Source organism: Azolla caroliniana, unplaced genomic scaffold (assembly GCF_043228905.1).
Source record: "Azolla caroliniana isolate FFs.n. ecotype wild unplaced genomic scaffold, voAzoCaro1.0.p SCAF_20, whole genome shotgun sequence".
Lineage (NCBI taxonomy): Eukaryota > Viridiplantae > Streptophyta > Polypodiopsida > Salviniales > Salviniaceae > Azolla > Azolla caroliniana.
Window position 1 is genome coordinate 15,409,634 of NW_028230455.1, and position 71,824 is coordinate 15,481,457.

Consider the following 71,824-nt stretch of genomic DNA (forward strand, 5'->3'; position numbering starts at 1 on the left):
TTCCTCTCTTCTCCAAGACTGCGATCATGGACAGAGAGGGGTTGTTGAGTTTTTGGGTGGGACATGTCTTCATGCCATAAACACTAAATAGAGTAAAAGTGAGGCACTATTGCCAAGGGCTAGGGTGGGGTGTCCCTAGACCCTTCTGTGTGCGATCATCATCAACGTTTTAAAAACTCCATGGCTATGGCCATTGTAATATTGCTCTACCTACATTCGTACAATGATGTTTGAGACCTATGCATCCTTGATTTGTTTGTGATGGGAGGGACGATCACCACCTTCAAAATATGGCGTGCATACCAAACACATTGGTTTGGCTTCGGCGTTCACGTTGTTGTCAAGTGAATGTCATAAAAGGCCCTCCCGGCTTTGAGCTCAACATTTCGTTGTACATATCTTGCCAAAGCTGACGTAATTCAAAGCTTTCATAAAAACAAAAGCTTATGATGTTGTTTGGTCATTTCAATTGAAGTAATGTCCCCAAGCACCTACTAGTTTGTGTATGCGTGCCTTCCGTAGAGTAATATTTTCGAGGGGGAGAGGGTACAACCAACACTTTGTTTTGATCAATTAGTCACGTTGAGAGAGGAAAGAGAGGTGTACCGTGTGAGAGAGAATGCTTTTTGCAATGGTGGTGCGCGTGTGTGTGGGCATGTGGAATGTTGAAAGCCCATTAAGGCTTTTGTCCATTTAAGAAGGGCTCGCTTTGGAAGAGAGTGATGCAATGTTTCCTTAAGATATGCGCCATTTGTTTTGCATACTTATGAAAAAGAAAGAACATGACAAATAAAGAAAGTCGTTATTGAAATGAGTGCATAGCCTTTTTTCTTTTTAGGGTACCATATCCCCCACAAGGAGGCCCACACACATATTGTCAAACCTTGTGTATATGGACAAAGAAATAGGAGGCCACTTGTTTTGTCAAACTATATAATATCTTTCAACAACGCTATACATGACAGGGACATCATTGTCAACGTTCTAGATATATAGAGCAACAAATACATAGAAGTTGTTTTGAGATAGCTAGCTACTAGATAATTGCCTTTTGATTCCATTTTTTATAATCTATATGTCTTTAACATACCATCACTTATTGTATTCAATGAACAGAAAAAACCTATAATTGCATTCAATAAACACAAGAAACCTATTGTTGCCATCAATAAATATAGGAAATCTATCGGCTTTTACCAAACGATACATGTTCAAATCTTATTTATTGTCTCTATCGAACAATTGAAGTTTCAGTCGTTAGTTTCATGTTATTTTCTCCATTTCCATAAGTTTCATGTGACTAGATTCTACTAGATTCCATGACAAATACCACATTGAACCGTCTAGCAAGATCTACCGATTTCTGATGACAAAAGAAAAGACCATTGATTGAGCGGTTCGAGTTCACCTTGAAATTGAAGATAAAGTTGCCAATGGAGATCTCATCATACAACGGTTGAATTGGCGAGTGCCCGTCAAGAAACTCGGCTCTTGCAACCACTTTTTCGTTGTAGATTTCTTTCCTGGTGGTCCATTGATTTCTGGTTTTTTCTCTCAAGTAGGCCAGAGTTGAAGCCGCACCAGTTCCAACATTTGCCATGTCTCGAACAATGGCTTTTTCTGTTTCAGTTAGTCTACGAGTCGTTGATATACCACCAAGATTGTTAGAAATAGGATGGTTGGGTGCAATAGCTGCCTTTTTAATAGTCCACTATCCCATTTTCTTCGAGAAGTTTGCTCTAACGAAGAATGGGCAGTCCATTAGATGAGTCGCCGTTTGTCTTTTGCGAGTATCGTCAGTCAAGCCTAGAGGGGTGTGATATTTTCCCCCATGAGCTATGTTGTTGCTTGAAGCCGTACTGGTATCATTTGTTCATGATGGTTCCTCCCATATGTAGGACAAATTTGGTTCCATATACTATTATAGTCTTTTCTATTTTATCTACCTCACCGTGTGGTTCAAGATTGACATGAGCAGAATGTTACTCCATGCCATCCAATAGATATCACAAATACGATATTTTTACGTACAAATCCATCTTCATTTGCTCATGGTTTTCGAATGAATCTGGATGTTGTTGATTCAGAGGGAAGCGAGGAGTTATTTCCCTGATTTCCTATGGTAGTTTGTAACTTGTGAGGGAAATCGTAGACTAAGGGCCACATGGAAAATTGTGCAATTAATCAACAACCCTATTTTATAAAGGTAAAAAGAGTTTAGATGCCTGGACTACTATGTCAATTATGAGTGGTGGTGTAACAAAGTTGTTGAAAACTACCCTATTTTGCAAGTCTTTCGAAATTGTGCCTGCTACCATTGCTTTTCGATCATGGGCACTATTCGAAATCCTCAATTTTGTCAATCCTTGCTTGCATGTACAATCTCTTTTTCGAATGACATGTCTTGCCACTGGAAACCCAAGCTTCATTGTGGCTTCCTGCCATGTAGGAATTGCTATATGCTTACATGTGATGCAACAACTAGAATAAGCAACCGAATTTTCAAGAATTTTACTTATCAAGGTTGGACTTGAGAGGGATAATGAAGATGGCAGCAATAAACAGAGTGCGAGGAGCGATGGTAGAACAACGGCCAATACCTGATTCGACGCACAAAGGGGGTTCCGATGTACCTCCCCTCGATCAGCCTTCTACCTCTCCCCATATTTCAGGTAAGGTCGTCTCACTCTCCTTGTTAGATAATGATAAGAATATTGTGTTGGCAGAAGTACAACGACTACAGGAGGTTTCTCTGGTAGCTCATATGGAAGGATCAAGGCCAAATAGGCCTGAGTTGCGTCGAATGTTGTACGCTTCCTTCCCAGAAGAAATCAACATTGTTATGGACATCCAATTCATGGGCAAAGGATGTTATTATTTGGAGTTTGCCGATTCTTCTTCAGTGGATCGTTTGTTGAAGATGAAACAAACAACAATGCAGGGCAATTCGATATCTTTCTACAGGTGGACTCATAATGTGGTTGCAGATGATATTTTGCAGCACAAAGAAGCCCAGATGATCTTTACAGCCGTTTTTCCAGGATTGAAGAAAGAATGGCATCAAGTATTAGCTCAAATAGGTTCTCTTTTAGGTATTGTAATAGCGATTAAAGATGAGGCGTCACATGAAGATGAGCGTATACGAGGAGCACCAGCAATGAGGATTTTGGCCCCCCGAAATAGTGTTTTACCATCTTCAGTGTTGCTGCCAAATTTGCAAGAAAATAAAGAGCCATTGCCCCAAAGGATTGTGTATCAGGGGCTTCCGGATCAATGTTTTATATGTAGGCATTTTGGGCATTTAGGGAAGGATTGTCCTCGGAAACGTTATAGATCAGAGGAGGCCCCTAAGCCAACTACTAAGGTGGGGAGATCTGACTGGACTCCAGTAGCAGCTAAACATACTTTTAAACAATTTAACTCACCAATCAATTCTATAGTTTTGTTCGATGGTAATCCGTACAATACTTTGAATAACGATGAAGATAGGAATATCTCCTCACAAAATATTGTAAGGGAGAAGAATAACGTTGTTGAAATACAGAATCCAACAACCTCGAAACATGATCATGAAGCCTTGACTATTAAAGAAAGTAAGGATAGACATCATGGTAATCGTTTGGGGGATAAAGGGAAGCATATCATTCAATCCTTGCCTCACCCAGTGCCTCAGGACAAGGCGCGACAAATTGACTGTTCGGGGATTGACATGGATTGTGAAAAGGAGTTATCGTTAGTAATCTATGAGGAGGATCCATCAAAACAAAAGTCTCTCTCCGTAGTGGAAACGATGGTTGCTCAAGATATTAATGATTTTTCCTTTTCGGCAGTAACTTTGGTTCCACATGATAGTATGACATTGGACAAAGCAATGCCAATCTATGCACATAAATACTCCAGTAAAGATATGATGATAACTAGAAGACAATTACGTGTTGCTGAAGAAGGAAAACGCCGAGGACAAGTTTTGGCCGGAAAAAGGACAGTTTCATAATACTTAGTTCTTTATTATTATTAATGGATGTTCTAAATATAATCTCATGGAATGTTCAAGGATTAGGAGGTAGTAGGTTTCGAAGAATGAGAGGGGTTTTTAGACAGGAGTTAAAAAAGCCTTATGTAGGACCAATAGATGTGCTCATTATTCAGGAGCATCATTTAGGGGAACAACACATCTTAAAATATGGGAATCTTCTCCCCGGGAGGTGGCAACAATTCTAGTTGCCGGCTTTTGGACCGAATGATACCCAGGGAGGTTTATGTATTGCGGTTTCACATATTTGGGCTACACATGTAAGTATGTCTGGATCATTAGCAAATAAAAGAGCACAATATATTGTTTTTCAAATAGGAGCGATTAAGTGGGGTTTGCTTAACCTTTATGCACCAAACTCTGAAGCAGCAAGGTCTCGTTTTTGGTCTGAAATTCTATTACAAATACCTCAAATTGACCATTGGGCATTAGTTGGGGATTTTAATATGTTAGAGGATGTGCAAGATAGGCAAGGTGGTAGTTTACGCATTATCTCTAGGTCAGAATTTAGGGAGTGGGAAAAACTATGTCTGTCACTACAATTGGTTGATCTTTGGTCAGTACAATCCTTTAATAGAATACCAGAATCTCTATCTTTTTCAAGATCTGACAGGAGATTGGCAGGGGTCAACCTTTCTCGTTTGGATAGGTTTTATGGGGATGCTTTTATGTGGACTAGAGGTGGTCAATTAGGAATCTTACCTAGTTGTTCTTTTTCTGATCATTCACCTCCTAAGTTAAAATTCTTTTTATCATCGACAAGAAGGGCTAGTAGATTTAGAATCCTAATTCCGTTTTTCTTAGAGACGATTGTAAACATTTTGTTCAAAGTATTTGGTTTCGATATCATTATGATGCGGAATCCGATATCTTGTTTAATGTGGTGCATGTGTTGAAAGAAATTCAAGAATTTTTTCAAAGTAAAGCGAAAGCTTTGTACCTTGATTATGATTTCAAGATTGGAAGATACAAACGAGGTTTGACAGCGTTACAACATTTGCAACAAAGGTGGCCTAGATCTGTAGATTTAGCCACGAGAATTATTGATGTTGGGAAAACAATTACTGATATGCAATTGCAGAAGTCAGATTTTTGGTATCATAAATCCTTTGCAAGATGGACTAGACAGGCGGATACAATTTGTAAAGGGTTTTTTAAACCTCATCGCATTAAATCACATAAGTCTCAACCGACGAGTATGAGACGAGTTGATGGGTCTTTTACATCGAATGTGATAGAGATGAGGGACATAACATCCTCTTTTTATAGTCATTTGTTGACAACAGTTCCAATTTCAAGAAATAATGTGATTAAGAGGGATGTTGTTTGGGCTTCGGTCTCTAATCGAGTCTCATTGGAAATGCAAATTTCTTTGCTTGCACCGTTGCAACCTTCGGAGGTTTTGTTAGCAGCAAAAGCTTTAGGTAAGGATATGTGTCCAGGTGTTGATGGGATGGGGATTTCATGGTATCTAGAGTATTGGGATAGGATTGGTAATGTTTTGACTTCTGCGAATGGGCTTTCCAATGCAATGGATTAGGGTTGTCGCAACTTTGTATAGGACCGCTCATAGTTCTCTTTTGTTTGCAGGTGATGTTGGTTGTAGATTTCCAATTTCGAGATCAGTAAGACAAGGGTGTCCACTAGCTCCCTTTTTGTTTATTTTAGTCTCTGAAGCTTTTTCTGATTACCTTAGGAGTAGGAATGTACAAACTCGTGGCATAGCCTTACCGATACAAGGATATGCAACCATGACTGTTGATTCAGAATTTGTTGATGACACCGCTTTATATGTTTCTGCAGATAAGGAGAATTTGTTGAATCTTCAACAAGCAGTAACAGATTTTTGTGATGCTTCAGGAGCTTTGATTAATTGGGACAAGTCTATGGGATTTTGGGTCGCGTCTTCCTCTCCTCCACAAGATGTGCCAACTCCAGGTTTTATTTGGGTGCCTCGAGGTAGAGCAGTAAGGTATCTGGGTTGTCAAGTAGGGCTAGAGTTGTCAGCAGAAGATATGCTAACACCCCTTTTATTACGAGTTAGAAATAAATTGTTATATTGGGATACAACTAATTTGTCTTTACTTGGAAGGGTAGTTGTGGCAAACTCTGTTTTGCTCGCATCAATGTGGTATATTGCTTCAACGTGGTTATTTTCACGTTCCATTATATTGAAATTACAACGCTTGGTTCGTAGTTTTATTTGGGGTGCTTCGCTGGGATCAAGGGTTGTTGCAAAAGTTGCTTAGCCGGTTTTAATCCGGCCAATAAGGGAAGGTGGACTAGGCTTAATAGATCCTATGCTCCAGAGTAAGGCTCTTCTTGCGAAGCATGTTGTGAGAGGATTTATGCCTAGGGATGAGTTGTGGAAAAATTTATAGTTGTTAGATATTCGTAACATTAAGCCTACCTTAGGAGGACAGTGGCAAGATAGTTGTAGATGGTTGTTTAATTCTGAATTTCTAATTAAGGCTCAAAATGTTGGTTCTAGAAGATTTTTTACAGGTATTTTGAGGGCATGGAAGGACATTAGAGAGGCTCTATTATTTCAACTACCTTCAACAGAAGCCCAATTTCTAAGACAACCATTGCTATGGAATCCTTTCTTTACTGATAGCTCTGGTTGTGTTTTAGGTATTAGGCCGCATTTATCGTGGGGGAAAATGGACTCAGGACCAGCTACAAGTGTGGCTGATTGGGACTAAAAACAATTCTTCTCTTCATTACGAGGGGGATGTTTGATGTCCGTTCAGATTCACTAGGCTTTTCAGAATTGCCAAAGGCAAATTACCTTACATAATAATTATCCATGGTACGGTCTTTTCTCACCTTTGGGCATTTTAATAGGTGTCAGGGCTTACATTGATGAGGGTGCAATAAGATTTTATGATGTTGGAGATGCTGGTCTTTTATATTTAGTGGAAGAAGAAGCTAAAATTATGCAACTAGCCTCCCAAAAACCCATTAGGGTAATTGCTAGGTTAGAGAAGAAGATTTTCCTGGATCCTAACCCTTTTTTGGCAGACCACGCACGACAACTGTGGGCATTTCAAAGTAAGCCGGTGGAACACCTTAATTGGGATCCGGCTGATTACGCATGGCGGTTAAATGAACAAGAAAGTAGAACTCTTCCTTTTTTTCAGTATTCTGTGGCCTACGGGAGACGCTTCTTGTTGCAACGCCATTCTATAAGTCCTGCTGCACAAAAGTACTGGGAGTCAGGTGCAATATCACCTCAATATTTGGCAGCTTACTGGAAAAGTCTATGGACCTTACCATGTTTGCGGAGAGCCATTTCTTTTAAGTGGTTATTACTTCATTATGCTTTACCTATAGGTTATCATCTAAAAGCACAGGTTCATGATCGTCGTTGTGTGTGTTGCCAATTACAGGAGGAGACTTTGAAACATTTGTTTTGGACTTGTGTTGCAGCTCAACAATATTGGGGAAGAATACTCAGGTTGTTTTGTTGTAAATATAGAGGAGCGATTTTTACATGGGGAGCTGTTTTTTGGGGGTCTTTGGATGTCCAAGTATCAATGTACGAGGGGGAGCAATGTGTGGAAGCATTGCGTGTGTCGGAGAATAGAATTGAAGCAGTTCTTCCGAATAGTCTGGGTGGTAAATATTTTAAACAGTCTTTTGTTTGGAATATTGTCTCGATTAATGCTTTATGGGTGTGGTGGAAGTGTAGGTGTAGCAAGAAATATGAAGGTATCGAGTACAATGTGGTGGATATGATAAAGATGTTATGGGACAACTTAGTACATACAGTTAAGGGAGAGTACGATAATATAAAAGGAACAACAGAAAAGGTGCATAAGAAAAGAAGAAAAATTCGTCAGACATGGAGGCCAATACCTCTATGGTTGGATGGGACACATGAAAACTGTTGGAATTATGTGCCACCACGATGGTTGTTTTCTCCGCCTAATCCTTTCTTATTTCAGAGCACATAACAACATAACTTGTTGACAAACATAATAATTCTGTTGTTTTGGGAGGAAGAAGTATTCCTATGGTGTGATAGGGAGATATTTATAGATTTCTATTCAAAGAATCTGTATTGTTTAATACTTTTCGGCAGGTTTCCTTACTTACCTAATGGACTATGAAGCAGTGTCGTTGGACATGATAAGTGATGCTGTTGGTGGAAATCAAGGACATGGCAAGCCAAAATTTGGTGCCGATTAGTGAGATGGTGAGATGGTTGTTGTGGACGTAAGAAGCAAATTCTTTTTGAAGCAACATTCTTTTGAGGGGTAAGGAGGAGTGAAGATGGTGTGGGGTTTGAAGCATAGTATCATGAGTTGGTGAGGGAGTTTTTTACACTAGGGGGAAGCAATTTTTTATGACTGCCTGAGGAGAGTATTCATTGGCATTAGGTTGAATCTGAGTAGGTTGAAGATGGGGAATAGAAGAGTGGTTTGGCTTTGCTCGGGGAAGTCATCCTTATGGGATTTTTTTATTTTTTTTTATTTAATTTTTGCTTTGTGCTTGTCACAAAGATGGATGATGTTACAGGATGTTGAAGCAGTTCTAGGGAGTGATAGGGAGGCTAGATTATGTTTCAATTCTTTTCGAATTTGGGGAGTGCTTTGCTCAGTTTTTTGGGAAGGATGATTGGAGTCATATAGTCAAAAGGTAGTGTACTAGGATGTATACATTACGTTGCAAGTCTTATGTATTGTTGAGTATGAACAGGTTGAATGGGGAAAATAGAAGACTGTCTTAAGATGCAGCTACCGTGTGTACGTTGAAAGTGGAAAATAGAAGACTGGTTTGGCTTTGCTTGGGGAAGCCATCCTTCGGGGAAAATCTTCTTGCTTGTGACAAAGATGGATGATGTAAAAGGATGTTTGAAGCAATCCTAGGGAGTGACAGAGAGGCTACATTATGTTTCAAGTACCTTTCAAATTTGGGGAATGCTTTTCTCATTTTTCTAGGGAGGATGAGTGGAGACAAACTGTCAAAAGGTATTGTATTAAGATGTATACATTAGATAGTAGGTTTTATGTATTGCTACTTATGAGCAAGTTGAATGTGGAAGATAGAAGACTGCATAAAGATGCAACAACTTTGTGTACGTTGAAAGTGGAATTAGAAGAGTGGTTTGGCTTTGCTTGGGGAAGCCATCCTTATGGGGATTTTTTTTATTTTTGCTTCTATTCCTACTTTGTGTACATTGAAAATGGAAAATTACAAGAGTGGATTGGCTTTGCTTAGGGAAGCCATCCTTAGGAGAAAATCTTTTTACTATGGGGCAGAGTTGGATGATGTTTAAGGATGTTGAAGCAGTTCTAGGGAGTGACGAGGATGTCGAATACATGTGTATAATGGACGTATTCACATTACCCCGTTTTGGCCATTTATGTAATTAGCATAAAGGGTAGTTGCCCTAAGTCGGTCACTATATATAGTGACCTTGTAACCTTTTTGTAAGGTTGGATGTTGTATTGTTGCTTTGTGAAATAAAGAGTCTTTTTGTGTGTGTCTCTCTCTCTCTCTCTCTCTCTCTGTGCAACGACCTACAATCTCTCATACACAGGGAATAAACAGGAATCGAGTGCTTCTTGATCTTCCGCAAAGACGACATTGCTTCCAACATCTGGTATCAGAGCCTGCACAGTAGTCGGTCCTTCAATCCGCTGTCGGCCGTCGTCTCTGTATTCGGTTTCCTGCGTCATTCGAAGAGAGAGAGAGAGACACAAAAAGACTCTTTATTTCACAAAGCAACAATACAACATCCAACCTTACAAAAAGGTTACAAGGTCACTATATATAGTGACCGACTTAGGGCAACTACCCTTTATGCTAATTACATAAATGGCCAAAACGGGGTAATGTGAATACGTCCATTATACACATGTATTCGACACTCCCCCGTAATGGGCGTATACATGGGTTATCTAAAATTACAGGTATAGGCTTAGGTTCTCGGACATATCAGCTTTGTTCGAGTCGGTGGTATCAGAGCGAGGTTTGAGGGAAGGCTACTCATGAGTATCATTGCTCTGAGTTCATCCTCGATTGTCGTCCCCTGTGACGAGATTTGGGAGCTTATGCTTTCGTACTCATTGAGATGTGCTTGGACAGAATCGGTCCTTCAATCCGCTGTCGGCCGTCGTCTCTGTATTCGGTTTCCTGCGTCATTCGAAGAGAGAAGAAGAAGAAAAACGAGGTTTGCACCTCATCGCGTTAGATCATCTTCGCTTGGAGTAAGCCAGCAGGTTGTACTCTGTTCCTTGTGATCGTAACCGCTTGAGGTGAAATCCCCTTGTGCAACATTGACAACAACCCAAACTCGTGCTTCATCTGGCTGATCGACATTCGGGAGGATCAGTTGGATCCGTCTCTCTCGTTGCTGCAGTCAACCGAAGCAGAATCGGTCCAGATAATCGGTTCCAATAATCGGTATTCGGCATATATATCCGAAGCGAACCGGGCTCACTCCGACTCGGCGACATTCGGGAAGACCAGTCGGTTCTGTCCCTCAAGTTACCGGAGTCAATTCGAGCAAGTTCCGAAGCCGAACCGACTCGGGTTCAAATCCGACTAGAACGATATCGGGTGAGCCAACCGGCTGCACTCCAACAAGGTTCGTAGTCAACTCCGAACCGAGCTTCGTCAACCGAAACCGAATTTGATGGCATCAACATCCGGCTCGTCAGAAATGAGTCTACGAAAGTTCGATGGATCGAACTTCAACTTCTGGAAGGAACAAATGCAGGACTATCTCATAGTCAAGGGGCAAATCGATCCCATCGAAAATGAAGAACCTCCAGAAGGATACAAACCAATTGAGTGGCAGAAGCTGGACAGAATCGTCCGCGCCACGATTCGGATGCACCTATCGGAATCGGTATACTTTACGGTGCAATCGTGTACGACAGCATTTGAACTGTGGAAAACACTGTCGGACACCTACGAAAAGAAGGTCGCCGCAACAAAGATGTTTCTGATCCGGCGCCTCTACAACTTGCGGATGAAAGAATCCGATTCGGTCCAAGCACATCTCAATGAGTACGAAAGCATAAGCTCCCAAATCTCGTCACAGGGGACGGCAATCGAGGATGAACTCAGAGCAATGATACTCATGAGTAGCCTTCCCTCATCATGGGAAACTTTCGTCACAACCGTGTGCAACGCGTCAACCACGGCTGTCAAATACTCCGAAGTCACGAGCGCAATCCTGACCGAAGCAGCTCGGAGAAAGTCTTTTGCCAAAGACTCAACAGACGACGCTTACGTAGTACAAGGTTCGACAGACCGATCGAACATACGAGGAAGAGATTCCTCACGACCGCCGAACAATCAGCGAAGACGGAGCCAGTCACGGGATAACCGAATCTGCAACTATTGCAAGAAACCCGGACACATCAAAGCCGACTGCCGCGCACTCAAGAACAAGAACAACAAGAAGAGTGGCCGGCATGAGGAGGTCAACTACGTCAGCTTCTCAGCTGATGTGCTACCAGACGACCCGAATATACTATCAATCGAAAATCCAGTCGGATCAGAAGTTCTACTCACGACTGAAGAGTCGAGCACATGGCTCTTAGATTCGGGCGCGTCATTTCACGTGACTCCTCATCGATCCCAATTTCGGCAATATACGATCCGTCACTCCGACTCAGTTCGAGTCGGTAACTCGCAACACTGTGACATCATCGGAATCGGCACAGTAGAGCTCAACCTTGCAGGCGGCTCAACACTTGTACTCCACAATGTCCGACATGTACCCGAGCTCTCAAGGCCATTGATCTCAGTCGGACAACTAGATGAAGACGGCATTCGTGCCGGTTTCTCTTCGGGAGGGTGGACACTCCACAGGGGGAACCTCCTGCTTGCTAGAGGACCCAAGATACACTCATTGTATCCGTTACATGTTACGCTCAGAGAGGGTAACCTGTTTTTGGTGGATATTCCTGTGTCATCACTATGGCACCGAAGATTAGGACACCTCAGCAAGGCCGGCATCACGCACCTATCTAGAGCCGGATACATCCCCAAACTCTCCTTCTCGGACCATCAATTCTGCGAGCATTGCCAGTATGGCAAACAAGCAGCCGCGTCACACCCGACATCAGCACCAAGAGAAACGAGACCTCTTGATTTAGTCCATTCGGACGTCTGTGGCCCAATGCCGCATCAGTCTCTAGGCGGTGCCTCTTACTTCGTCACTTTTATTGACGATTCGACTCGCAAGGTGTGGGCTTATCCAATTCGCACCAAAGATCGGGTCTTCTCGATCTTCACCGATTGGCTCGCTATGGTAGAAAATCAAACCGACCGAAAGCTGAAATGCCTTCGGACAGACAATGAGGGAGAGTTCAAATCCGAAGAATTCGTCAAATTCTGCCGACAACGCGGCATCCGACGTGAATTTACGGCACCACACAGCCCGGAGCAAAACGGGATTGCCGAACGAATGAATCGGACAATCCAAGAAAGGATAGTTTCCATGCTCCAACACTCCGGACTGTCGGATGGCTTCTGGGCAGAGGCTCTACTCACGGCAGTGCACATAATCAATATGTCGCCAAGTAGACCTCTAGGACTTCAAATTCCTCAGGAACTATGGATCGGCAGTAAGCCGAATTACGACAAGCTGAGGATCTTCGGATGCGAGGCGTACGCCCTCATTCCGAAAGATGATCGCCGAAAACTTGCACCTCGGTCCAGGAAATGCATTTTCCTTGGATATGGGTCCGACGGCGAAATGGGATACCGACTCTGGGACCCCGAACGCAGGCAAATCGTTCGAAGTTCGGACGTTGTGTTCAACGAGTCGGCTATGAATCCACCAGTCGAAAAACCGATCGAAGTCCGAAGGGTAACATTTTCCGATGTGCCGACCCTTCAAGAAGGCCCCGCTCTCAACACACGGTCAGCTTCACGGGTAGCTGAACCTTACTCTACCGACTCGGACAACTCCGACTCGGCACAGCAGAACAACTCGCTTTCGGACCATCCGACCACGATACCCGATGCGACCAGTCCAATCATACCTCGACGATCCGAGAGACTGTCGCAACCTCCGGAGAGGTACTCTCCTGGAATTTTCTTCACCGACGCCGGCGAACCGACGTCTTACGAAGAAGCATCGACATCTGTCGATTCCGCCACCTGGCATCTGGCGATGGAGTCGGAAATGCACTCCATTCGGGCAAACAAGACTTGGGATCTGGTCGAATTACCTAGGAACCGACGTGCTCTTCCTTGCAAGTGGGTTTATCGACTAAAAGAGACGTCTGATTCGACCACCCCAAAGTACAAGGCCAGATTAGTTGCGAAGGGCTTCCGACAAGAATATGGCGTCGACTTCGACGAGATTTTTTCACCAGTGGTGAAAATGACAACCCTTCGTTTTCTGCTCGGCGTCGTGGCAGCCGACAACCTGGAGCTGATTCAGCTAGATGTCAAAACCGCCTTCCTCCATGGTGATCTCGAGGAAGAAATTTATATGGAGCAGCCGAAAGGCTTCGTGGCAACTGGCCAAGAACATCTAGTCTGCCGACTCAGGAAGAGTCTATACGGCCTCAAACAGGCACCGCGACAATGGTACAAGAAGTTCGACGACTTCATCCAATCGATCGGCTTCTCCAAAAGCGATGAAGACCATTGTCTCTTCACCAACACAGCTCAAGATGGATCACCCATCTTCCTCATCATTTACGTGGACGACATGCTACTTTCTGGACGCCACGCGGGCGAACTTGCCGATCTCGTTCGGCAACTGCGGTTGAAGTTTGCCATGAAGGACCTCGGTCCGGCACGACACATCCTTGGCATGAAAATCAGTCGGCATCGCGATAAACGACATCTTTTTTTGTCTCAGACCGACTATATCGGACGTGTCTTGGAACGCTTCAACATGCAATCCGCCAAATCTGCTTCAACCCCGCTCCCAATGAATCTTCGGCTCTCTCAGCGAGACTGCCCGACATCCGGCCCGGAGGGGGAAGATATGAAGTCGGTACCGTATGCACCGGCAGTCGGCTCCCTTATGTACCTGATGGTCGCGACACGGCCTGATATTTCTCACGCCGTAGGAGTCGTTAGCAGATTTATGCACAATCCTGGCCGATCGCATTGGAACGCAGTCAAGCATGTGTTCAGATATCTGGCTGGCACAAAAGACCATGGCATTCTTTTCGGTCCGAACCGAACCTCAGGCGTAGTTGGTTACACCGACTCGGACTTCGCCGGCTGTATAGACAGTCGGAAATCAACAACCGGATACTGCTTCAAATTCGGCAATGGAGCAATTTCGTGGAAGTCAAAACTTCAGGAGTGCACAGCGACCTCAACGACCGAAGCAGAATATGTAGCTGCGTCCGACGCAGCAAAAGAAGCTTTGTGGCTCGGTCGGCTGGCGCACACGTTTCGACAAGTCGACCATGACTCAGCTCCAGTTGTCTACAGCGACAGTCAAGGTGTTGTTGCCTTGTCGAAAAATCCGGTTCACCACAACGCCTCCAAACATATCGACGTTCGATATCACTTCGTTCGGGACTGCGTCATTTCAGGGAAAATCGGTCTAGAGAAAATATCCACAACCGACAATGTCGCAGATGGAATGACCAAATGTCTTTCGGCAGACCGCTTTCGGTCTCTTCGGCATCAGATGGGCGTAACGACAAACCAGTCCGGTTAGAGCCGGACACAGAGCAGGATGGTTCCCGACAACCGACATCAGTTCCTAAATGATCGGCTTCAACTGTTCCGACCCGACCAGTTCGGTCTTCTGCCTTCGGACCCTGCCGACTCGAACAAAGCTGATATGTCCGAGAACCTAAGCCTATACCTGTAATTTTAGATAACCCATGTATACGCCCATTACGGGGGAGTGTCGAATACATGTGTATAATGGACGTATTCACATTACCCCGTTTTGGCCATTTATGTAATTAGCATAAAGGGTAGTTGCCCTAAGTCGGTCACTATATATAGTGACCTTGTAACCTTTTTGTAAGGTTGGATGTTGTATTGTTGCTTTGTGAAATAAAGAGTCTTTTTGTGTCTCTCTCTCTCTCTCTCTCTCTCTCTCTGTGCAACGACCTACAATCTCTCATACACAGGGAATAAACAGGAATCGAGTGCTTCTTGATCTTCCGCAAAGACGACATTGCTTCCAACAGAGGATAGATTATGTTTTATTTTCTTTTCAAATTTGGGGAATGGTTTTTTCTTTTTCTGGGGAGGATGAGTGGAGACAATTGGTAGCATGTTTTAGGTGTAGCTAACTATGTGCAGATTGAAGAAGGATGGTGTTTCACAATGCAACTTCTTTGTGTGGGGGCCATTACTTATCAGCTCATTTAGTCTGCCAGGATTAAACATGTTTGATGGGACAGACTCCCATTATTTTCATTCCAGTGCATGTGGTTACCATTGGATGTGGGACTCTAGGCTTTTTAGTTATGGCAAATGGGAGGATCTATGCTTCTTGTTGTCCAATGCACAATGGTGGATTGAGGAGCACAAATTTGATGGTTTTCGTTATGATGGTGTAACATCAATGATGTACACTCATCATGGACTACAGGTTTCCTTTACTGGGAATAACAATGAGTGTTTTGGAATGGCTACAAATATAGATGCTTTGAATTACCTCATGTTGGCAAATGAAATGATCTATGCTTTATAGCCAAATGCCATTACTGTTGGAAAAGATGTAAGTTGAATGCCTACCTTTAGTCTCCCTGTTGGAGATGGAGGTGTTGGTTTTGACTATAGGATGCATAAGGCAGTTGCAGACAAGTGGATTGAATTGCTAAGAAAAAAGACATGTTGAGAAAATGTGTTGTTTATGCTCAAAGCCATGATCAAGCTTTAGTTGGAGACAAGACAATCACATTTAGCCTGATGGACAAGGATATGTATGGCTTTATGGCCCTTGATGGACACAACACCAGCAATTGATATTAGAGGACAACACAGTTGATTTTATTGGTCATGCGTGAACCTTATACCGAGATGATGCATATCTAGAGTCTTTTACTAAATAAAACATGTGTATAAAACTGAGATATTGTGATGTTTTAGGCTATTATAACCAGCATTAAGCTTGTGGATTATGAAAGTGCTAACAAATTAATATAGTTTTAGGGAAAATAAATGTGGATGTTACAGAGAAAGATGTTCTGCCCCTAAAAACTTCTTTTGCAAGTATATGATGGCTTCTTTTGAATTCCAGGAAGAGTTTTCAGAGAAGTAGAGCTTGGAGAGTCCATCAGATATGCTTTAGGTGATGTTGTTGAAGGTTGGTTAAATGAACTTTTCTGTTTGAATGCTGCAAATCACATTCCCAAACTTGAGGGCAGCTTGCCTCATCCAAGTGGTTATACGTAATATAAAGATTTTTTACAAATGTCACAGTGAAATGTGGCTAATGTTCTAAGTCATTACCTCGTTTTCGAGGAGGCTCTCTGTATATATACCCTTTGTATGAGCTTGGTGAATTAGCACAAGGTTTTGCACGACTGAGTGCAGTTTATGGTGGGACATATATGCTTGCAAAACCAGAGTGTAAGGTAGAATTTGATGACGAAGGAAAGGTTTGTGGTGTCACATCGGATGGAGAGACGGCGAGGACAAAGAAGGTTGTAGGTGATCCATCATATATTCCAAACAAGGTGAAAAAGCTAGGCAGGAAATCTGACATGAATTAGTCTTTTGGGACCCATGGATGAAATTTTCTTCGATACCTATGATAGATTTGTACCAATCAATGAACCTTCATTGGATCAATGCTATATATCCAATAGCTATGATGCAACCACCCATTTTGAGACCGTTGTGGAAGATGTTTTGGCAATGTATACAACTATCACTAGAAAGGTTTTGGATTTGTCTATGGATGTAAGTGCAGCTAGTGCAGCTGATGAGTATTTCTTTTTGCCATCTCTCTTTATGGGAGACATATAGTTCATTACAGAGCCAAATTGCAATATTTTTTTCTCCATATGTTAAGACCAGCCAGATATTCTGGTGTCTTGCATAGGGTTTGCCAAGGACAATGATCATGATTAGGAATGATTATTATGGTGGAGAGTCAGCATCTCTCAATCTTACATAGTTGTGGTCCAAATTTAGAGGCAATGACAAGCCTCCTATGTTTAAAGCCGTTGATGGGAGCTATGTTTTTCACAAAGGGAAGATCCACAAGGTTCCTACTACAGATGTAGTAGCATTGAAGTCTCCCCTCATGGGTCTATTTGAGTTTGACTTGGGAGATGCAAGTTATTTAAGATATATGGGACTGCAAGTAGCTTGGAATGTGTCTACAGAATAGCTTGGAATGTGTCTACAGAATAACTTTCAGATTAGTTGACTAGTTTTCTCTACTTTGGAGTACATAGATTGCTTTCCTCAAACCATCATCTTATAAAGATGAGTTGGGAAAAATATTTTGTATGTTGTTGTTATGACTTTTCTAAAAACTAATGGAAGGATGTGTTCTTTTGAAAAGGAAAAAAAACCTAGAATAAGCAACCAATATAAGCATAAAGCAAAATATGGAGTGGTATATCTGATCAAATTGATTTAAAACACCATAAATGTAACTAGTTATCTTAACAATGTAGATCCTGAAGAAAGTAAGAGAGAAACCTTCCTCATACTAATGAAGCTTGTAACTTGTGTTTGGGTGCAAGCCAGCTTATTGACATGACACATTTTCCGGTCTCCAAAGATATTGTTTCTGTAAAATTCATAGGTAGCATCCATAGGCTGCACATAATTTCCTTTATTAAAAAATTCTGAATTGAGCATGATTGCATCTATTTACAAGGAATGATTGAGGGAGGTTATAGCTCTTGTAATTGTTGTCCATAGGCCAAAAAAATAAATATATTATGTAAACTCGTTGTTAAGTAGGAGTAGGTGAGGAAGGTAGAGTTTAGGAGAATGCCGAGTTTCGAGCCTCACAGTCAACTGACGACTCGGCTCTGTATGAAGAAAAAGTTTATAAACCGAGGTCTGCGTACCTCGACAGGGGGATACCTAGATCATTCTGAGCGAAAGTAATATCATAGGAGCAAGCTCTGTATGTACTGTTTCCGGCTGAGGCCGAGTACTGTAATCATTATAAGCTTTATCATCGAATATAAGTCTCGTCTTTTCTAAACTTCTATCTATATATTCTCCCCGTACTCGTAAATCAGGCTACGTTCATACTTAATGAGTTGTAGCCCGTGTACGATCCTTGCTCTCCTCTCTTTTCCCCGTGTAGAAGAAGCTTCCACGTAACACGATGCCTTGACACCGATAGCCTGTGGGCTCATCGAAGGTGTTTTCCAAAGGAACGGATAACACAATTTGGCACGCCCGGTTACAGCTATGAGATCATAGCGAACTACGTTGAAGGCAACCTTCAGCCGCCATTACGGCACCCAATCACACCAAGCGGTCTCGCCCATCTGGCCGACGCCCTGAGCCAGTCGAAGGAACTTCCGACTCGGCGGTCACAGACCAGTCTTTCCAAGAAATATCGGAGGCTCACCGGTTGCAATCCTCGCCACCTGCTACTCAGTCGCGAGTTGATTCCACACCAACCTCTCCACCAAGCCCTCCAAAGGTCACCCACCCTAACCCTAACCCTTTTCCGGTTTTATTGGAAGATCCAGATTTCGATACCATGCCGTATCCTTACCCACGATACACCGACGGCCCCAACGCGGAGTCGCACATCCGTGCCTTCGTGTCCACCTGGCAAGCCAACCACTCAACGCAGCGACTCTCTCTTGCCGAAATCGAGGCCTCAAAAATCGCCGAGTTTACGCTATCCCTCGATGGACTAGTTGCGCGATGGTATTCTCGCCCCGACGCATGGGAGTTTATCACCTTCCAAGACGTTCGCACGCAGTTCCTAGAACTGTTCCATCGCGAGGGGCCCAAACGCGAACTGCTCCGACAGTTCTTTTCCATGTGACAAGAACCGCACGAGACGGTCGCACAGTTCACGATCTGGTTCCAGGATCTCTACAGACAAGTGGCCGACGATGTCTCTGCACAGCACATTCCGAACGCATTCTTGTCCAGCTTACGGGAGCCTCTATGGACGACTCTCGCACTTACTAATTTTGCCAACCAAATGATCGAGCAAGTCATAGTGCGCGTCCTCGCCCTCGATCGGACACAGCAAAGCACAACTTTCTCTATGAATTCACTGCAAAGCGCCCTTCCCCAGGAGGACAATCGCTTCCGCCAAGCCCTCCAATGCACAGTTTGCTCGGGATCGGGCCATCTGGCCCTAGAATGTCCTCACCGGCCACGGTGTCCGATCTGCCAGTCCCGATCTCACACTGTCGAGCAATGTGAATACAATATGCTCAACCGCACAACGACGGGCCCGGTTCGCCAGATCGAGCCCAGGGATACATACTCTCATCAGGACAAGCGCCAATCCTACCGGAACCAGGATAACCAACGACCCTGATCGCCAGATAGGCGGCGTCGTGACGACGATTACCGTCGTGACGACGATTACCGTCGGGACGACGACCGTTACCGAAACGACAACCGACGGAGTTCAGACAACCGTCGTGATCGCTATCACGATGACCAGTATCGGGGAAACGACGATTATGATCGGTATGACGATGATCGGGATGACCGATACGATCAGAGAAATTCCCGTAAGGATTGACGCAACTCTCACCGAGGATCGCGCAACAACAGAAGGAATAACGACAACCGTCGTCGGGACCCCCCTCAAAATGAACCGCACAGCTCGAACGTGCCCTGGACCAACCCACCAACACACGAGGCCGGGAATCAATCATACCCCCCCACACATACAGATCAAGCTGGCACCAGCAACTCGGCTGCCATTACCTGCTTCAAGTGCAACCAACCCAGACACTACGCTACGCAATGCCCAACAACAGATCGCGAAAAGGCTCTTGTCGTGAATAGTATTATGGCCGACGTGCAAAACGTCACAACACGCAGTAAAGTGCAGGCCAGTCCATGGCAAGTACAGGATGAAGTCTGGCAAGCAGCCAAAGAATGGATTGATACGACCAACAAAAACAATGTGGTGCGGATGTAAACAGAAATGGGAGACGCGACCATCGGAGCACCACAGTCCTCGGCACCATCCACGTTGATAGAAGATGATCAGTTGTGGGACACCCATACCAGTTCCAGGATCTCCCTGCCTCTACATAAACTCTTACCACTCATGTCGCGTTTTCGGGACACCTTGGCTACACTCACGGCCAACACCCATTCCACCGCACCACCTGTGCACCAGACCGAGCCAGGAACGGGTCCACCCCTCATGGATGCTCAAAATCCAACCATAAAAATTATGATTAAAGGACGGAACCTGCACAGTTTCATAATCGACGACGGCTCTGGCGTGAATGTCATCAGCGAGGCTACCTGTCATAAACTCGATCTGAATCAATGGGAACATTGCCCCTTTTGGCTTCGGATGGCCGATACACGATCGGTTCGCCCCATCGGATTAATCCGCCACCTCGACTTTACTCTAGGAGGTCACATGTTCACTATCTTGACCGTTGTATTATGACTCGAAGCACAGGGCGCCTACCCAATATTACTTGGCAGACCATGGTTGCGCACAGCAAATATCAAACAGCATTGGCAACGCAACATGATCTCGTTTCGCCGAGGAAAGACCAAGGTCTGGATCATAACCGAAGAATGCGTAACCACACCCCACAACACCTCGTCGTTATACGCGAAAGGGGTGCACATGCTCGACGGGTTAACCGATGACGAGATGGATGACTTCCTAGAATACCATCCCACTATCATACCCCTCTTCGAAATCGACGCCATATCGGCCGTCGGCACACCTCTAGATGAGGAGGTCACGGAGAATACACCTCCCCAAGACGAGCCAGATCCCACCACCATCGCAGAATTACGACATGCTCGGGATGCTTTTGAACGTGAACTCGCCATCTCTCAACGAGTGAAGGCATCAACGCTCGAAACACTAAACCTCGGTTCGGACGAGAACCCTCGCACCCTACAAATTGCTAATAACTTACCAGCCAGCGAATGAGCGACCCTCATACGCTTACTCACCGATTACCAGGATGTATTCGCATGGTCTTACACGGATATGAAGGGTTTGGAACCTCAATACTACCAACACCAGATCCATCTTCTCCCTGACGCTCGGCCGGTTCAACAAAGACGATACCAGATGAACCCCAATTATGCGGCTAAGGTCAAGGAAGAAATAGACAAGCTCCTCCGAGTTGGGTTCATACGACCTGTAAAACGCACCACATGGTTAAGCCCAATCGTAGTCATCCCCAAGAAAAACGGGAAAATCCGAGTCTGCGTCGACTACCGCAAGGTTAATGCTGCAACGTTCATGGATGGCTTCCCTCTCCTGTTCACGGATAGCGTTCTCGACAGGGTGGCAGGTCACGAATGCTACAGCTTTCTAGACGGGTTCAGTGGTTACAACCAAATCAGAATGCACCCGGATGATCAGGAGAAAACAACATTTGTCACGGAATGGGGTGTTTTTGTGGTAGAAGTAATGATGTTCGGTTTGAAAATGGCGCCGACCACGTTCCAGCGCATCATCACCGAAATTTTTAACGAGTATATCCCGGCTTTCATGCAAGTCTTTCTCGACGACTTCGCCGTATATGGCCAACGACTGGAACACATGACCCAATTACGTCTCTATCTTGATTGATGTCACCAGGCACGATTAAGTTTAAACCCGGCAAAATGTGCGTTCTTGGTCACAAGCGGCAACCTACTCGGGCATATCGTCAGTCAAGAAGGTATCGCCATGGACTCGGATAAAGTACAAGCCATCCTAAACGCCCCCGCACCCTCGAATGCAAAGGCCCTCAGCCGATTTCTGGGACAAATCAGATGGCACAGCCGGATGATATGCCACCTGGCCGTTTTTTCGACACCACTACACGCGGCAGTGCATCGACTTCCCTTTCAATGGACTTCAATCGAGGACGAGGCTTACCAAGCTTTGAAATTAATGCTCTCGCATGCCCCAGTTGTATAGCCCCTGATATGGTTGGAACCCTTTCACGACTTCGTGGACGCATCAGATATCGCCATCGGGAGCGCATTTATGCAATGCACGCCCCCAAATTGGTATTCGCTAGTGTTTTATGTTAGCTGACGTCTCTCAGCCGTGGAAAAGAACTATTCAACCACCGAACGAGAGGCCCTTTGTATGATCTACAGCATCAGTAAATATCGGCATTACCTCTTAGGCCGAAAATTCACATTTCACGTCGATCACTCGGCCCTCCTTTACCTGGTCAGTAAACAAGCCCTGATAGGTCGACTGCCTCGATGGATGCACCTATTACAAGAGTTTGATTTTCATATACAGCATCGACCCGAATTCTAACACGCCATCGTTGACTACCAAAGCCGCCGCCTCGAGTCAAGGGACCCTGCCGGGTCCACGTATAACGATTTACCCGATGCCAGCCTATTTAATCTCACAACGCTGCCAGACGACAAAGAAGATGAATGGATCACGGAGATGATCCATTTCCTTAGTACTAGCCTGCCTCCCGACCACATGGCCCTCGATGCACGGAAACGACTCGCAGTACGAAGCCAAAACTTTTGTCTCATTTCCGACATCCTCTACCACAAAGGCTCGGATGGAATATGGCGCCAGGCAATTCGACAATTCGAGAAGAAGGCCATCCTCCAAGAGGCCCACCTAGGAATCGCCGGTGGACACTACGCCGGAGAGTCCACGGCAAGGAAAGTATGGCAGAGTGGGTTATGGTGGCCTACAATGAAAAAGGATGCCCACGAGTTCTGTCGACAGTGCAACTTGTGCCAACGGTTGGGACAGCCGATGGAACAAGTTTGAATGCCACAACAACCCATTCTTCCATTGGAACCATTTCAAAAATGGGGCTTAGATTTTGTGGGACCCTTCAAACCAGTCGCAGCCCGAACCGGTAATAAGTATATCATCGTGGCCACGGACTACTGCACAAAATGGGTCGAGGCAAAGGCTTTACAAGACAACACGGCAACATCCACGGCCAAATTCGTGTACGAACATCTATGGTGCCGTTATGGATGCCCAATAGAGCTCGTTAGTGACCAAGGTGGGCACTTTATAAACCATATAATACGCGAGCTTACGACACACTACGCGGTTGTACATAAGAAAAGTACACCATACTACCTGCAGGCAAACGGATTGGCAGAATCGACTAACAAAAATCTCCAAACAATCCTGAAGAAGATCGTCAATGAGAACCACACCAATTGGGATGACAAGCTCCAGAGTGCACTATGGGCTTATCGCACTACATTCAAAACGAGCATTCAATCCACCCCCTTTCGGATGGCTTTTGGTCTCGAAGCCGTTATGCCCATCGAGTTCCAAGTTCCGAGTCTCCGAGGAGTTCAAGTTAAAGCAAGGCTCCCCAAGGCCCAATCCGACCAATTTAGGCTGGAACAACTCCTCAAACTTGGCAAGGACCGAGTAGCGAGCATGGCCCAACTTGAACAGCGCCAACAACAACAGAAAGCCTTTGTGGACCGACATCGGAAAGGATTGGAACAAGAACTAACCACCGGCAAACCAGTCCTTGTTTTCCAGACACGACTCGGTGCCATGCCAGGGAAGTTACGATTTCGATGGACCGGCCCCTTCTGGATTATTGACAAGTTTAATGGCACGTTCCAGCTCAGCACCCTGGCCAGGGAAATTGTCAAAAGCTGGGTGAATGGATTCCGACTGCGACCGTACCAAGGAAATACCCCAGCCAACCCTTTCGCCGAGTCTCACGGCACGGACAATGCCACGAAGGAGGCCACGCGTCCCCCTCGGTAAGAACCCGCCAACATTCCAAAGTGTACATTAGGTAGGATTAGGCATAGTTTTAGCAATTAGTTAGTTCCATCTAAACCACTACCACATCACCCAAATCGCGTCATGTTTAGAGGCACACACTAGTCACTTTCACACACTTAAGTATTTAAAGGCACATGCACAGCATCCAAGGCACATCACTAACTCCCTAGGACACGTGGCCATAATATCCTATTATGGCATCCACGACCAAGAATCTCCAGGCTCCTCTTCATGCACAAAACCCTAGGCGTTCGCTAAAAAACAGTTACCCCAAGCCCATCCCACACACAGACGCTTTCTTGCACACCCAGCCTTCATTGCTCCCACGCTCTCAAGCCTCCTCTTGCTCTCAACGCTTTCATCGCTCCCACCACTCTTGCTCACAAGCCCTCTCTTGTCCTCGTAGCCCCTCTACCGCACCACAACCATCTCCTTCCCTCACTCTGTCTCGGCTTGGTCTCATCCTCCTTCCCTAATCTTCCACACAATAGAACCCCGAGTCTATTATGCCTCTTGCAGCTTCACAGGAAACCCGCTCCTGGCTTCAGGAACAAGGATTAGGTGGTTATTTAAAGGTGATCGATGCCCATGCACGCCCTGATGCCCAAGCGGCCGCACACTGAATCCACTCAGACACAGTCAACAACAATATGATTCGTGTTGCCTTGGACTTGAAGCGAGGAGGTGATCATGAAGTAGAGATTCCCCCTTCCACGACCCTGAAGGAATACTTTGGTGCGTATTCCATATCTGGTAAGGCCTATCGCACCTACAGTGGATCCAACAAGGCATTCGGAGAAATCGCTCGCATCCTGATGGAGTACACGTTCGTACATACCAACCCTACAAGTATGCCACAAAACAAAGCAGCGATCATTATCAGTGCATACGAGGGAAACAAAATCGATTGGGGAATCATCACCGGCGAAGGAGTCCGCGCGGCGCTCGAATCCTTCCAAACCGGTAAGCGTTTGTTGCTTGTGATCAATCACTTCCTCATAGTCCTCTACCCACCTCCTTCGGTTTCCCCTCGACGCATCCTGACCTCTCCATCACCACCAAGGAAACAACGGGAGAAGATTTTGGCGATAACCTAGGACGAATGGGAAGATCCCTCGCCTTCCCCACCTCCCTCAGGCGTTCGGAACCCCACTTCCGCCTCGGCACCACCCCCACCAAAAACACAAAAAACAACGGGCAGTCACAGCGACCCGTGTCAAATGGGACAAGGCCGAGGAGCCCATCCCCGAGGATGTTACCATACGCCAGAAACCACCAAGGACATCAATGAACTCTCCACAACCGAGCCCATGGCCCACAGGCCAGCAACCCTCGGCCATCCGGCAGCAAAAGAGGAAACAGGTCGAGGAGCCAACATCACCGGCCCCGGACGCACAGCATCAGCCGCCAAAAAGACGTCGCATCATTCGAGAGGCAACCATAGAAACCGAGGGCGACCATCATCAGAAATCAAAAGAGGCTAGCCCAATCTCCACGGACATGGTACCAGTGGAGTTATGGCTCCAAGTCAATAGGATCGAGCATGCACAAACCACACAGATATCATAGGAGGAAGTCCTCGGTTACAAAGATCTCCCGCGGAGGCATACGAGTTCAGTGCACTACTTTGACTGGGCACAACATATGAGTTAATGGATTTCCTCGCGCGCGCCCAAGTAGCTGCCGCCACTCGTATGGCCGAGGAGCACGCCGAAACAAAGATGATTCAACGCGCTCTAATGGGTGAAATCGAACCTCACGAGGATCGAGCCTTACAGAAGATAGGACGGAAGAAGCAAGCACAGAATGCTTCGCTCCTCATGGAACTACCAGATCTGAACATGGCCTTAGTCGAGGCATATCCCAATCTGCACGACACTACTCGGGCAGCCAAGGACATGGCCCGACTTATCAAAATGGCGCATCGGCAAGCCAAACAGGCTACCGAGCTATGGCAAGCCGCCGAGAGAAACTAGCGACATTCAAGCAGCAACATCCAGAACAACCGCCCTTAAGCCTCCCTGCGCCGAGTGACGTTGTCTCTCCAGCCACTCTTCCGAACCCGAGCCCGAGTGCTGAAGGTACTGACGCACACAAAGACGACACCACCCACCCCATGGTAGCCACGTTCGATGCCAGCACACTCACGAACTCGGTACAGACAAGTGAGCCATCGTCACGGGCAGATATCAGCCCGCACCCCCAAACCAGCCAAGCCTCCACACAAACGCCACCACCCCCGACCGTCATGAAACGATCTATACAGACAGACAAGGAACCCTCTCCCCGAATCCAGCAAGCGGCAACCCAGACAGGGCCTCCCCTTCGGGACTATTAGGAGGAGCTAAAGGCCCAGATCGCTTTGGCCAAGCTGGCAGAACAGAACCACCACAACAGTCTTGGCCAACTACGGGAACAAGCCGCGAGTCGCGAAGCTGACCTCAAGCGCATGCTTGCTGAAGAACGAGAAAGGTCTCTATCACTGAGGCTAAAGAACGTTTCATCAAAGAAGCCGAGAGGAATAGCCAACAGGAACAAGAGCTCTTCGCAGACAACCAGGAATTACGACGTCATTATGGACTGAAACTCAATTCTCAGATGGTTTCTGTGGATAGCTCAATCATTGAGTGTTAAATGCAATGTATATGATTGCAATTGGAAACTTAAGGACTTGTTAGATGAATAGAGCCATCAATTATCATAAATCTTAAACTAGCAGTCTTTTACAGGTCGTGGACAACTTCAGAACATGGTGTTGCAGATGATAAAAGGATAGTATTAGTACATGAAGAGGAGATTCAGCATATTCATGAAAATTGCGACTCAAAACATGTATGTGAAACTTTTATCTCTGGATTTGAAGGAGGGAAATTAGGGCGCTGGGCATTGTTGGATCTTATTATTTTGTATTTTTTGGTATCAGAGTGAAACATCTATGCAAGGGCAAGACCTTTTGGATGAAGTATCTAAGACACATAAAGCTATCAAGTGATATTTAGCTAATTTTAGGTGTTTTTGGTACATTTGGAATAATGAAATGAAAACCGATTTTAACTAATTAAGATGTAGTAGGGGTTATTTGGAAATTAGTGCTAAGAAAGCTATAGGTTTTCCTATACACACTGGTGCGGAAATGTGGATGTCTGCATCCAGATTCTTTTTGGAAACAATTTGCAAATGCAAATAACTACCATGTATTTAGTTTTTTGATGTTTTGACTGCACGAGTCTTTTTTTTGTTCTTTACCTATGGATATATTTAAGTAGTAAGTATGTTTAACAATGATTGTACTTTCTTAATATTTTGCTTCCTAGTTTCTTATGCTATTTGTGGCAAACTTCCTCTCTTGGTTTTATGGTGCTGTATGACATGGTTTAAAGCCACATATGGTATTTCTGAGGGATTTGATCCCTACTCCTCCGTACTTCCATACCTGGGTCTGTTTGCTGTATGGTTGACTATGAAAACTTCCACTGATGATCAAATTCCTATAAAATTAAAATTGTTGATATTTTGCCATATCAAATGAGGAACATTAATAAATGGGAGTTTGAGGCTATATAATTGTATTTCGGATATTTGAAATTATGTTCCAAATTTTCATAGAAATTCTGTTTAATGAAATGTTATTATTAATAAATTTGATCTGAGATGCATTCATTATCTTGAGCAGGACACTGGACAAATCAGTTTCAATGTTGGAAATGGAATTAGCTGTAGCTAGGGCTTCTTCCCAGGCAGGTTCCCCCAGTCTGATAAAGCCTATTTTAGAGCATCCTGAAGACAGAAAGAAAGCTTTCATCATGGTTGGGATTAACACTGCATTCAGCAGTAGAAAAAGAAGGAACTCTGTCCGAGAGACATGGATGCCACAAGGTATGCACATGTTGCTAATATGACAACAGTGAAGTTACAATGCCATCACTCTTATCATTTTCTTTTTAATTTCTCATATATTAGGTGAAAAACTGAAGAAACTTGAGCAAGAGAAGGGAATTATTGTTCGATTTGTTATTGGCCATAGGTAAAGTACATTGTGATGGTTTCATTTGTGAAGCCATCTGATTATTGATGTCTTGTCTAATCAACAAATACACTTTGATTTGACTGTAAGTGAGGGTATGTATAAGTGGAGGTGCTAAATTTTTTCCTCGATTACTAGTGCTACGCCTGGCGGCATCTTGGATCGTGCCATTGATGCAGAAGAGGCACAGCATGGAGATTTCTTGAGATTAGTGTGTGCAATTGCAAGATCATTTGATTTACTCTGTTTTACATGATGCTCAAGTTTTACAACTGCCCACAGTTTCAGTACTAGCTCACCTCTTACAGCAACAATGTTCACATTGATAGGAACATATTGAAGGCTACCATGAATTGTCTGCCAAAACAAAGATATTTTTTTCCACAGCATTAACCAAGTGGGATGCGGATTTCTATGTGAAAGTTGATGATGATGTACATGTAAATTTAGGTGAGATTGTGCTCTATTCATCATTTTATCTTAGGGGTTCAATTGCTTTCTTTGCAGCAACTGAGGGGAGGGTTGACTCCTAATCTATGGCTTACATGGAAAGAGCCTGAACCAGTCAGCCACAATCCCTTCTACCTTATTCTCCTCATTTTGTGGAGTTTCTGAAACGATTATGATGTCAACTTCTATCTGTCTCTCAGGGATACTTGGGACAACATTAGCAAGGTATCTGCCAAAGCCTCGTGTATACATAGGATGTATGAAGTCAGGCCCAGTTCTCTCTCAAAGGTATGCTGTAACATTGAGCTGAAAGTACCTCTCCAAAAGTCAACCAGTGGATATTGTATCTTATTAGATTGATACATATCCTATTTTTGCAGAGCCAAGAAATTCGGAGAGGATGGAAACAAGTATTTTAGGCATGCCACAGGGCAGTTGTATGTTGTTTCAAAGGATCTTGCTACCTATATATCGATTAACCAGTATGTTCTTTGGAAACCAGACTTATGTGTTGTCCATGCCAGAGGTTATCATGATTAAGATCTTCATTTCCTACAGGCAAATATTGCACAAATATGCAAATGAAGATGTCTCCGTGGGTGCATGGTTCATTGGCTTGGATGTGGAGCAAATTGATGATCAAAGCTTTTGTTGTGGAACACCTCCAGGTTATTTTTCTTTCTAGGCCTGAAAAAGCTCTAGTGTTCATTCATGCATGCATGTTAGGGATGTGCTGGTCCTCCGTTGTACCTTACATTGAGTTTCCACTTAACTGTTAGGGTACTTACAAGAATACCCGAGTTCTCAAAACTGCCAATCTACCTCCATGTAATAGAAATTTTTGTACAACAAACCCTAAACCCTAAACCCTTCACAATTTTTTTTTACCCCTGTCAATTTATTTTGGTTACATATTTTTTCATGCCACATTGTGAATGGAAGGCTCAGGCAGGAAATGCATGTGTAGCTTCATTTGACTACCCTAAACCCTTCACAATTTTATTTTTTACCCCTGTCAATTTATTTTGGTTACATATTTTTTCATGCCAGATTGTGAATGGAAGGCTCAGGCAGGAAATGCATGTGTAGCTTCATTTGACTACCCTAAACCCTTCACAATTTTATTTTTTACCCTTGTCAATTTATTTTGGTTACATATTTTTTCATGCCAGATTGTGAATGGAAAGCTCAGGCAGGAACTGCATGTGTAGCTTCATTTGACTGGACATGTAGTGGCATATGCAATTCTGTTGAGAGAATGTTGGATGTGCACCAGCGCTGTGGTGAAGGAGATGATGCTGTTTGGAGTGCGATTGCTTAGATTAACATATGAGATTACACTAACACATTCTTTCACCCATTCAAATAAGAGCATCTTCATCTGAAGATCAGTCCCAAAGTACAGCAGAAGTGTACATGTCCACATCTTCTTGGGCTGTGAGGCATTTTTGTTGTGCGGAAATTTCCATGCTTATATTCAAACGTATCTTTTTGCACAGAAAATAGTAAAATCAGGGCTGTGTATAGTCGCATGAAAGTTCACTTATAAAATTGATTTGTGAGATCTCTAGTTTATTTGTTGAGAGATCATTTATATAATTTGGACTGAGAGGGTATGCCCAATATTTGTAGTGAAAGACATCAAGTAAATACATTCAGTTTCAATTGACATACTTTCCATTGTTACTTTTCAAGTGGCTCCTTAAGATCTTTACATTTTGTACCCATGGGCTTCTTTTGCTAATTGCCAACATGGCTTGAAATATACGATGCCTCTTAGAGAACTATTTGTACCAAAATGCTATGAATATTCTCTAATGTAACATGCTTGTTGCATACATTAGTATAGTCACTCTCACAAATGATCGTCACCTTCCATCTGGCTCGTACATATTTGACAGATCCTCTGTTATCGAGGGATGGCAACATCAAGATCAATCCCTATCCCTAGCCGATGTAATCATACATTGAGCTGACCTACACACCCAATAAGTTAGCGAGTCCACTGAATCAACCAAACAGCTATAATTGCATCAATAGTGTATCTTAAGGGGGGAGAGCTCTGTAACTGCGACCTAGGTCTCCCTCGTATTAACTTGTCATAAGTTGTATCTGACTGTTGTATTTCTTTTATTGGAGTGTGAGTCTGGATCATACTGGAATGCACCCAATTAGATATACACTTAACATTCTCATAGGTAACAGATGAGCAACCATGCTCTTGCAAGTTTTACCAAACCATTAAAAATACTGTTTGTGTAGGTAAGACAAGCGATCAGTTTCACAAGGGTTACCTAGCCATGAAAGAAGCATAAGAGATATAGATAATAAAGATTGTGATAGTGACCATGGATTGTACAAATTCCATAAGATTGATGATGAAGAGCACTTCACGTTGCAGTATGCAACATATGACAACTGTATAGTGCCTTCTCATTTGAGCTTAGGATAGAAACTCCTAAAAGATATGAATCATGTAACTACTGCATCCATTTTCAGTTTCAGGCCTTTATTTTATGTGAATCACGTAACTACTGCATTCATGATGTTGTAACCTTCTTGTTCTCATTGGCCACTTCAGAATTCCTCTAGCATCCACAATTCATCGTTTTAGATAATACACTTTCAGATGCATTGCTGCGTTCTCAAAGGATATTCATTTGCACAACGTTGTATCTAAGAGTTGTACCATATATTTTATTTTAGATTACATCTCTCAGAAGTTATTTCGAACCATGCTATCTTATTTTAGGTTACATCTCTCAGAAGTCATTTCGAACCATGCTATCTTAGGATGTTCTTCTGAATGTTTGCCATACATAAATATGCTCCCAAATCATTTTCATTCAGTTGTTGTGCATGTTCAAATGCTAATTTCCCAAGCTCCATATTGTACCATTTTTGGCAAGCTCCTAAGATAGAATGCCACATTAAAGTTCCTGGTTGCACTGGCATCATGCTAGCCATCATTACGGCTTCTTTCACTTGACCTGCTCGCCCAAGGAGATCAACTATGCAAGTGTAATGCTCCAAAGATGGCAAGAAGGAATAGTTCTTCATAATAGTGTAAAGGAATATCACTGCATCATTCTGTAGGCCAGCATGACTATATCCACTGAGGATAATACTGAATGTGACCACATCTGGTTCTAAGCCGTCCATCACGAGTTGATAGAAACAATGAGAAACATTTATGATATCTCCCATCTGGGAAAATGCTGCCAGTAGTGCATTCCATGATACTAAATCGTGAACTTGAAGCTTGAAAAAAACTGTACGTGCTGACATGGGCAACCCAGATTTGGAATACAAATCAATCAAGGCATTACCAACAATGTGCACTTCTTCTAGCCCCTTCTTAGCTATATCAGCATGCATCTCCCTACCCTTGGTTAGAGATCCAACACTACCACAAGTTTTCAAGCTGCAAACTAATGTAACCTCATTGAATGGGATACCACTTAGTTGCATTTTCTCCAAGCAATCAAGAGCCTTTCCACCATAACCATGTTCACTGTATCCTGCCATCAATGCTGTCCATGGGAATGCCTCACAGACTTGGAGTCTGCCAACCGCATGTTGTGCTTCTTCAAGAAAGCCACATTTAGCATAAGCATCAACCAATGAGATGCCGATACGTAGATCTGCTTCAAATCCTTTTGTCACAGCATTGGCATGTAATATTTTTAGAATTTCCACATTATCTTGTATATTTCCACAAGCCTTCAATCCAAAAACATATGTGATCAAATCTGGTGATATACCCTCACATTGCATACATTTCAGACAAAAGAATATTTTCTCACTTTGCCCATGTGCAGCATACCCTGCTATGAGTGCATTCCATGAAACCACATCTTGATCAACGAGTTTATGACATACATCCTCTGCTTCATAAAATAGACCACATTTGGCATACATAGAAACCAAAGCACTCCCAATCATACAATCACTTTGGAGACCTTTCATAACAATTTGAGTATGTATGATTTGGCCCTTCCCAGAACCTCCTACACCGATAATGCCACAAGCTTTTAAAGTGCAAATGAAAGTGACAACATCTGGAAGGATGCCATCATATTGCATCCGATCAAAACAGTCCAGGGCCTGCTGAGCCTGTCCATGATCGATATAACCCATCATTAATGCAGTCCAAGCAACGTCTGATCGGACCGCAAGCGTATCAAACACTTCTGCTGCTGTTTTAACCATGCAACATTTAGCATATACATCAACCAAGGTGCTCCCAATGAGCATCTCATGTTCCAACCCTTTCTTCATAATCTCAGCATGAAGAGTCCGCAGCTTTTCAGCACATCTGACGCTACCACAAGCTTTCAAACCACATACAAAAGTAAAAGCATTCGGTGAGATGCCTTCCTGTTGCATTTTCTCCATGCAATCTATTGCTTCGTCATCCTGACCACATTCAACATGTCCTGACATGAGGGCAGTCCACAAGATGACATCACGGACGGCAATGGAGTCAAATATTTCCTGTGCTTTGGCAAAGATACCACATTTCCCATACATATTGACCAAGGCAGTAGCAATGAACACATCCGAGTTCTCAAGAAAGCCCTTTTCTGTAAGCTCAGCATGCAACCGAGAACCAGCCTCCACATCCCTGGATGCAGAGCAGGACTTGAAGAAGGCTATACAATCTGCCCTGCACAACCGGACCTCATGCTGCAATACTTTGTTCTGCATCCCCTCATCATCATGCTTACGTCATGTATGTATGCGGGCAAGTACGTATGGGTCGCATTAGGCGTGTGAGTTGTACATATAAGTGAACCGACAAGAAGCACTCTGAATCTGTAAGCTTTATTTATGTATGTACACATCTCATGGCGTTCAAGTAGGTGTTTGCTTTACAATGTCATAAAAGCACACATGATCTCTTCCTTCCCTTAGAGCATACTACATATAGCATAGCATAACATAGGGCATCACACCCTCTCGATTGTTTTCTGGATATTTGGGCTGCATACGACTCTTGAACATGTGGCACGGAATAAAATATCGCAACATAAAGAATGATCTAAATTTTGTCAAAAGTGGAATGAGTAGGTGGGATAAGAGGCATCAAGTGAAACTCGACCAAGAGGTAATTGACGAGACTGGTGGGTGTTCGGTCATATTATGGGCTACTAATTAACCCTCTCAACCAAATTCTTACTTATAAGTTATAACCGTGCTGATTAAAAAGAAAGCAAGAGCAATTGTGTAATTTATTAAAACGCATGAGGAGGTCCGGAGAAGGTGTGTGTGTTTGTGGTCATTCATTAGAGAAGAAGCAGATAGTAGTTACTAGTCATAGAGAAAAGACGTTTTCGATAAAGGTCTGTCTGCTGGAACATCTCATTTCTCCCTTTCTTCTGAGACGATAGTGATGCCAACAATAATTCGTTGCTACGGCCATTAGCCCAATGACGACGTTGAGCTACCACGGTCCATCCCTTACCTCTCCAATTGATCCAATCCATGAGCACTCTGCGCCCCTCAGCCACTACCATTGTGTCAGAGATAGGGTCTCATCTCAGCCCGACAATCATATTATTTGTGGACCAGAAATTACCCTGAGACCAGTGGAGGATATCACATCCTGTTTAGAACAATTCGATGGCCCTCTTAACATTAAAGAGCTCATCTTCTTGTCTCAGAGGTGCAGCAGGGACAAGAGCCCTCATCTTGCTCACATGCTTTACATGCGAATGTGTGCTGATGGGCTCGAAGCCCATCCTGCTGTAGGGAATTATATTGTCCCTATGCTCGTAGAAACCCGGGATGTGTTTGAAGCTCAACAAGTCTTCAATCGTCTTGTCGAATTGAATGAACACTCATGGACTGCCCTTATTCATGGGTACCTAGCGTGTGGCGAGTTCCATCATGCATTTCAAATCTTCAAGCTAATGTATAGCTATCATGTCTACCCAAGTGTCTACACATTCACGGGCCTCGTAAAACGTTGTGCTGACTTCCAATCTTTGGAGAAGGGTTGGGACATTCATGCTGAAATAGTGAAGGAAGGATTTGAAGAAGATCTTTACTTGGGCACCATTTTGCTTGATATGTATGTTAAATGTGGTTGGGTTGTCGAAGCACATGATGTATTTGATGAGCTTCCTCTTCAGGATGTTGTGTCATGGAATGCACTCATTGCTGGGTACGCAGAGCATGGGCCTAGTATAGAAGCATTGCATCTTCTCGAGAAAATGCAGTGTGAAGGGATGGCCCCAAATACTGTAACTTACGTTTGCTGCTTGAAGGCATGTGGTAATGTAGGGTGCATTAACATGGGCCGAGATTTGCATTCGGAAATTGTAAGAAAGCAATTTGAGAGCAATTTATATGTGTGTACGACACTTGTAGATATGTATGCTGCATGTGGGTTCCTTATAGAAGCTCAGGAAGTTTTTGATAAGTTCCAAGGTAGAGGAGTTACTTCATGGAATGCACTCATTGTAGGTTACATTGAACATGGATTTTCCCACAAAGCGTTGATGTGTTTGGATCAGATGGAGGTGGAAAATGTATCTCGTACTCAAATCACGTATGTTTCCTGTTTGAAAGCTTGTGGTGCCATAGAAGCCTTGGACAGGGGACAGAGGCTGCATATTGATATTGTCAAAGAAGGTTTAGGAGAAGATGATCTAATCCCGAGTGCATTGGTTGACATGTATGCGAAATGTGGTGCATTTGCAGAAGCGCTATGTATATTTGATGGGCTTCCTGTTCAGGATGTAGTCTTATGGACCTCACTTATTTCAGGGTATTCCGAGCACGGGCATTCTGTGGAAGCACTAGAATGCTTGGATCAGATGCAAGGTGAAGGGATCTTGCTTGACACCGTTGTATTTATGTGTAGTTTGAATGCATGTGCTAACTTAGGATGCATCGACAAGGGTCAAGATATACACTTCAAGGTTACTGGCAATGGGCTTGAGCATTCTGATGTGAACCTTGCAAACACTCTCATTGACATGTATGCAAAATGTGGTAGTATGATGGATGCCCAACATATTTTTATTACGATGCCAACAAGAGACAGTGTAACATGGACGACATTTATCAATGCCTATGCTCGGCATGGGGAAGTGAACCGTGTTTTTCATCTGTTTGAGAGGATGAAGAAGGAAGGTATGAGACCAGATGATGTCACCTTTCTGAGCATACTGACTGTATGCAGTCATGCCGGGCTTTTGGATACAGCTCAAGAATATTTTGATGGCATGAGCACAAAGTATGGCATCACTCCAAATCTTGAGCATCATAACTGTTTGATTGATCTTCTTGGACGTGCGGGGCAGCTATATGAAGCTCTCAATATGCTGGAGAAAATGCCTTTCCTTGCTGATCTGGTGGGATGGCGTACTGTTTTGGGTGCTTGCCAAAAATGGGGTGCTGTACACTTGGGTAGGCACGCCTTTGAGTATATGGTTAAACTTAATGAGAGTAATGCTTCAGCATTCATCTTAATGTCCAATTTGTTCGTGGATGAACCTGATTGGGATTGAGAAAATAAACAGCACGTTTCCCAGGAAAATGAGTGTACCACTGAAGTGTGGTTGATGCTACGATGTGATGGATTCATAATACAGGTGTTTGTACAATAATGTCTTATTCTGGCATGGTAAGAAAAAGTAGAGGAAGATGAGAGTGGAGAAAATCAATATATAATTTTAATCAGACGAACTCAGGAGATTATATTGATGATATTTTAGCACAAGCGGTAAGAATGAAAATAAAGACGTCAGAGGGAAAACAGAATTACAAAGGAAATTTCTTCTGCTCAACTTCTCATACAACTTAAGCCTTTACATAGCTATAATAAGCAAATCAGGCTGTTTTAAAATAGCAGTAAAAACCAGGGAAATCTAAGAACCAAATTCCCACAAATTAAGGAGCCTATTCTCCTCCTAATTAATTCAACATTATCAGATTTTAATCCTTTCTAAAACCAGAAGTAATTAATAACATTGTAAATTCTTTTCTTGAGAGAGAGAGAGAGAATACTTGGTGGCAAATGGAACCTCTCATTGTTGGGTTTTAGGAATGGAGTGAACCAAAATGAGATCCTCTGCATTCAAAGCTTGGTAGATCCATATTTTCATGCTAATCTTTATAGAGAATGTTAAGAAGATGTGAAAAGGCATGATATAATGTTTCTTTTTTTGCAGTCTAATGCAAGGTTTCGGTGCTTTGCTTATTCAAAGATATTTCAACAATGACCATCTGTGATCGGAAGGTTTGGCAACATTATCATGGCCTTAGAACATATTAAAACAAAGGAAGTATAAAACTTACGCTACATGTGTTTGGTTGTGGCTTCTTTAGGCCCTAAGGCTATCTATCACCTTGAGACTTGTTCAAACTTCAAATGTTGGGAGTTTTGTATGATATTGCCTATTGGTCTTGTAGATGAAGAAGTGAATCATTGCATCTCAGTCTTGAACAAGGGAAATACTTGTAGTGAGAGTTCAGAAATCCATCACGATGTTGGAATAATCATCATAATATATGCTCTCTATGGAAACATGTAGTTTCTATGGAATCATCATGGTGTAATGTTATCATAATACTCTTGATGCAAGTCAAAGGGCACTTGGAATCCATGCACCTTGGTCACTGAAGGCTACATTCTATGATCAATAAAATTGGAGGGAACAATAATGGAAGATGTTTAGAAGCATAACTTAGTTGAATGCAAAGGCATATTATAGGAACATTAGGTATATTGCATCTATTGTTAAAGATATTTAAGACTTCTAGGTTTTGAGGGTTTGCATGTGCATAATGAAACCTCCTTGTGTGATTGGTTTGATTTGATGTATCAACTATTGGTCCTAGATGTCTCCAGTGTCTTCTGCATAGGTTTTGGAATGCATCACATATGACTACATTGGGCATGATTTTTAGTAATTCGGAAGTTTGCAGAACCTTTTAAAGTACTTCTAACAAGAATGTAGCCATTGCCAACAACGTTATGCATGCTTGTTGCTCATCCACATGATCACATAGCCAAATTAATGGAAGATCCAAAGACTGAAATTTCAAAACAAGCGTAGTTTTTCATTTCAACCTTTTGTTTTACCATTTTAAAATCCCCCCTGTACAAGTTTGGCAAGAGTTCTTTGTGATGCTTCTTTGTTCCATGGGTCATGTTGCTGACTTGTAGATGTTTATGTAATGTTGATGGAAACTTTGTGAAGTAACTGAAACTAAAGCAAGATTGAAGGCCAAAATGAATGCGCCAAGTGTGTCAAAGGAAAACTATTGTTGGAAGACTGTCTTCAAATGTGGTCTAAGAGAGGGGATGTTTGACATGGAACAATTTTTTAGCAAAGAGAGGAAACAATTCATAGAATATGAAAGCCTTGATGACCAAACTATCATCAAAGATAAACACATATTTGGCCTCTTCTAATAACTTTAAAAAAATAGGTTATATCTTCACACACACACTCTCTCTCTCTCTCTCACACACACACACACACACACAATTTAGTCATGACTACAATAACACATGTTAGCTATCCATCCACTTCATGCTCGTAAACCATTTGAAAAATCATTCCACTGCATGCATTATGAGTATAATCATTGAGCTTCAAGAAACCTAGTGTTTTGATTTTTGTTTTAGTATGGATGACATGAATTGATCCATATTTGTAATCATAATGTGTGTCATAGACATTGGCCTTTAACAAGCATGTTGAATGTCAGCAACAAAAGAATCACAAAAAAAAAAATTCGCACATCTAGTTGGTTCATTGACATCATAAAATGGTTTCAAAAAATGGGTGTTGAATCTCTTAGAGCTTTTAAGAGATGTTATGCAATATGTAGTTATTGAGGAAAGGTTAATGGAATCACTAAGGAAGAAGTGAGAAGATGCTAAATTGATGAAATTAGACATGATCACACAAACTAGGTATTGAAGTTGCATTATGGCATCAAAATATGTCAAATGTAAAGGCATTTAAGGTATGTGACAGAGGCCTGATTAAGGATGAATATCACTTGTTTTATACATGCTCAATATATAATGTGATTAATATATGCTATGATGACATTAACTTGAGTAACATACTGATGACATTTTTGGAAAAAAAGAAAAACATATTGATGACATTAGTGTAGGTTGTGCTTCGAACTAGGGATATCCTTACTTTGGACTGATACATCAAGAAAACTTGTGTACTATTTTTGTCCACCATCTACAATATCCACTAAACTCCTATTAATGCCAAAGCTCAAGTTGTGTTGGAATTGGTCAGCCCAATAACACTTTGGATTCTATGGAAACATCAGTGTAGACAGGTCTTCTCCCACAAAACCATGCATCGAGTAATGTTATTGCAAGAGATATGGAGTGATGTTGTAGCCACTCTAAAGAGCCAATACGATGGCCTCATGGGCGGATCCGATGGAGTTGAAAGACAACTATTAGCCTTCATCCAACAATGGTTGTCCTCTTCCTTTCTTGAGTCAGTGGGCATCCACATAAAATGGAACTATCGCATCCCTGTAGGGATTTGTATATAACATTCTCATTTGTAAAATTTTATAACTAATGGAAGCAATTCTAAAAAAACAAACAAACTTGTGTACTATTAAGTTCCATGGGTCAATATCGGCCTCTCTATGGACAATAAATCTCTCTTGCTTTTATCCGATAAAAACATACAATTATATTGATTGTATGTAAAATCCACTTGTTAACAACTTCTTAGTCTCCTCTCCCTACCTATTAGAGGGACATCATGTAAAGTCAATAGAAAACCTGAATATGCACTTGTTACAATAAATCTCTCTCTTTTTTCTTTTCGTAAATAATGGATTTCATTATGAAAGAAAAAACACCACCATGACTAACTTACTACAAAGTATAGAACCCTTCTGTCTATCTAGGGATCTAAAGACTACGACGACTCCAAACTCAATGCCACCCTACACACCAATTCAAAAGTCGAATATGATGATATGTGACCTTGTAGAGTTCTCTGTTTACTCTGGGTTGGGCATAGCCACAAACACAGGGGTGTCCATTTCGGACACTTCACCAAAGGGGTGGTTAAAGGAATGATGTTATTCGACACAAATCTAATTCCAGTCCAGGTATTTCTGAATACTCTCCGGATGGTTAATACACAACCAATTAATGAAAACATGCGTAAGATTACGAATAAAAGTGTAGAATGGAAAATAGTCAAGAGACACAATAAAATTAAATTAGAACGCTCAACTTGTATTACATCTGCTATTAATTACATCGATTCTCAATCCTTTTATAGGCATCCGGTTGGAAATACAAAACGGTGCCTTACCGGCTACCGGCTATCAATCGATCCGAATCTGGATCGGTACAACTATTCTAGATCCGTCCGTTCCGATAATATTTTTTAATAATTATGCTAATATTATTCCCCGAATTTTCCTTTTACATATTAACACTCCGGTCCATACTCCTAGGCCAACACATGGCACGCTCGTGGGTAGGAATCGGCAACGGTTCGGTTTAGGCTTAGCCGGTTTGGCCTGATCCAAGCCAAACCGGTTAAGCCTAAACCGGTTTAGGGGTTCTCAAACCCGAACCAAACCGATCCCTAAACTGGTTTGGTAAACAGCTTATAAACCGGTTTCCAAACCGGCTTGGAAACTGGTTTGGAAACCTCCCTCCCTCTCTCTCTCACGTTTCTATAGTTCTCCCTCCCTCTCCCCCCCCCCCCCCCCCCTCTCTCTCTCACGTTCCGGACACTTCACCAAAGGGGTGGTTAAGGGAATGATGTTATGCGACACAGATCCGATTCCAATCCGGGTATTTCCGGATACTCTCTGGATGGTTAATACACAACCGATTAATGAAAACACACGTAAGATTACGAATGAAAGCACAGAACGACAAATAGACAAGAGACACAATAGAATTAAATTAAATTAGAACGCTCAACTTGTATTGCTTCCGTTGTTAATTACATCAATTCCCGGATCCTTTTATAGGCACCCGGTTGAAAATACAAAACGATGCCTTACTAGCTATCGGCTATCAATCGGTCCGGATCCGGATCGGTACAACTATTCTGGATCCGTCCGTTCCTTAATTATGCTAATATTATTCCCCGACTCGTCCTTGTACATATTAACCCTCCGGTCCATACTCCTAGGACAACATTCTCTCTCTTCTTGGTTGAGATTTCATGACTTCTCTAGCATTGTCAATTGCCACAAAAGAACTTTTAATTTTAAAACATATTTTCTCACCCTAACTTGTGAATAAAAAATGAAGGCATTCCACATATTCCAATTGAACCATAGCCCCCAATACCTCAAGAACCCAAAAATAATTTGAAAATGAGGCATTGGTTCATTGTTGATTGCCTAATAGGACGCCCTGACGCTACCCACATGATTAACTCCTTCTGGGTGGCCCCATGTCCTATTGATGAAGACCATAACTTCCTATACTTTGAGCTAAAATGTGACACTTCCAACGCCACCAACTCTAGTCAACCAAACCATCACACCACAATACATTTCACGCATGAGCTCTTTGACATCTACTCCCAACATGTTCAAGCCCATCTCTCCTCTCTTGATTCTTCCCTACCTTTAGAGAACCTCTATACAGAACTCACACACATACTTCACTTAGCAACAATTAGTACCCACATCAAGACCCTTTGAACCCCCCACTTCTTTTCGAGAGGCTTGGGTAGAAATAAAATTAGGCTTAGTGTATAGTCACTTTCCAGTATACTACATATTGTACACTACTAGAACTCTTTTAGTTTAAGTTCTATTTTTTACTTAATTTTATTTTAGTTATGATGACTGGATAAATACTCTTTTGTTGTAAACCAATTGTCTCATGGGCCAAATTTGGCCTTAGAAGACGTTAATATATCTTTCTTTCTTTCTTTCTTTCTTTCTTTCTCTCTCTCTTAGACACAACATTTTCGGATGCAATCTCTCATTCAATTTCATGGGCATTCGGCTCCAAGTCCCATAGGTCAAATTTGGCCTCTCTATGGAGTCTCAATTTCATGGGCATTCGGTCTATAAGTCCCATGGGTCCAATTTGGCCTCTCTATGGAGTCTCAACAATAACATCTCTCTCTCTCTCTCTCTCTCTCTCTCTCTCTCTCTCTCTCTAAACCCCCCCCCCCCCCCAAACACACACACACATATGTATATATATTTGTGTCCCTTTTTCACTTTTTTCTTTTAATATATTTTAGAATGGCTCACCTACACAAAGATAGGGAGGTGCATTTGTATGATAATTGGACACTTGTGGATATTATTAATATGTCATCATTGCCAACTTGAGTCAAAGTTGTATCAATCCACAAAATTGATGGTTTAGAATTATTTGCCTGTGAAACATTGTGGGTTATAAAGTTAATAGTATTCTATACATGTCTGGTCAATTTTTCAAGAGAGTCAAAAAAGAAGAAGGTTTTAACTAATCCATGTGAGGGATATTGTGCAAGAAGATGAATGGTAAAGAGAAGACAAGACCAACCAACCTTAAGAAAATGATAGGAAACGAAGGTTTGGCATTGGTTGGAAAGAGGAGTTTCTTTCTCTCAAAAAGACAAAACAACCCACCGCAACTCAGGGAAAGCAAAACCTAGGCTGCCGCCAATCTATCTCAACAAGTGTACCTACCACGGACTGAAGTTTGGAATTTACATACATACATACATACCATGGTCCATACCATACATATGTATACAGTATAATTTGAATAAAATGTATAGGGGTAACGGGAGGTAGATACAAGAGCCTAGAGGTGGTGCCATGCAAATCTACTCTTTTTTGTACACAAACACACACACACACACACAGATGATGATGATGATGATGATGATGATGATGATGATGATGATGATGATATACGTAATGGTTGCGTTGCTTTTGCTGTGATGAAATATATATATATTAACTGTCTTTTGAGAGGACCAAAATGATCTAGAAGACAGACCAAACAAGAAGAAATTATATCTTGAGAGAAAGTGAAAGAGACACCCCCCACCCCAAAAGAGGGCTTCCTTTTCACTTCCCCTCCTCCCGACTGCAGATTTGGCAGGCATATATGTATGAATGTGTACTTAAGACAAGAAGAACACGAGAAAAAGGTGTTGAGAAATGTAGTGGAGTGGTGCGTGCGTGCGTGCATTTAAAATTAAGGAAGGCGTTGGTTTTGGTTGTCTTTCCATCATTTGGTGGAAGTGGACTAATAAGAGGAAATCAACAGCAGCAGCATCAGTCGGCCGAGGGATATAAAGAGCAAGGAGAAAAACGAGATTAGTGTTCATCAGTCATCCATCGATCTTTACTGTTTATACTATTATTATTATTATTAGGTAGACAAAGTAGTAAACCTCCCTTTTCATTTCTGTTCTTTTTCTTCTTCTTTGCTCTTCTCATCTATCTATACCTCTAGTCTCAAAACTCTTCTTTCTTCTTCTTCTTCTTCTATGCAGACATTCAAAACCTCCTTCTCCGCGAAGATGAGGAACAAAAGAAGAGGAGGAGCTCAATCCTCTTCCTCTTCTACATCGATGACTACAGTTTTTGGTGGCAGCTTCATGGTAGCGGTGGTGGCGGTGGCGGCGGCCTCATTGCTGTTAGCACTTGACCCCTTCCGCCTCAGCATCATCGGAAATGACCCCACATTCAAGACCACACTCGTGAAACTACAACCCCATTACACCCTCTCCTCCTTGCTCAGCCTCAGCCATCTGCGAGATTCCGACGATAAACTTCGCCAAGCCCGGAAATGGTACCTCGATCCCGGCCTAATGGGCCCTGAAAGCTTAGCTATGGATCCTAATGGGAATGGACCTTACGTAGGTGTCGCAGACGGCCGCATCATGAGATGGAATGCACAACACAAGAAATGGGAAGAATTCGCACACACATCTCCAAACAGGTACTTTTTTTTTTTTTTTGTCGAAATTCAATCATCATTCAAACCGTGGACCTAAATCTCATTTGTTTGCTTACCTGCAAAACGTTTCTGAACAATGTGTTGCAAAGTAGATCCGTGGGTGTGTGTGAGGGTGGAAACCCAAAGAACGAGCATATTTGTGGGAGGCCATTGGGGCTGAGATTCGATAGGAGAACAGGGGATCTCTACATAGCTGATGCATATCTAGGGCTGATGCGCGTAGGCCCAGAGGGAGGCCAGGCCACAATGCTCGTGAATGAAGTGGAGGGAGTGCCATTGCGCTTTACCAACGACCTCGATGTTGCATCGGACGGCTCCGTCTACTTCACGGACAGCAGCTCCAAGTATCAGAGAAGGTTTAGGGCAGCTCTCAGATATCTTATCTACTTACTACATCAATTAGCTTTGCTTCTTTTGGGCTGGGATTATTATGCAATCAAAATAATACGTTGCAGTTCGGTGGTGCAGGAACTTCTTCCTGCTGGTACTGTCTGGGGACGACTCAGGGAGAGTTATAAGATATGATCCTGCAACAGGGAAGAGCAGTGTCATCCTGTCGGGGTTGCAGTTCCCCAATGGCATCTCGCTTAGCAAAGATCAGTCCTTCCTCATTATTGCGGAATCGGTTCCCGGCAGGTAATCCTTGCGGCTCCTCTCTTCTTGGTCTGTTCTTGTTCTTGTTCTTGTTCTTGGTCTTGGTCTTGTTCTTGTGCATCCAAGATGATTTTGTTGAGAAAATGCCTTCCTTCCTCTCTTCTCCAAGACTGAGTTCATGTACAGAGAAGAGCTGTTGAGTTTTTGGGAGGGACATGTCTTCACAAGACACACAGAAGGGACACCCCAGCCCTTGGCAATAGTGCCTCGGTTTTACTCTGTTTAGGGTTATATGGCTGATCGATCTTCATCGACGTTTTTAAAAACTCCGTGGCCATGCCCATCCATTGTAAACTGGCCAATACCAATATTGGTCTACCTACATTCTTACAAGGATGGATGTTTGACACTTGTGCCTCCATGATCCTTCCTTCATGGGAGGGGCGATCACCACATTCGGAATATGGCTTGCATACCAAACACATTGGTTTGGTTTTGGTCCCCACGTGTTTGTGTTTTTGTCAAGCAAGTGTTATAAACGGTTCTCAAGGTTCATTCGGTGTACATATCTTGCAGAAGCCGATGTAATTCAAAGCTTCCATAAAAACCGAAGCTTATGATGTTGTTTGGACATTTCTACTGAAGTAAAAGTCCCCGACGCCCTACTAGTTTGTGTATGCATACCCTGAGTAGAGTAGTCTTTTCGAGGGGGAGAGGCCACTTTGTTTTGATCAATTATTCGTGTCAAGAGAGGAGAGAGAAATCTTACAATGTTAAAGAGAGGTATGCGAGAGAATGCTTTTCACCACGGTGGTGTGTGCGTGGTGGGCACGTGAAATGTTGAACACCCGTTAAGGCTTTTGTCCAATGAAGAAGGGCTGGGCTGCCTTTGGAAGAAAGTGATGCAATTTCCTAACTTGATTTTTGAAAGTGGCCTTAAGATGTGCACCATTTGTCATTTGTTTTGCATACTTATACTTATGAGAAAGAAAGAACATGACAAATAAAGAATGGACACAAAAAGGGATTATTGAAATGAGTGCATAGCCCTTTTTTCTTTTTCTTTTTTCTTTTTCGGCTACCATATTCATCCCCCACAAGGAGGCCCACACACATATTGTCAAACCTTGTGGATATGGACAAAGAAATAGGAGGCCACTCTTGTTTTGTCAAGCTATATATATTATCTTTCAACAACGCAGTACATGGCAGGGCTACCATTGTCAACGTTCTAGATATATAGAGCAACAAATACATAGAAGTTGTTTTTAGCTAGCTAGCTACTAGATAATTGTCTTTTGATTCCATTTTTTATAATCTTGAACTCCAGCCAAGAAATTTATGTCTTTAACATACCAACACTTATTGTATTCAATAAATACAAGAAACCTATTGTTGCATTCAATAAACACAAGAAATCTATCTTCTTTTACCAAACAATACATGTTCAAATCTTATTTATTGTCTCTATCAAGCAATTGAAGTTTCAGTCGTTAATTTCATGTTACTTTCTCTGTATCATAAGTTTCGTGTTACTGGATTCTACTAATTTAATTTTCCTTCTTGCACCTTCTTGTAGGTTGTTGCGATATTGGATATCTGGGGACAAGGTAGGGGACAAAGAGTTGCTCGCGATGTTACCTGGTTACCCAGACAATGTGCGTGTGAACATGGCGGGTGATGTGTGGGTAGCCATGCATTGTCGTCGAAATGTCATTAATATGTTGTCGGCTGCATTTCCAACATTGCGGCGTGCTTTTCTACAATTGCCAATTCCCTTTAAATACCTCTATCGAATTTTCAATGGCAAACCACATGGTATCCTCGCAAAATACACCTTCAATCATGTCTCTACTACTACCAATGTTGATTCGCATGGGGGTGCCCATATGACACTATTACTGGAGGATACCCATGGTAGTGTTGTAAAGTATGCTAGCGAAGTTGAAGAACGAGATGGCCAGCTTTGGATTGGGTCCGTTCTTCTTCCATATATTGCTGTATATGATCTACATACCACCCACGCAAACCCTCCTTTGACATGATCCAAGTTTGTTATACAATTTTTATCTAATTCAAAAGTATGTGTCTATATATATATCCTGGAATAAGCTTCTTTTCAGCATAATAATTTTGTTTCACTAATGACTTTTTACTCCGTGGGCTATTCCACCCCATACATGCTAAAAAGGTTGAGATGTACTTTGTATTATTCTTTCCAAACTCCAGCAGTATGATGCACTATGAAACACATATCCTAACCACTTGACAAAAATAAACGTTACGTCCAAGTTAAGTTATTGATGTACCAAATTGTGTTGTAAGCAAATCGTTTTTATTATCACATTGTTGAAAACTAGTATTCAAACCTTCCAAGTTGGGCCTACCACGTTTCAAATGTCAATTACAAAATATTGTGGTCAAAATTCTAGATGCAAGCAAATGCATCAAATTCCAAGATTCATGTCAAAATCTAGTTAAAATCAACGTATGTTTGGGTGGTTACAAAAAGTGCAAAATGCATCTTGACTTATCCATATGTTTCACATTGCATGTTCGGCAGTCTTCTCCTCAACCGTCCCAACTATGGTTTTGTTGTAGTAGCATTGCAAACATCACTTTATTCTTTAGTGTTCTACCATTTTTAATTCCAATGACACAAGTCACTCAAATATCCATTAGTTATTTTGGATGACACAGTAAAATCCTTTTCCTTGGATGTATAAGGTAATTCATCTATTTGGACACTAATGTTCAAAGATTTTATTCATTGCATTGGCTACATGTATTAAGTTGGTTTGTACCCTCCAAAATCTTTGGATATTGTAACGTAGTGTTCCAATTATGTTAGGCATGTGGCACCTTGTGTGTTGGAACAACTTGATCCATGTTAGCTACAAACTAAATTTATGTCACTATTTTAAGTTTTAATAGTGTGCAATAACAATTTGATCCTAAATAACATGGTTTCATCTTTATTTTTAATAACCTCAAGGGTTGAATTAAATGGCATTGCCTTAAGATGATGCCAATATATCTATAGAGTTGTAAATCTCATGTGTGAGTAGTCGCGTTTTTTTCTTTTGAGTTATTATACATCCCAACTTATAATTTGAAAGTGTACCTATAATCATGCAAGTTTAAAGAAAATATCCATACTTGAAGTGCTTCATGTATGAAAGCGAAAGATATTCAATAACATTTATGAAATGTAGAAAACATGATTTTTGAAAAATTTGTTTTATGTAATACTAAGTCTACGACTATCATTTTCAACTAAAACAAAAATATATTGTAGTTCTTATATAGTTAACGGTTTTCAAGGTCTCTGCATATTTAACAAATTTGGCCAATGATAAACTCTACCTTAGCTTCCTCCTAGTTACATCAAGAGGTGCTTTTCCTCCATACGCACTCGATGTTTAGCAATTGACACAACTTGCTAGGGTGGAGTCTAAATCATTAACCTACAACACCCAAAGATCGTGATCTAATCAAATGATCAAGTGAACCCATATTCACGCATATAGAAGTGGTAAAAGAATATTGGATGAATAGTTAACATTTTAGAAGAATGTGCGACTTTGATACTCAAGGTTTCACCAATAGATTTTGGAATATAAAAATTATGACACCATCTCCTCTCCCCCCCCCCTTTGAAGCTGGTGTTCAAATTTTTGCTTTTTGTGATTAATATGTCTCTACTTTTAAAAAATTATAAAGAATTTACGGAAAAAAATGAATAGATATGTGAATATATAGATCTACATATATCCATCTAGCCCATTATGGCTCATAGTTTTACATCGGCTTTGTTGGGGATGTGAGAATCTTGTGGATTAGTTGTGACCATATTTATTAATGAGGTGACAATAACAACATTTTGTGAAATTAGGTGGTAGATAGAGTCATATTTGATGAAGAGTTTGGGAGAACGTGGTGAGACATGGGTATAGGTGGTGGCATAACACTCAATAAGGTTATTGAGATGAATCATACAAACAAAATGCTTGAAAGCTATGAACAAGAACTATAAGAAGTATTGAAAGAAATCATGAAAACTACAATGCCACGAAGAGCACGCTAGAAAGAGGGAAACTCGACGACCAAAATGATGCACAACTAGACAAGAATGAGGGGGGCTCTAATTATAGATATTTTCTTAGCCAACTATTATGATTGGACCACTCCAAAGGAAGAGACCATGCTAAGTGTTGCACATGTGTGCATTTTTTTTCGAGTGTTCCAAAACTTTTAGCAAATTACATATATGAAGATATAAGGGATGGCTTATAACGTAATTGCAATGTTAAAGAGTTTAAAGTTTCACATAAAAGGTAAGAAAGGGAAGGTTCCCTTTTATTGCAACAAAATTCTTGGTTTTTTGCCCTATTACAAAAAACACCGTTTGCATATGTATAAAGCATTAACTAGAAATGACATTATTAGAAACCCTGGATTACTTTACGAATATACCATTTTATTTTTCCAAAAACTAAACTCTTTCCATTAGTCATAAAATTTTATAGCTAAGAATACCCTAGATTACTTTACGAATATACCATTTTATTTTTCCAAAAACTAAACTCTTTCCATTAGTCATAAAATTTTATAGCTAAGAATGTTATATACAAATCCAGATGGGACTCAATAGTTCTATCTTATGTGGAAGCCACTGACTCAAGAAAGGGAGAGGACGACCATTGTTGGATGAAGGCTAATTGTTGTCTTTCACCTCCATCGGTTCCGCTCGTGATACCATTGTATTGGCTCTTTAGCATGACTACAACTTCAGTCCATATCTCCTGCAATAACATCGCCTGGTGCATAGTTTGATTGGAGAAGACCCGTTTACAATGTTGTTTCCAAAGATTCCACGTTATTGGGCTGACCAATGCCAACACAACTTGAGCTTTGGCATTGATGTGAGTTGAGCGAATATTGTCGGTGGTGGAAAACGAGATCTCTTGTGTCTTTATCATTCCTGCATCTTGATGTTTGTATATGTCAATTGGGGCCTACCATGATAACCAACATACATTCCCCCACTTGGTTGTGCCTTGCACCTAGCATAACTGCAATAGTTGGCCAACCCCCCACCCTATTCAAATAGACCTTTTTGTTTTCCTCAAAAAAGATTGAGAATTAATATAAATTGAAAGATCAAAAGTTTAAGGTTTTGAACTAATTACAAAAATGAACCAAAATTCTTTACATGGTTGATTTATCTCAAAATTGCTCAATTTAGGCAAAAAAATTACAAATTACAAATTTAAATATTGACAAACATGATCATACATTATTTTCCAAACTCATTATGTACAATCCTCATTACAAGTGATGCCATTATCATTACTAATCATGTCATCTAATAAACAAGAACGAGCAATGTGTGAGTTTCATGTTATGAAGTATTACTACAACATCAAAAGCTATATTTTTCATTTGAATTTTTTAAGAGTAAGTATATCAATAAGTTCTATATATCCAAATTTCATTTCAAGTCGTAGAAACAAAGCTCTTGCAAAATAAATTGGATATACATATTGGCACTACTATTTTACATAGATAAATGGGCTTGTTTCACATGAAACAATATTTTAAGCTGTTATACGGAAAGAACTAGAAATATAGGAAAATATTTGAATGACAAGCCTAAATTGAATTTGGTGTAGTGGTGAAAGCTTGGGGATAATTATTTATGGATAGTTTTTGAACAATCTAGTCAAGCAATCTTCATCAATGCACAATGGTCAACATTAGACCTATTACGTTGGAATTGCCAAATGAAAAGAAGTTTCTATTAGAGGAAGAACTTGATATTGGTGACTACATCCCTAAATTAATGACCATCTTAATATTGGTAGGCCAATTCGATGAGGTTGAACTTAAGGTGGTGTTTGTTGAATAGACCGTCAAAATCCTTTTACGGACATCACTTGTTATAAGAGGTAGCATATCCACTTCCTTATATTTTCTCTATGTATCTAGAAATTATCATTCTCAATAACTGTAATTTGGCATTGTTATTTGGTGCCACATGTCAAACAAGAATGTGTATCTCAAGTTTCAAGTTATTTGCCTACCATGCCATTATTTTCACTTTCAATTCTATGAATATTTTGTTTATGGCATAACAAAGTGAGGATTGCCACTATAAGCTAGTAGAGTTTGTGACAATGCCCATTTGCTCAATAGAAAGAGAGTTTTCGGAATAATTTGTCACAATACATATATTGTGTGCATGTGTGGAATTGTTGAGGTTCTTGACCAGGAGGTGGTTGAAATGAAGATATAAACCCACTAACTTATAAGAATTGAGTAAAATTCAAAATTCAAAAAGTCGAGAATAGATGTGTAAGATGAATAGGTAGTAGTAGTTGTGAACTTTGGTTACAATGGTCCGATCATCGTATAGTCAATAGTAAAAGTTGAATGGAAAATAACCCTCGTCCCAAAAGTAAGATCACGAGTAGAACTTTCAGAGGAATATACTCGAGTTTTAGACTACTATTATACCATCCCTGTATACACGGGTTGGATACTTAATCCTTAAGTACCCCGATCAAGGTCTTGTGGTCGGAGGGATGGGTAACACGGACTAGGTTGCACTGCTTACGGTGCACTTCACACAAATGTAGGCAAAGGTAAACTCACACAGAGGACATAGGATACTTGATCAACTGTTCTCAGTCTAAGTCAGCTACAACCGATTGGCTTACACAGTACACAATATATGGAAAATGAAACTCAGAGTATGGACATAGAGATACATAACTTAAGATTTGTATTATGGCAACTAATCTTTACAGACGGACTCTATTTACAAGGTTATATGCCACTTTTTATAGGAAGCATGAAACGGTTACAAAAGAAACAGTTACAAAAGAATGTTGTCGTGAAGAAAACCGTCCACAAGCGGAATCGGTGCACAGGAGCGTAGGAACCGGCACTTCTCGAATGTTGTCCATAGAAGATCCTAGGCAGGTAGATTTAGTGGGTAAGAAGTAAAGGGGAAATGGCTCCTTCCTTGCCTATAAAAGGAGGGAGACGAGAAGGGGGATGGGATCGCGGAGAGTTGAGGACGAAGTGCTGTCGGTTTGGTGCGAAGGCTTCTCTCTCTCTCTCTCTGGTTCGCAAACTCCATAGCTTCCTTCTGTGCAAGTTTCGGGAGGCTCGCGCTGCTCTGAGGAATGCCCGAGTGCTTCCGGCAGCACCTCCAACCTGCTCCTGTCTTTCTGTGCGTTTACGAACAGGCATCGGCATCTGTTCGCCGGCCTGTTCGGTTGTAACCGACTTCGTGTTTTTGTTGCTTCCGTGTTCTTGTTGTTGTCTTTGTTAATACATACATACATTCGTGTCTCTCTGTGTCGCTGTCCCACTCGCGTCTTTGTGTCGAAGGGCCGTGTCCCTGTGATTCTACGTTCGCACGTAGTGGGTCTCTTGTCCTTTCTCTCTTGCTCTTCGGTACAGGACCCCTGAGGTCCCGCCTCATTCCACGCATCCGCGAGGAAAACCTCGACATCTTGGTGAACCCGACGTGAAGGAGGCGGCAGAAGAGCAGAAGATGAAGGGGTCGGATCTTGCAGAGGCCATGGCTTCAGCCGTGGATCGGATATTGAGTGCACGCGAGGGCACCGGCGCCCTCGACAGAGCCATTGAGGCGGTCGTCGGTACGATCGGCCGGTTCAGCGGAAAGGATGCCACGAAGTATTTGGCGTCCTACGGAGCAGAAATGCTGATGCGGGACATTCCGGAAGAGAGGCGTCTTGCCGGGTTTCCTCGAGTGGCGATGCCGAGCATCCATGCGGAGGTGCTCGAGGTGCGGGCGGAGAGCCGTACCTGGGAGGAGTTCGAAGGCCGACTCCTAGAAAAATACGGGCTGGACGACGCGCTCCGGCTTTCGAAACGGGACTTCATGGAATGGGTGGAGTCCCCCGGCAAGGGAAGAAACGTGTCGGCACTCCTCCGGGAGTTCGAAGAACGCTTTGCGCGCCTTTCGGCGCTTGACCGAACCATTCTGGATACGAGCCGGGTCCTATTGTTCGTCAAGTCGGTGGACGAGTGGGACAGAGATCAAGTCGGCTCCTTGTTGGAAACCGAAGACGGGCTGACAACTGACTGGGCTGCGGTTAAGAGAGTCTGTGGCCGTTTCGACAAACGACGAGAATGGGCTGACAACGGGGCGGCCGGTGCGGGCTCTGTCATAGCAAGGAGGCTTGAACCAGCACCGCAAGTGCGAAGGGAAGAAACTCGGGAATGGCTCGAAACCGGTTCGGCTTCGACCGGCATGGTCAATGGCTCGTCCGGAGGAGCAGCGCTGGAGGAGTTGACGCGGGCGATAAAGGATCTCCAGATCGCCCAGACTCGAAGGGAAGGCGGCGAACCGGCTCGTGACCGACGGCCGGCAGCGGGGAACAGGTGCATGTGGTGCGACGAGGTCGGCCACATTCGGAAGGACTGCGGCGATTTCGAAGAGGCGTTGAGGAACCGGGTGGTGTACCTGTGGGAAGGCCGGGTGCACGCCGGCGACACCAGGAGGGCCTTGAACCGAAACGACGGGCGAGGAGGTATGAAGAGACTAATGGAAGAGGCAGCGGCCCGATAGGTGGAGGCCATCCACTACTCGGCGTCGGCCGGCATTCGGGTCGGGGGCAACGAGGCCCGAAAGGAGGGCAAAGACGGATTCTGGTCGGCAATGCTGGAAGGTCTTGCCAGCGCACGGCTAAGGAAAGATGAAACGAACCACGCTGAGAGACGGGTCCGGGAAATAACCGGGTGGAGCGATCCGGTCGAGGAGAAGACGGGCTTTGTAGAAGCCGCCTGCCGAAACTACGAGGCTCTAGTTGAAGACAAACGGGTGGGGAAAGCCGGAGCGGCCGGGCCCTCACAACGATACGAGACCCGATTCGGGCAATGACGGAACGAAGCCGGTGGGTCCAACGCGCAAGATAACCCCAGGAAGGGCGGATACCGACTGGGGACGGAAATAGAAAGGACCACGGACCTACGAATGGTCCTAGAAGAATGGATCCTCGACAGCAAAGTGGAGCTGTCATTACGGGAGGTGCTAGGGATCGCCAAGAAGGAGTTCCACGACTCCATTGTGGACTTGGTGAAACGGAAGAGGCTGTCGACGGAGACGGAACCGGAAAGACTGGTGGAGGTGCGGACGACGCACATCGACGACATGGCGCTGGAAGATGAGTGGGCGGAGAGCCACTATTCGAGGCCACACTGGGCCCGAGCGACCACGGAGACCCTGGTAAAGATCAGAGATGTTCAGGAACCGGTTGTGGCACTGGTGGACCACGGTTCGGAAATAAACCTGATGTCCATGGACTTCTATAAGAAGGGAAAATGGCCGATCAACACCAAGCACGGGTGGAAGATACGGGCGGCGACGCGCGCCACCGAGGAACTGCATGGGGCCTGCCCGAACGTGCGAGTCAAGATCGGCGACGTCGAGATTGACCAGCACTTCTTCGTACAGGAGACGTCCTCGCACCCGGTCATATTAGGGGAACCATACATCACGGCGGCGCGGATGGAGACCAAAGTGATGGACAACGGTTCAGCCTACGCGAGGGTCAAAAGCCAGGACGGGCGCCATTCGGTCTAATTTCTGACGGTGCGACCGAACCACAAGCGGAACCGCGAATCCCTCGGTGGCGAGAACCGGGAGGATTTTTAGAGAGGGCTGCCAAGGCGTGGGGCCGAGACAGTCCGGACACTCGGGAAAGACCCCACAGCTGTACGATAGAACCGAAACCGAAGAAACCTTGTACGATAAGCAGGAAATTTTGCTTCTCCGACGACGGGGGATGTATGATAGTCGGCATCGTTGGCCGAGAAAGGGCAAGGGCGGAGGAGCGACTTCGAGCGTGCGGAGTTCTCGGGCCGGACGAGGAAATCAGCGGAGCCGTGGAGGCGGTCTCCTTCGACGACACCTTGGGGATGCTGAGGAAGGTAGCCGGAGAAGACCTTAACGAAGACCGGATGATACCGGTATGTTCCGAAGAGATGTACGAAGTCATCGCGGACTTCAGTCAGGAGCTCGAGTCGGATCGGATGGCCCGAGTTAGCACGAAGTACAAGACTGTGGATCGGAAGGTAAGGCCGGTCGCGGCACCCTTACCGGAGGGCAGCGAGTCCCGAATCAGAGGGGTGGCGTCGGACCCCAGTTTACGAGATCCGGCCTGCATAGGACACACCTTCACCGACAGGACACTGCGGGAGCTCAGGATCGGTGGGGGCGGGTTCCTACTGCCGGCGGAGGAAGAACGGTTTCAGAGAATGCTCGGAAGGCACGGGAAAGCCTTCGCATTCTCACCGGAAGAGATCGGGTGCATAGACCCGACGATCGTGGAGCCGATGGTGATATTCACGGTACCGCATGTGCCGTGGAATCTCAAGCCGATTCCGGTACCGAGAGCTCACATCCCGAAGTTGATAGAGCTATTGAGGCAGAAAGTAGATATGGGTATTCTCGAACCGTCGAGTGCCCCATACTCGAACCGATGGTTTACCGTACCAAAGAAAAACGGAACGATGCGCTTCATTTAAGACCTGCAGCCGGTCAACAGAGTGACCATTCAGAACGCAGGAATCGGACCGACCATAGACGAGTTCGCGGAGGCCTTCGCCGGAAGGTCGATTTACTCGGTCGGTGATCTATACTCGGGGTACGACCAGTTCCAGCTAGTCGTGGAAAGTAGAGACATCATGACGATGCGAACTCCCCTCGGCCTAGTGCGGATGTGTACCCTACCACAAGGAGGGACCAACTCGGTGGCCCACATGGTGAATGCAATGAACAAGGTACTGAGGGATTGCATCCCGGACATCACCATGCCGTTTCTAGACGACATCCCGATCAAGGGGTGCCCGATGGAAGAGAAGGACGAAACACTCGGGCCGGACGGATGCCGGCGATTCGTGGCAACACACATCGACGACTGCGAGAAGGTGCTACAAAGGCTAGAGGATGCGAGGCTCACCTTCTCCGGGGAGAAATCGGCCTTTGGGCAATCGGAAATCCTGGTGGTCGGACACCTATGTGGACCCTATGGCCGGAAGCCGTCTCCGGCAAAGGTAGAAGCCATCTCCGCGATGAAGACCGACTGTAGCTCGGTTACAGAAGTTTGGAGGTTCCTGGGGGCATGCGCGTTCTACCACATATGGATCCCGCATTACCCCCACGCTGCGGAGCCACTATACGGGTTGCTGAAGAAAGGGCGAAAATTCGAGTGGCGAGACGAGCACACGGAGTCGGTCCGGAAGCTGAAGGAAGCTCTTGCGGCAGCACCGGCGCTCCGGAAGGCTGTCTACGAGAAGGGTACCCCTGTATACATAACGGTGGATACGAGTCCGACCGGGGTCGGATGGGTCGTCAACCAAGAAGACGGGGGCAGCATTCGGTTCCCGATCCGATTCGGCGCGAAGGTCCTCAGTGAGCGACAGCGAGGGTACGCTCAGGTTAAACGCGAACTCTGGGGTATCGTTTCGGCAGTAAAGGCCGACAAAGACTACCTGATCGGGACGGAAGTGATTATCGAGAGGGATTGCCTGCCAATTCTCGGCATGGTTTCCGGATGCGCGACACCGGACCTGGCGATGCTCAGGTGGATAGCGTACATCAAGTCCCTGGACCCGGAAATACGACACATTTCCGGAAAAGACAACGCCATGGCCGACATGCTTTCGAGGGCGAGGTTTGATGACGAGGGCGACATGGTTTCGGAGGACGAAGAAGTCGGCGTGGACTTCTTCGAGGCAGCGTACGTAACGACCGATGGGACGAGCACTCCGGCACTTAACGACTTCAATGAGAGCAAGTACGACGGCTAGTGGCTCCAGATCGGTGGATTTTTGAGGACGATGACGCCGGATGCGTCGTGGACGATGGACGAGGCCAACTGGATCCGGAAGAAAGCTTACCGGTTCTTTCTCCGGGACGGATACTTATGGAAGCACCCGAAGAAGAGGAACGGCGTCCCGCTCCGGGTGGTGGCAATGAAAGAAGAACAGGAGGAGCTGCTGACGGGCTACCACGACAGCCCTTGGGCTGGACACCGTGGAACGTGGGCCACGTTCGAGAAGATAAAGGGGAAGTACTGGTGGCCGGGACTGTACCGGGACGTGCATCGGTTCGTGACAACTTGCGAGAGCTGTCAGATGCACTCCATAGTCCGGCATCGGGACGAGCTTCACCCTACGTACCCTACGTACCCTACGTACCCTCCGACCATCCACTTCAAATGGATGGTAGATCTGGTGACGATGCCGATGGGCGTAGGACAGATGCGGTATCTGGTCCTGGCTCGGGAAGATCTGACGAACCAGATGGAAGGCCGGGCCCTTCAAAACAAAACGACCGCGGCCGTGTGTCGGTTCCTGATCGAGGACGTGATATGCCGGTACGGGTGCGTTGGGAAGATCGTGGCTGATCGCGGGGAGTTGGACGCCGAAGAGGCCGAGGAGCTGTTCGACCGGCTAGGAGTCAAGCTCTCGCTTACCACTGTGTACAACCCGGAGGCAAATGGGAAGGTGGAGCGCGGACACGGACCGATCGTCAAGGCGTTAGTTCGGGCATGCGGAGGACAAGTCGGGAACTGGCCGCGACTGTTGCCTTACGCGTTGTGGGCGGACCGAACTACGCACAGTTCGGTAACCGGATTCATGCCGGCAGAGCTCATGTTTGGGCAGAAGCCGATCATGCCAATGGAACGTACGATATCCTCGTGGGCAACCGTGGACTGGAGAGACGAGATGAGCCGGGAGGAACTGCTGGCGGCTCATATACGACAGCTCGAGCGAAGACCGGAGGATGTGGAGCAGGCTGCGGAAAAGCTTCGGGTGGCAAGGACGAGGAACAAAGCCCGGTTCAAACGGAACGCACCGGCTCCGACCGAAGAAGATCGAGGAAGGCGACTGGGTGCTAGTCTACGACAACAGCCTTGACAACCAGCACCGAGCGACACGGAAGTTCGCAAGAAGGTGGTTCGGGCCTTACGTGGTACAAAGCGCCAACGACAACGGGACGTACCATCTGGCGGAACTCGACGGTACGAGAATGGCAATACCGGTAGCGGGGAAGTGGATCAAAGCGTTCAAGAAGAGTCACGACGACGAGTCGGATCCGGTTGACCTGGACCGTGATGACGAACGATCCGAAACCGAGGAAGAACCGACGGGTGAGGAATGAAGGCTGGACAGGTTTTCTCCGTCCCAACTCAATTTGGCGCATGCCGGTGGATGCACGGTTAGGTGGGGGCGGATATCGTGAAGAAAACCGTCCGCAAGCGGAATCGGTGCACAGGAGCGTAGGAACCGGCGCTTCTCGAATGTTGTCCATAGAAGATCCTAGGCAGGTAGATTTAGTGGGTAGGAAGTAAAGGGGAAACGGCTCCTTCCTTGCCTATAAAAGGAGGGAGACGAGAAGGGGGATGGGATCGCGGAGAGTCGAGGACGAAGTGCTGTCGGTTTGGTGCGAAGGCTTCTCTCTCTCTCTCTCTGGTTCGCAAACTCCATAGCTTCCTTCTGTGCAGGTTTCGGGAGGCTCGCGCTGCTCTGAGGAATGCCCGAGTGCTTCCGGCAGCACCTCCAACCTGCTCCTGTCTTTCTGTGCGTTTACGAACAGGCATCGGCATCTGTTCGCCGGCATGTTCGGTTGTAACCGACTTCGTGTTTTTGTTGCTTCCGTGTTCTTGTTGTTGTCTTTGTTAATACATACATACATTCGTGTCTCTCTGTGTCGCTGTCCCACTCGCGTCTTTGTGTCGAAGGGCCGTGTCCCTGTGATTCTACGTTCGCACGTAGTGGGTCTCTTGTCCTTTCTCTCTTGCTCTTCTGTACAGGACCCCTGAGGTCCCACCTCATTCCACGCATCCGCGAGGAAAACCTCGACAACGTAAAAACATTAAGGACTACTCTCTATCTAATAATTTACATGTGTTACTTTTCATCTTTGGCTCTTGATCGGCTCCACAACTATCCGGCTCTAGCCGTATTGGTTACGACCATAGTATGAATTGTTGAGAATCAAGCTCAACCTAGTCTATTGTGTGAACACACCCTTGAGAGTGTATGAACACTCAAAGGTCAAAAGTCACAACACTACTCTCTACACATTAACTATGTGTCATAGAATCATATTCTATGACACATAACTAATGAGTTTCCACATTCCCCATGACCGATGAGCTTCGATAGTTAATGAAGAGAGAGGGTGACTATATAAAGCACCCTCCTCCTACTTTGTAATGTGTCGGTTAATCTCCTTTGTAATATACATCTTCTTGAGTATTCTACTTTCTATCTTTCTTGTGTCTCTCTCCTCTTCTCAAACATACACACACACACACACAAAACACATCTCTAACCTATTCCGCTTCAAAAAATCATACCACGATTATTTACATGGTATCGGAGCGCTTTGGTAGCTCGATCTAGCCCATCCGCCTGTGTTGTGTCTACGCTGACAATTCAAAGAAATCCAGATCATCGCTATCGTAGTGCCACTACATAGCTCGTATTTGAAAGAGAAGGAAAAGAAGAAAGAAAACTACATCGACAGAATGAACACTCAAATGGGGAGCGCTCTCCCTAGCAAGAAGTTGGATAGAAACAACTTTGCATCTTGGGAGTACAAGATGCACCAATACCTTTTCGGCCAAGGTTATTGGAGCTACATCAAAGGAGCACAAGAAAATTGACCCAACCCAACGACTCTTGAATACTTAACATGAGAGCAAGCCGCAAGCCGAGTGATGTATTGCTTGGCGACATGTGTTCATGACCACATGCGTGGCTAAATTCGAGAAGCCAAGATGCCAAAGGAAGCTTTGGAGAATCTCAAGAAGATATTCTCAACCAATACGACGGCATGAAATCAACTCCGCCAAGAGTTGAACAACATCCAACAATGGGACATGTCCATCACGAGCTACACCTTGAATATCAAGGAGCTTTGTGACTTGCTCGGCTAAATAGGCGTCAATGTGGATGATGATGAGATGGTACAAATATGCCTCAAGGCGGCCTCGCACCACGGTTGGGCGCGATGAGAACCGCCGTTCTAGGAAGGGAGAATCCTCCTTCTTTATTCGGTCTTCAATCAATGCTATTGGTTGAAGAAAATCATGTTTGAACTAAGAGTAATGCCTCGGAATGCCACATGCTCTACACACACTTGGATGGAGGAAGATTACGTGGTCGAGCAAGAAGAGGTCGATTTGGCCAAGGACGAGGCGGACGAGCTCCAACCTATGAAAACAACCCCCAATTTCGGCAAGAAAACGGCAACAATCGAGGAACATTCGGAAGAAGGGGGAGCTTTCATGCCAGTCCAAGCTAACAAAACTCAATCGAATGTGGATATTGCGGCAAAATCGGCCACCATGAAGAAGAGTGTCAAAAGATGAAGCGTGAGTCGGCTTCCACAAGTTGTCAACTAACCAATTATGCCACCAACTCCGACTATGACAACCATGGTGGAATGTTCATGATTAGACATAGAGAAAATTCTATGTCGGCTTCTACTTCGACTAGTGCCTCCGGTGCTTCGAACCATATGACGTCTCATCAAGAATGGTTCCGAGACATACGAGAGCCGGATCGACCCGACTATGTCGAAAACAGAGATGACACCACTCATCCAATTCAGCATGTCGGCAATGTCCTATTCGGGAAAGAAGGTGAACAAACTTGTATAAAAAATGTCTTGCATGTACCCACCATAACAAGGAATTTGGTCTCGGTCGGCCAAATTGTGGAGCAAGGGTTGCAAGTTCGATTCAACCAAGGTGGTTGTTTCATCGAGAAGGAACACCGACTAATTGCTCATGGTCGAAGGGAAGGATGAATGTTTATCCTCGAATTGAACGAGGTAAAACCAAACATGTTTGCAAAGGGCCTTAAAGCCGACACCGACATAGAGCTATGGCATAAAAGAATCGGCCATATCAATCTCAAACAACTCAAGGCGATGCAATCGAAAGGAGTCGTCATTGGACTTTAGACGTTCAAAGAGAAAGAAATTGAAGGAGTATGTGGAGCATGCCAATTCGGCAAGCAACATCGGCACCCATTCCCGAAGGAGAGGAATGTGAGCAAAGGCCTATTGGACGTAGTCCACTCGGATGTGTTGGGACCATCACAGATGACCACATTCGGAGGATGACGGTACTAAGTTGCCTTCATCGACGACTTCTCTAAATACACATGGATCTTTGCCATAAGGATGAGGAGGGAAATGTTTTCACACCTCCAAAAATTCACAAGCGAAGTTGAATAGACAACCAACCGCCATGTACGATGTCTTCGGTCAAACAGAGGAAAGGAATACATCTCCGATGCGTTCACGGAATACCATCGACAAGAAGGAATTCAACGAGAATTCACTTGCCGACGCACACCGCAACAGAATGGTGTAGCTGAACGCAAGAATCGGCACATCCTCGAAGTAGCAAGGGTCATGCTCAACGAGAAGCATATGCCCAAGTCATATTGGAGGGAAGCTACAAATACCGACGTCTACCTCATGAATTGGTGCACAACATCCGGAGTGCACGAGGTCACTCCTCACGAGAAGTATTACATTGGAAAGAAGCCGGATCTATCCCATCTTTGGTTATTCCGCTCAATTGCATACGTGCACATCTGACGAAGAACAATTCCGGAAGAAGAAGTGTGAGTCGACTTCCACAAGCCGACAACTCACCAATTACTCCACCAACTCCGACTAATATGAAGACCATGTTGGAATGTTCGTAATGAGACATAGAGCAAACTCTATGTCGGCTTTTACTTCGACTAGTGCCTTCGGTCCGGAAGTTGTATGGTTCGTCAACTCCGGTGCTTCGAACCATATTATGACGTCTCATCAAGAATGGTTCCGAACTTACAGGAGACGGATCAGCCCGGCTATGTTGAAACCAGAGATAACACTACTCATCCGATTCGGCATATCAGCAATGTCCCGTTCGGGAAAGAAGGCGAACGAACTTGCATCAAAAATGTCTTGAAGTACTGACCATAATGAAGAATTTGGTCTTGGTCGGCCAAATTGTTGAGCAAGGCATGCAAGTTCGATTCAACCAATGTGGTTGTTTCAACGTGTATCCTCGTAGGGTACTCATTGGAGCAAAAGGGGTACAAGTGCTTCAACCCCTCTATTCGGAAGGTTTGTGTAAGTCGGGATGTCATCTTTGATGAATCGACATCATGGTACGAACCTGAGCCGACTCCTCCCGAATCATTTCCAGTCGACCTGAACTTGGCGAACCAAGAGATAGAAGACGAAGATCAACTATGCCATATGTTCAAAGAAATTCCGATCACGACCACGCTTAGTGGGCCACAAAAGCCTCGTAGCGACCAGAGCATATCTCGACCAAGTCCGAATATGGACAAAGGCAAGGCCAAAATGCCGGAATATGAAGACGATCAATTTGACGGCAACGAATCGACTCACTCACTTGATAGTGAGTTTGGTGGCTTCGATGTACCCATCATGAGGTCACTAGGAGTTAAGAAAACACTTACATCAGCAAATGAAAAACTTTGCCGCTCCACCTGAGAGAAGAATCCGTTTAGCGGATTTGGCTACAATGACTATATGGCATATCACTATGCCTTTATGATGAAGGTGGCAACAATTCGTGAACTGGAAAAAATTTCGGAAGCAGCCAAGGATCCACGAGGGGTCGAACCAATGAACCAGGAGATGCAGGCACTATGCAAGAACGAGACATGGGATCTCGTTCCCCACTCACCACACAAAAAGGCAATCGGTTGTAGGTGTATTTACAAAGTAAATTATAATGTTGATGACTTTGTCAACCGCTACAATGCTCGACTCGCGCAAAAGGCTACGCACAAACACACAGTGTCGACTATGAAGAGACCTTTGCCCCAGTGGCAAAGATGACGACTGCATGGACCGTGATTGCACTTGTAGCGGCAAAAGGGTGACACCTCCATCAGATGGACGTCAAAAACGCCTTTCTTCAAGGTAAATTAGAAGAGGAGCTCTACATGGTAAAACGACCTGACTTCGAATCCAATATCCATCCGAAAGTAGTTTGCCGACTAAAGAAGCCACTCTACGGCCTTAAGCAAGCACCACGTGCTTGGCATTCAAAGATAACACAATATCTTCATCAAATTTGCTTCCGAATATTAAAATCCGACAACTCCCTCTACATAAGAAGTGATTATGGAAGTCCGATTGTCATTATCCTATAGTGGATGATCTGGTTTTTGGAGGTGAAAATGTAGTCAACATTAACAAGCTAAAGTCCCTCCTCTCCAGGTAATTCATGATGACGGACATGAAAGAGCTCCATTACTTCCTTGGCATCGAGGTAATTCGGACTCCAGCCAACATTATGATCTCCTAACGACACTACATCCTTAACTTGTTATACAAGTTCGGGATGACCGAGTGCAAATCTATGGCAACCCCTCTCAATCAAAACCTCAAACTGGATGCCGACTCTAGCATGGAAGAGTGCAAGCCGACTTAGTATTAACAACTGATTGGGAGCCTCATCTTTCTCACGATCACTCGACCCGACCTTAGCTACCCGGTAAGTCTTCTTAGCCAGTTCATGCAAAAACCACGTGACATTCACTTGGATTGCGCTAAGCGAGTGTTATGATATGTGAGCGGCACAATGGATTGTGGCATTCTATACAAGATGGCAATGCCAATCCGACTCGGAGGGTACACAGATGCTGATTAGGCTGACTATAGAGCTGACCGCCGATTGACCTCTGGATTTGTTTTCTCCCTCAGCAGTTGAGCAATATCCTGGAGTAGCAAGAAGCAGCCAACCGTCGCTCTTTCAAGCATATAGGCTGAATACAGGGGCACGGTTGTCGCTTCATGTGAAGCCACCTGGTTGAATCGAAATTTGAAGGATTTGGGTGTTCCCATCAAGGATACGTGTTGAGCGGCAAGCTCAACTGGAGCCGGATCGGCTGAATAAGCCTGAGCCGGCAAACGAGACGGATCGGTAAGCTGTGAGCAACCAAGCCGGCAAGCAACAGAGCCGGTGAGCTGGGGAGCCGATTAGCCGGATCCAATCAGTAACCGGAAGCCTAGTATTAATGTAGACTACTAGGCAATTATAGTCTCGTAGTAAGTGTCAGATGCTCGTGTGAGCATTGAAGTATGCGGTACTTCTGTCAGTCCCACGAGGACTTGTATAAATAATGCTACTAAGCATAGTTGTATGTACAGAGTGTTTTTATTGTTTTTGAATAGAGCCTTGAACTTCTGCGCTCTCTGTTTCTCCCGTGTACTCTGTGTATTCCCTACCTTCTCTATTTTCTAACGCTTCCGTAAGTAATCGTTTACATGGTATCGGAGCGCGAGGGTTGAGAACCTCCTCTGCAACCAACAAACGCTTGAAAGCAAACCCTAACAGGTCGTAAAACAGCAGACAGAGAAGTGATGGATAGAGGGATGGCTAGCTCGCTCCCTGTGGAGAAACTCGACAGATCCAACTATGCATCTTGGTCGTATAAGATGCACCAGTACCTGCTTGGCCATGGCTACTAGAGTTTCGTCGAAGGAGCCAATGAAATAGCACCTGATGCGGCTCATAAGGACTTCCCAGTGTGGGAACAATCGGCAAGTAGAGTGATGTACTGCTTCGCGTCCAGTGTCGGAGACCAGTTGTTGAGCCACATCCGAGACGCCAAGACGTTGAAGGAGGCTTGGGGGAACCTGAAGAAGGTTTTCGCCATGAGCACTACAGCTCGGAAGCTGCAACTCCGACAGGAGTTGAGCAATGTCCGACAGAAAGACATGTCAGTGGCGGATTACAGGGCCCGGATCAAAGAGATCTGTGACTCGCTTGCCTCTATCAATGTTACCGTAGAGGAAGAAGAGATGGTATAGGTCTATCTTGGGGGCCTGGCGTCTAAGTTCAGAGCGTTCCGAACGACGGTGTGTACAAGGGAGAATACGCCGTCATTTTTCGACTTACAGTCAATGCTCCTTGTAGAGGAGAACCACGCCGATGCGTCAACTACCGCACCCATTGACATTTGGATGTTGTACAGGGAAGCGGATCGGTCCCGTGGGCGTGGTGGACAAGGCGGGTCGGCACGCAATGGAGGCGGCCGGCAAGACCAGGAACAAAGGCACAGAGAATGGGCCGACAACAGTTCCGGACCCTCCGGGAGCAGGGGGAGTCACGGCGGCACCGGAAGACGGCAAGAGAAGACTACAACGGAATGTTGGTACTGTAGCAAAAAGGACCACAGAGAGAGCGAGTGCTGGAGAAAACGCGCCGATTTGGACAAATCCAGATCCGGCAAGGCCGGCAAGGATGGCCGGCAAAGCTCGTACTACGCGAAGGGATCGGGAGGATCCAAGAACGGTAACGGGCCAGCCTTCGTGATGAAGCACGAGGCGAACTTGATGAAGAAGACCACCTCCAAATCGGAGGAAGTGTGGTATGTTGATTCCGGTGCGTCGAACCACATGACGAACCACAAAGAGTGGTTCTCCTTTTTGGAGAAACCGGATCAACCAGGAGTAGTCGAAACCAGAGACGACACTCCGCACCCAATTGTGCACGTCGGAGAAGTCCCTTTGAGCCACGTCGAACAGAAGGGGAAGCTAATGAACGTATTACACATTCCGACAATCACGAAGAACCTGGTGTCGGTCAGACAGATCGTCGACCAGGGGATGCAGGTGTGGTTTACGCACCTCGGGTGCTTCATCGGGGAAGAGGGTCGGTCAAAGAGACGGGAGGATGTTTATCCTCGACACCAATGACGTCGGCACCGCTCTGTTTGCAAAAGGACAGAAGGTCGAATCGGACATCGACCTGTGGCACAAGCGGATAGGCCACGTCAATTACCGGAGGCTTCAAGACCTGCAAACGAAACAAGTTGTTTTCGGTTTGCCAAAGTTTAGCGGTCAGAAGGCCCAAGTATGTGAAGCCTGCCAACTCGGGAAGCAACACCGGCGGCTTCCATTCCCCACCGAACATAACTGGAGACGTAACAAGCATTCAAATGTGTGGGGACAGACACAGAATGTTAGTCTTGGCGGGAGTCGATATTTCGTCTCCTTCATCGATGACTATACACGGTACACATGGATCTACCTCATTGAGCGGAAGAGTGAAGTCTTTGAGTGTTTCCGGAGTCTCCAAAGCATGGTGGAATGGGAATCGGAGAGGAAGATCAAGTGCCTGCGGTCGGATGGTGGAAAAGAGTACTTTTCCGGCCAATTCAACAGTTATCTGCAGCAAAAGGGAATTCGGCGAGAGTTCAGCTGCAGATACACACCGCAACAGAACGGTGTTGCCGAAAGGAACAAATGGGTCGCTTATTCTACTGGGCGGAGGCAGTCCGAACAGTTGTCTACATCCAGAACTGGATCGGTGACAAGGTGTCAGCTCACGAGCTGTATTTCGGGTGCAAGCCGAATTTGAGACACCTTAAGATCTTCGGTAGCATTGCATATGTGCATGTACTGGAAGAGAAGCGGAGGAAGCTGGATGCAAAATCGGAAAAATGCATCCTAATCGGCTATGCTCAAGAGCAGAAGGGTTATAAGTGTTATAACCCCCGGACAAAGCAGGTCCGAGTTAGTCGAGATGTCGAGTTCGATGAATCGGCATCGTGGTACTCCTTACCGGCTCCGACTTCCGAATCCGACCCGGTGCCAGTGGATGAGGCTAGTGAGCCTGAACCGGCCCAGGTAGAGGATGATGAAGCGTGGACTCAAGATGAGAGTCTGGAATCGTTCCGGTTGAGCAGGCCAAACGAGAGACTGAGTCAATCTGACCAGTCCGATGAGGAACCGGCGAGTAGTGGAGACTCTGCCATGCAGTCTCCGCGCAAGGAACCGAGGCGACGGTTCACACGCAAAGAGAAGGGGAAGAAGAAGATGCCAGAATTCGAAACCGGCAACGATGAGTCAGATCAGTGTGCATCCGACTCTGGCAAGGAGAAAGGCGGATCTTCGGCAACGAAGACCGAACCGGCCAAGAAGGGCCTCAAACCGGGTAACAGTGAGTTACGTCAGTCCACCCGCTAGAAAAATCCCATCAAGCGGTACAGGTACAATGAGTACATGGCGCATCACTATGCGTACATGACTAAGGTGGCGGAAGTGCGTGAGCTAGAGAGCTACGCAAAAGCAGCCAAGGACGCAAATTGGCGTGCCGCTATGGAAGAAAAAATGCGGGCACTTGATGTCAACAAGACATGGGACCTGGTTGACCCTCCTTGTCACTGTAAACCGGTCGGATGCAAGTGGATATACAAGGTAAAGTACAACGTCGACAGTTCTGCTAACCGGTATAAAGCCCGATTAGTGGCGAAGGGATACGCGCAGACCCACGGAATTGACTACGACGAGACCTTCGCTCCTGTAGCGAAGATGACGACGGTTTGAGTGGTGTTGGCGGTTGCTGCGGCAAGGGGGTGGCATCTTCATTAGATGGATGTGAAGAATGCATTTCTTCAAGGTGATCTTGAAGAAGAAGTCTTTATGACTCAGCCTCTCGGTTTTCAATCGGAGATGAACAAGTTGGCGGTATGTCGGCTGAAGAAGTCATTGTACGGCCTGAAGCAAGCCCCTCGAGCTTGGCATGCAAAGATCACGCACCGGTTGCGTAAGATGGGTTTTGTGGCCTCCAAATCAGACTCTTCATTGTTCATTTGGCAAGGCTCAGCCGGTCCGGTATGTATACTACTGTATGTTGATGATCTAGTCATCACCGGACCGGGTCTTCCAGAAATCAAATGCGTCAAGTCCCAGTTGTTGGACGCATTTGAGATGAAGGATCTGGGGGACCTTCATTATTTTCTAGGGATCGAGGTGATCCGAAACCCCGACGACATATTACTCTCACAACGACATTACGTCTTGAATATGCTGTACAGGTTCAGCATGACAGAATGCCGACCTGTCTCCACACCCTTGGACCGGAACCAGAAGCTTCGTCCCAACTCCAGACCGGCCTGCAACGAGAAACGGTTCCGACAAATTGTCGAAAGCCTTATTTACTTGACTATCACACGCCCTGACATCAGCTATCTGGTCGGAATGATAAATTAGTTCATGCAGAAACTGACCGTGGAGCACCTTTAGTGCGCGCAACGGATACTGCGATATGTAAGCGGCACGAAGGACCGGTGACTGTTATACCGGCGAGGTATAACCGAAGAGCTCATCGGTTACACGGATGCTGATTGGGCCGGCGATGCATCAAATCGCCGATCAACCTCCGGTTACATGTTTTCCCTAGGTAGCGCGACTGTTGCATGGAGCAGCAAAAAGCAACCAACAATTGCTCTGTCGAGCACTAAGGCTGAGTATCGGGGCGCTACCATTGCCACCTGTGAAGCCATTTGGCTTCGGCGACTGCTGCAAGACCTACGGATCGAGGTACCGACCCCGATTCTGTTCTACTGCGACAACATAAGCAACATGCAACTCGCCAAGAACCCCGTATTCCATGCTCGCACAAAGCACATAGAAGTGCACTATCACTTCGTGCGTGAGCGTGTCCTGAGCAATGAGGTTGAACTTCGGTATGTTCACACGGATCGGCAAGTTGCCGACATCTTCACTAAGCTGCTCTGATCGGACAAGTTGCAGCACTTCACCGAAATGCTTGGTGTTCAACATCTCGACGTGCCACACTGGAGGGGGAGGACGAGCGAAGACATCGGAACGGGCAAAGGCAAAGAGACTGTTGCCGACACCGGTAAGGGAAGAACCGGAAGAGGGGGAGACAAGGGGGTTGAAGCAGCCGAGGATGGAAGCAAGGCCAAGACCCGGATGTGGTCTGATGTTGTGAAGGGCCTTAAACCGAAAGATGAGTCGAAGGATATCGACTCGGACAAGAGCTGAAACGAATCGGGGACAGCCGATTCGGATCAACAGACGGATCCGGATGAACCGAATCAACTAGAGGTCAAGCAGACACGGATGCAGCGGAAGTCGATGCCATCGCAGAGGAACCGACGGATCGGCAAGCGTCGGAGTCATAGCAACGAAGGAGCTGAGAGGGGCCTATTGAGCAGACATGCCGACCGAGAAGGTCGAGGCGCGCCGAACTAGAAGGTTCGCGGCAAATGGGACCGGACCGAACGAGGAGCGCGAGCAAGGCGAAGCGACGCCAGGAGAAGTCGGTTGGGAGAACCGGCTGCCACAGAGACTGACACTAAGATCCAACCTCAAGTTGAGCTTGAGGGGGAGTGTTGAGCGGCAAGCTCAACTAGAGCCGGATCGGCTGAATAAGCCTGAGCCAGCAAGTGAGACGGATCGGTAAGCTGTGAGCAACCAAGCCGGCAAGCAACAGAGCCGGTGAGCTGGGGAGCCGGTTAGCCGGATCCAATCAGTAACCGGAAGCCTAGTATTAGTGTAGACTACTAGGCAATTATAGTCTCTTAGTAAGTGTTAGATGCTTGTGTGAGCATTGAAGTAAGCGGTACATCTGTCAGTCCCACGAGGACTTGTATAAATAATGCTACTAAGCATAGTTGTATGTACAGAGTGTTTTTATTGTTTTTGAATAGAGCCTTGAACTTCTGCTCTCTCTGTCTCTCCCGTGTACTCTATGTATTCCCTACCTTCTCTATTTTATAACGCTTCCACAAGTAATCGTTTACAATCCGACTCCCCCCTACTGCAACAACATGAGCAATATTCATCTGGCTCGGAACCCAGTGTTCCACACGCGCACGAAGCATATCGAAGTGCACTATCACTTCATCTGAGAGCGCGTTCAAGCTGGAGATGTCGACCTTAACACATCAACACGAATCTTCAGACAATCGACATCTTCACGAAAGCCATAGGAGCCAACAGGCTTCGGCAATTCATGTCAGACCTTGGATTGATGATCCCTGACTTGCCAAGCTTGAGGGGGAGTACAAGAGAGAACCGGATATCGTCTGAACCGGATACCAACTGAAGCGGACATCAACCGAAAGAAACCGACCCAAGTTGAGCTTGAGGGGGCATGTTGAGAATCAAGCTCAACATAGTCTAATGTGTGAACACACCTTTGAGAATCTATAAGCAGTCAAAGGTCAAAAGTCACCACTACTCTATACACATTAACTATGTGTCACAGAATCATATTCTATGACACATAACTAATGAGTTTCCATATTTCCCATGACCCATGAGCTTATATAGCTCTAGAGAGAGAGTGGTGTGTAATGAAGAGAGAGGGCGACTTTATATAAAGCACCCTCCTCATACTTCATATAGGGTCGGTTGTTGCTCCTTGTAATGCTACATTTTTGTACTAAATATTCTCCTTGTTAATATACACATTCTTCTTGAGTACTTCATTTTCTCTTGTCTATCTTGTGATTCTCTTCTCTCCTCTTTCCACACACACATAACACACATCTCTTCCGTTGCATAGAATCATATTCGATTCTTTACAATGGGGATATGCATTGGTCCCTGTCACTTGGTGATGGGAAAGGAAAGCAGCAAATGAATGTATTAATGTATTAGTAGTATATAGGTACTCAAGCAATGACATAATGACATGTGGTCGAATGGGTGGAGAAGTTTATATGTATGTAATTTTGTCGATGGTAATGGAGGGAGAAACACGAAACAGAGCCAAAGATGGAGCCATTCCCATTCATTCATTCAATTTCTTGGACTACATAAATTGAAATTATGGCGCTAAAACGTGCGCATGCATCTCCATTTCTCCTGGCTCTTCTACAGACAGACGCAGAAAGAGAGAGAGAGAGAAATAGAGAGTTTGTGTTTCCATGGATGAAGAATTCTTTCTTCAGACGCCAGTTTCCTTGACGCAGGAGCAGAGGTATCGGATTGCGCGGCAGAAGGAGCTCGCCCTTGCCAAACGATCAGCCAGAGATCTCCCCAGGCACCCTTCCATATCTGCACAGATTCATGAATATGATATCGCAGGAGCAGATACGAAAGGCAAGCTCCCTGCATCTACTCATCGCGCATCTCATCTTCTAAGAGAGAAAAACGTTAGCTCTTCAGATCGTTCCTACCTTCCTAATCCGTTCAGAAAATTTTCTTTAAAGCCTTTCTCCCCGCCTTTTCAAGTTGTCATTGATCTCGAAGAAGAAGACAGCCACGGATGGAAGGAAGATGCTAGAATTAGGTCTGAAAATCAACACAAAAAAGATCAAGCTCGAGAGAGAACTTCAGAATGCCTACATCCTCTTCCAATCTCTTTGAAAACCAACATGAACACGAACCCCAATGGACCATCACAGAGAATGCATAGTGTGAAAGAAGTTATAGATTGTGATGCACCATACTCAGGCGGGGCTATGCATGTACCAAAAAGTAAAACTGAAAGTTATTCGAGATCCGAGAATAACAGTATAGAAAAAGGGGAATGGAGGTCAGTCCGAAAGAGGAGCCTGCCTGGAAGTATATTTGGCAAAGTGGAAAGCTCCAGTCTTCACACTGGTATCTCAAATGCAAAGAACAAGTTTGATATGGGAACTGTTTCAATCACTGAGCATCCTTCCAAGAAACGCGGCGGCAAGCTTGCCTTATCTAGTCAGCAAAGAAATGTGCTTCTCGCTATCTCTTCTGGGAAGTCAGTCTTTCTTACTGGCTCTGCAGGAACTGGGAAAAGCTACTTGCTGCAAGAAGCAGTATACACCCTGAAGAACATGTATGGTGCAAATTCGGTTTTCATAACAGCATCTACTGGCTTGGCTGCTTGTGCAATTGGTGGCATGACATTGCACTCATTTGCTGGCATTGGGCTTGGCACTGGTCCAAAGAAAGATCTGGTAAACAAAGTGGGCACTAAAAGAGATGCAAGGAAACGGTGGATCGATTGTAAGGCCCTTATCATTGATGAAATCAGTATGATCGATGGGGAGCTTTTTGACAAGCTTGAGTATGTGGCCAGCATTGTTAGAGGACCAACAGGCAGAAATAAAGTATTTGGTGGGATCCAGTTGGTTGTGACAGGGGATTTCTTCCAGCTTCCACCAGTACAACCAGAGAATCCAGCAAAGTATTTTGCTTTTCAGGCAGATTGCTGGAATAAATGCTTCGATTTGCAAGTTGAGCTAACAGAGGTTTTTAGACAATCAGACTCTGAATTTGTCAAAATGCTGAATGAAATCAGAAAAGGATATTGCTCGCCATCAAGTGAGGCCAAATTGAAGTCTTGTAACAGACCATTGAAGAGTACAAACATGGGTGTTCTATTGACTAAGCTCTATCCTCGCAAGATGGATGTCAGTAAGGAAAATGAACAGAAATTAAGGTCTCTTAATGAAGAGACTAGAGTTTTTATTGCCAAAGATGATAGCAAAACGGACTTTGCAGCACGACAGCTAGACAATGTAAGAGCAGTGAAAGAGCTTTGCCTTTCTGTTGGGGCCCAAGTAATGCTTGTGAAGAATGTGGATTCAGGTGTTGGTCTAGTCAATGGTGCCAGAGGTGTTGTTGTACGCTTTACATCTATTGAAGAGCTTGATGAAGGGAAGGATCTTGCAAAAAAAATCAGTACTAGTGGTGTATGGCCAGTAGTCCTATTTGCATGTGATGGTGTGGAGAGGTTATTACGTCCTGAAAGCTGGACTGTTTTAGATGGTAACACTGAAGTTGCAAAGAGAACTCAAATACCTTTGGTTTTGGCATGGGCTCTTAGTGTGCATAAATGTCAAGGGATGACTCTCGATAGAGTGGAAATTGATCTCTCAAGATCATTTGAATATGGCATGGTTTATGTAGCATTATCCCGTGTAAAAGGTCTGGATGGGTTAAACTTACTGGGTTTTGATACATCTCGAATCAAGGTACATCCGAAGGTTCTGCAGTTCTATGAAGAGTTGCAAGCTGGCCAGCTTTAACTGATGAGTGATTTTGCTCGGTTG

General features: G+C 44.6%; 5 protein-coding genes and 1 long non-coding RNA gene across 7 annotated transcripts in view; 5 read left to right on the forward strand and 1 right to left on the reverse strand.

Moving 5' to 3' along the window:
- Nucleotides 1-2,566: 2,566 nt before the first annotated feature.
- LOC147851223 (uncharacterized) lies at nucleotides 2,567-7,945 on the forward strand. Of its 2 annotated transcripts, XR_015531638.1 has the most exons (3): nucleotides 2,567-2,672; nucleotides 7,515-7,654; nucleotides 7,728-7,945. It is a non-coding gene; the product is annotated as an uncharacterized LOC147851223 (long non-coding RNA). The 2 variants fall into 2 exon arrangements; XR_015531639.1 differs by lacking the exon at nucleotides 2,567-2,672 and adding an exon at nucleotides 7,140-7,255 and having other exon boundaries at nucleotides 7,515-7,945.
- A 15,463-nt stretch (nucleotides 7,946-23,408) lies between these two features.
- LOC147851224 (beta-1,6-galactosyltransferase GALT31A-like) lies at nucleotides 23,409-30,044 on the forward strand. Its single transcript, XM_087335979.1, has 11 exons — nucleotides 23,409-23,872; nucleotides 26,627-26,729; nucleotides 26,821-26,885; nucleotides 27,571-27,773; nucleotides 27,858-27,921; nucleotides 28,060-28,132; nucleotides 28,251-28,371; nucleotides 28,572-28,666; nucleotides 28,759-28,853; nucleotides 28,930-29,039; nucleotides 29,544-30,044. The coding sequence occupies exons 1-11, from the start codon at nucleotides 23,409-23,411 to the stop codon at nucleotides 29,690-29,692; spliced, it is 1,542 nt and encodes a 513-aa protein (XP_087192105.1). The 3' UTR covers nucleotides 29,693-30,044.
- Nucleotides 30,045-30,231: 187 nt separating this feature from the next.
- LOC147851225 (pentatricopeptide repeat-containing protein At4g13650-like) lies at nucleotides 30,232-33,524 on the reverse strand. Its single transcript, XM_087336060.1, has 2 exons — nucleotides 31,129-33,524; nucleotides 30,232-31,084 (listed from the first exon to the last, which is right to left on the reverse strand). Exon 1 carries the CDS (start codon nucleotides 33,079-33,081, stop codon nucleotides 31,156-31,158), a length of 1,926 nt encoding a protein of 641 aa, XP_087192186.1. The 5' UTR covers nucleotides 33,082-33,524; the 3' UTR covers nucleotides 30,232-31,084; nucleotides 31,129-31,155.
- A 146-nt stretch (nucleotides 33,525-33,670) lies between these two features.
- LOC147851226 (pentatricopeptide repeat-containing protein At5g27110-like) lies at nucleotides 33,671-37,079 on the forward strand. Its single transcript, XM_087336059.1, has one exon. It carries the CDS (start codon nucleotides 33,804-33,806, stop codon nucleotides 35,889-35,891), a length of 2,088 nt encoding a protein of 695 aa, XP_087192185.1. The 5' UTR covers nucleotides 33,671-33,803; the 3' UTR covers nucleotides 35,892-37,079.
- A 5,837-nt stretch (nucleotides 37,080-42,916) lies between these two features.
- Nucleotides 42,917-46,019, forward strand: LOC147851227 (protein STRICTOSIDINE SYNTHASE-LIKE 3-like). Its single transcript, XM_087336062.1, has 4 exons — nucleotides 42,917-43,315; nucleotides 43,426-43,689; nucleotides 43,802-43,969; nucleotides 45,507-46,019. Exons 1-4 carry the CDS (start codon nucleotides 42,945-42,947, stop codon nucleotides 45,970-45,972), a joined length of 1,269 nt encoding a protein of 422 aa, XP_087192188.1. The 5' UTR covers nucleotides 42,917-42,944; the 3' UTR covers nucleotides 45,973-46,019.
- A 23,564-nt stretch (nucleotides 46,020-69,583) lies between these two features.
- LOC147851228 (uncharacterized) overlaps nucleotides 69,584-71,824 on the forward strand; it is a 2,383-nt gene continuing 142 nt past the window's right edge. Inside the window, exon 1 of the mRNA XM_087336054.1 lies at nucleotides 69,584-71,824. This exon is cut by the window's right edge and continues 142 nt beyond it. Within this exon, the coding sequence (XP_087192180.1) occupies nucleotides 69,716-71,800 (2,085 nt within the window). The 5' untranslated portion in view covers nucleotides 69,584-69,715 and the 3' untranslated portion in view covers nucleotides 71,801-71,824.

Excerpts from the sequence above, each read along its gene's own strand:
- LOC147851227 (XM_087336062.1), top strand. The coding sequence starts at position 42,945 with ATGACTACAGTTTTTGGTGGCAGCTTCATGGTAGCGGTGGTGGCGGTG. Across the intron at positions 43,690-43,801 it reads AGCTCCAAGTATCAGAGAAG|GAACTTCTTCCTGCTGGTAC; the intron begins GTTTAGGGCAGC and ends TCGGTGGTGCAG. Across the intron at positions 43,970-45,506 it reads GCGGAATCGGTTCCCGGCAG|GTTGTTGCGATATTGGATAT; the intron begins GTAATCCTTGCG and ends ACCTTCTTGTAG.
- LOC147851226 (XM_087336059.1), top strand. The coding sequence starts at position 33,804 with ATGACGACGTTGAGCTACCACGGTCCATCCCTTACCTCTCCAATTGAT.
- LOC147851225 (XM_087336060.1), bottom strand. The coding sequence starts at position 33,081 with ATGCAGAACAAAGTATTGCAGCATGAGGTCCGGTTGTGCAGGGCAGAT.
- LOC147851224 (XM_087335979.1), top strand. The coding sequence starts at position 23,409 with ATGCCCATCGAGTTCCAAGTTCCGAGTCTCCGAGGAGTTCAAGTTAAA. Across the intron at positions 28,854-28,929 it reads ACCTATATATCGATTAACCA|GCAAATATTGCACAAATATG; the intron begins GTATGTTCTTTG and ends CATTTCCTACAG. Across the intron at positions 29,040-29,543 it reads TTGTTGTGGAACACCTCCAG|ATTGTGAATGGAAAGCTCAG; the intron begins GTTATTTTTCTT and ends TTTTCATGCCAG.